We start from the raw sequence: 72,089 nt of genomic DNA on the forward strand, positions 1-72,089 counted from the left end.
GAAAAGTCCATGGGAAGTATTCAAATTTATCATATCAGGCGGTATATCTTTCATAATAGTATGTTCCTCAAGGTAACAACCTTGGCTCGCTCATATAATAGCTATTTATAAACGCAATTGTGCTTCATGAAAATGGTTATTGCTTAGCTTGTACCGATAATTTGATGCTGTATATTGCTGCAGCATCGTCGATAACTACACTCAGTGATACAACATTTCTGGACATTCCTGGATTACTAGGGTACGGGAGCGTATTTTCAGCCTGCTTTTGAATTCAGCGTACGTTCCTTTTTTTTCGCTGCGGTTTCATAAATAAACATTTTGCTGATGATATAACAATGCTGAAAAAAATGAAGCACCCATACGCTTCAATATGTTATAATTATTTTCTCTAAGATGAACGTAACTAATCTGCTGTTTTTATTAAATGAACACCAAAATTATCTGCATTTAATTAGACCTAAGAAATAGTAGTAACTGCATACATGTAACCGCACTCGATAATAGTTTGAGCAAGCTTCATTTTCGGGTTTTTTGCTCAGTACATGCTCATTTGACTACAGCGCCTCAGCGAAAGAGAATTCGAACCAGTGGTGTAAAGGGCAATTGTAGAGTCAATTATTATCTACAATATTGTTTAAAAAAGTGTAGTGTTATTTTTTGGATTTACGGCGCTATACGGCTGCTACCCCGTTGGTAGCCAAATGAGCACTCTTTTTGCTACCAACGGGGTAGCAGTTCCGTATCGCTATAAATACGAAAGATAAAGCTATATTTTCTTCAACAATATTTTAGATAATAATTAACTCTACAATTGCGTTCTACAGAACTTTTTCAAATACTATTTCATTGAGGCGCTGTAGTCAAAGGAACACCTACTGAGCAAAAACCCAAAATGAAGCTTGAGTTTGAGTAACACACATAGAAGCAAATGTATCACAGAACGTTTCTGCTTCTCTTCGTCAGGAAGGAACACTAAAATCCTCTTCCGACTTTAAAAAACTGAGCCTGAATAATTTACTTTACCGTATACTGTTCTGTAGACTGATACTGTTAGGGGAGTTCTTCGTTGGCGAGTACCAAGCTGGTTTTCGTGAGTGTCGCTCGGACGACTGATCAGATGTTAACCTTACGTCAGTTACTAGACATGTTCCGGTAGTACAACTTACAGACTAATAATCTATTTGTGAACTTTAAAGCGGCGTATGATTCAGTCAAATGAAATGAGCTATGACAGATAATGCTAGAACATGGTTTTCCGACGAAACTAGTTTTGATAATTCGTACGATAAAGGATCGGCCAAAATTATATGTCATAATAACGGGTAAGACGGGTCAGCCGGGGAGGCACTCTCTTCCCTATTATTCAACATCGCCTTGTAAGGTTAAATACGAAGAGTAAACGTAGAACGAAACAAGACTATCATTACATTATTAAGGTTTTTGTTCACTCAAAGTCACACCATTATCCGGTAGGTCAATCCTGATCCATCAGAATTAACTTTTAATTTATATTCTGTAACCATCAGTTGTGAGTGTCGGCGACAGCAATTCCCAGTACCACAAAAGACATCAATAGCAATAAATGGAAAACTTACCTTCCACCGACTGCCGCGGCATGCCGCGGATTGGACGACTAACATTGATTTTACCTTTAAAACTCGATTGATAGTAGATTGTTTTTATTGATCGCATACAAATTCATTAAGAGCTCGGCGATGATCAGCAGCAGCATCAGCAGCAGTAAAATTGCTTTCTCCTGGTTCTTCGGGCAGGCAATTAAAAGTAAAATTTCGGCTGCCGGAGAAGCGAGTAGCAATCAGAGAGGCTGGGACAGAAGGACGCAAAAATGGGTTAATACGTTTTTGATCCATTTAGCGATAAAATTGCCACATTGAAAGGTTTTTCTCCTAAGAAGGGCAGGTGATCATCTGATAAAAATAGTTCCATTAAGTTATCGAATTCCGCAGGAATTTAGAGTGCTAATTGAATAACTGCCATATAGTTGACACATTCCCACAAATCAAGAGTCATTAACAGTAGAATGATCATCGATTCCGATTGTTATGAGGATAGAAATTTGCAATATCTATTAACACTTAGCCCCGTTCTTCGTGCTTCGTGCAGCCCGGGCAGGCAGGCAGGCAGGCAGGCAGGCAGGCGAGATGGTGGATCGAACACATGCTAATCATAGACCTATTCGCAGAAACGCATTGCGTTTTATCCAGCCGAAGATAATTCTATATAATTTAGCAATTAGTGGCTTGTTGTGGTACTGCCAAGCTCATGCAAATGAGACGGAATGAATTGTAATCGCGCAGCGAATGGCGTAATTGCAGGCGTCACCTGCCCTGCCCACCTGTTTAGTTCGGGTAGTTCGGTTGGAACTCTTGGATGGGTGCGCTGTACCCCGGGGACAAGTGGATCCGGCAGGTTTGCGTGGTTTATCTATTTTAGTTACATCAAATAAACTGCTGAATTCGATAAAATTGCGTGGTTAGTGCGGACTAATATAATTATCCAAATAAATACAATTCGGGTTTACGTTGTATCTTCAGCTAGCTTTATGTTGTTTAATATGCAATTTATTTGTTGTTAATAAGTCTGTTTTCTCATTGTGGAGCAATTATATTTTAGGACGTAAGTAATGGGGTGTCCGGAGATTGATTCGCAACGGTACTGTTTGATGTTCAAAGAGTCATATAACATCAGCTAGATAAATTGCCCTTTGATTTCCTGCCTTGAAGAAAGAATTCCTATATTTTATATCCTTTATCTTTAGTATTCCAATAAGCCATTGATGAGATATTAAACAAATCAAGGACTACCAAGTCGCTTTTTTTACCTTACCCAACACGCGACACACGAACGCCGATAGACTCCGGGACGCTCGGCGACCCGCCATGGTTCCTGGGCTCATTAAACACTTTATGACACCTCGGTGGCAGCGCATTGAAAGGCAGCCTTTACATCGTGAATAAATAAACGGCTGCTGAATGAATGATATATAAACGACGAGGATTGACGCATAATTACGCTAATTAAATGACGCAACCAGATTTGCGGCGGATTGCGAACTTATCCCCTGTTAATTGGATACTGCTGTTCTAATTGGCCTCCTCCGCTACCCATCGGTCGCCCTGTAACAACCCACTTCCTGCATGCCATCTCTCATTACTGGCAGTAAAGTTGGTCAGGTGGTTTCGGGCATTCGGTTGGAACATAATTAACCACATTTACACCGACTCGCGGCGGCTGAAATTGTTTCTATTGTTTGCCATAATGTTATCAGTTTGCCTGCGAGCAGTAAAGGTTCCAATTACCATCACCTTAGGGCACCACTCAGTGGAATTGAAAGAAAGCAGTGCGTCATACTTATACTGGGGTGACGGAACGAGCAGCCAGCAGCGGTGGAAAATTCTAATTTCCGATAAGTGTTTATTTCCATCGCAGCGGCCGAAAGTTTGCTTTTATCACTTAATTAATTTAATGGCGACTCCGGCCTGCAAAGCATTCGTCACCTGTGGAGACTTTTGGGATTCGACCGCGACTAAAGTGGGGCAGCAGTGTGCTAGTTAATGAATGATTTTCTCGTGGGTATAGTGGTTTGCGTGGGTTCATACTTAACGCAATGGCGTTATCGCTCGATGCAGATCGTATTGTTTTGAAGTAAATGAATTATAAAGGCATAGCAATTAAATTAACAGTGATTTCAGAACTAAGATATCAGATAAACAAACCTTTGTGCACGTATGAACTTAAGATTCCTTAACCATGTCCGATACGAGAAATCATTCTTAAAGTGTACAGTAATCTTTAAACTTTAAATTACGTATGAGAAACCAGATTAAATTAAAAATATTTCAAAGAAACTGACGACAGTTCCAGTTAACTAAAAATAATGGGCAAAACTTTCAATCAAGCAGTAACTTATCCAAAAAGATATAGGTTATAGGTTATACAATTCGCAGTGCAGCATCCCTGAAAGTTCTCAAACGATTGTTACTTCATCTGCATCAGACTAGTTTACCGCATCGGTAATAATCCACACCAGAAGGGAAAGCAACCCGGGCACTCGTTCAAGAGTGCGCACACGTCACGAATTATCGTCATAAAATATGGGTTTATGATTATCGTCATAATTTATGAAGTGTAAGGGAAAGATAAAAACCAGTGCAGCAAGCTATCCATCCGTACCCGCTCGCTGACCGAATGCCCGGTGGTAGCGCAAAGAGATATATAGAGAGTCACAGTCCAGCCGAACCAGTGTGGGTTTCTGTCCAGCCAGATCATGTTCAACAGTCAGCCCCGCCGCGGATGGGATCCGCTGCCTGGAAGGCGCGTACAGCGAACGGTCGGTCTTGCAATGCGAGCTATAAATATGATTGAATGTATCCTTGCCTACGAATGAGACCAATGGAAATTGTTTCAGAATAAATTCACCAAAAAAAAACGCAAAACAAAATACATATACCCAATGTTTTAATTATCAAAACTATTCGGAAAAAAATAAAATTTCACCAACTAAAACGACAAGCAAACAACAAACAAACGTTCCGAACCGTGGCAGCAAGAATCGAGTAAAAATTCCAAACATTACAGACATAATTACCGATGCCTGTGTACTACGCAAAACTATTCAATTAAAACTTTCTAATTTCTATTTGCCAACAAATTTTCACATACACTCAATTGCTCGCCGGGGTTGGCCCTTCGTCCGCATTCTGTCTCTCTTTTTGTGTGTACAATGTGTGTACAGAAAGTCAGAGAAGTCACAGTGCACACAGCAGCACAGGGCTGGGGTCAGGTGAATGGAATCACAACAAATGGTAAACATCTTCGAAATACTTTAGCTTAATTTCTAATTCCTAACAACGAACAGCTGAATTTATGTACAGATTGCTACAGAGTTGGATGTAGTTAAACTGTTTTGTACTGAAATTCTGACCAACTTGTCTCTTTCTGGTGCATGCAGTTATTATTTGTTGACTAGTGTGATGGCAGAGTTCGAAACAAATATCTAGTTTGCAATCTTGCGTGTATTGCTTTGAAAGATGAAGCAACACGTTTATTTCAATCTCCCCAAAGGCTGGTTGGATACAATGTTTTGATGACAAAAGACAGATTTTTCAATATGAATATCTGATTTCATGTTCGTATGATGTTCGTTAACTGTACGCCACTATTTCTAATAGTTTTGGTCAACTTTACTTCTCCCGATGTAAAGAGATATAAAGGTTTCTTTGTTTGGATATTTATTCGACGTTTCGGCCGTTGGTTTCGGTCTTTTCTGAAGAAATCGAAGGAATGTTTGTTTTATTGACAACAAGTAACATAGAAAAAATTGACCTACTTTTACTCACATAAATGTTGTTTTACGGTTTGCGCACAAACTTTGCGGTGTAGTGAATAACAGTACTCTGTCAAGTTCTTAGCTAAATGAATAATGAATAAAAGATTTTAAATTATAAAAGTCAATATCTGGTGAACCCGCTACGGTGGGTTGAGATCAATCTTTTTATTCAAATAAATACTATTTTTAATGTGGAATCTGATTCTGATCTGTTTGATTACAGAACAAATAAATATTTTTTTCAATTTATCGGCTTGTGTCTAGAAAATCAATATGAATGTTCTTCATGTAGCCAACACTTCAAGAAACAAATTAGAACAGTGAATAAACACTAGACACATGGAATATTATAGAATTTTTATTTTATTTTTTAACCGGCTTATGCAGTGCTCCGAAAACATCAATTCTCAGCATTTTACTGGCAAAGCGCAGTAGAGGAACTAAATTAAAGGGTACTTCTACCTTCGCGGTCCGAATTTTAGAAATTCCATTTACACAAGCTCATGTAAACGTGTACTTTCGTTCAGCAATTAGGTTGTTGAAGCTTCCATGAACGCGCGGTCGAAAATACATCACACTCGACTTTATGCCACGTTTTCTCCATAGTAGTGTGATTTTTTATTATTACGATGACCACAAGTATTTTTAAAAAATATTAAAATGTTGCAAAATGACAGTGGTTAAAAGAAAAAGATTGATTTTTGACCCAGTTTTTCGAGCTAAAAACCTGTAAAAACAGAAAAAATTGAATTTTTCGACATTTTAAAACCTCAAAGGTCGAAACCCTTCTTAAGAGAATGGCTAACGCAACTCAGTAGCTTGCGAGTACTTGCCATCATTAGGGCAACGATACTTTTTGATGACATTTTTGGTGGAATCATCAAAAAGAGTGTCGTTTGTTTAATGACCCGAGTTATTGAGTGAGTTGGCCATTCTCTCATTTCAGTTTTCTCTAATTCAGGCTCCATTCGGAGGCAGAACAAACTGTTGTATAGAAAACATGTAAGTACTTGGTCGTTGTGGGAAGCAAATGTCTGTGTCTTTTTATAATTAAGACAAGTAAAAACAAGTCTGCTTTTGAAGTAATACGATAAAATCTAGCTTAACGGAATTAAAGAATATTTTTTTTATAGATAAAATTAGAATACTAAGCCCTTCATTTGGCCAAAACTGACAGAAACAATCTCAAAACGTAAACAAAGATTCAATCCAACTCAACGACATTTGTGAATATTGAAATAAATGAATTTGTTTTGAAAAAAATCCACACTTCCAAGCAACATTGTTGTTGTATAATAGTTCATCAAGGACTTGTTAAACAAAAGTGTGTGTTGGGCTATGAAGTGGTTTGGATGAATGGATGGAGGAGTTAACATTGACAACAGAGCAAAGTAGAAGATAACTTAACCGAGAAAAAAAGGTGAATTGAAAATGCAACACACACGCAATGGAATGAATTTTTCATGGTTGATAATCCAACACATGCGATGTTTATTGAACGAACTAACCGCTCCCACAAACCGCCCATGTGTGGCGCTAAGGGTGAGGTGAAAATCCATTTTATATTGGCATGTTAGGGAAAACGTTCGACAACTGCTGGTTGACCTGTTTGATAAGACGTATTTCTCGAAATAAAATAATTCTAATAACTTTATGTTTATTCCTATCTCAAATTGAAGTGAATAATTAAACCGGAACTTCGCCAATATTGTTTATGTGATATTTCCTGGCGTGATTAAACGGATATAATTCATCCCCGGAAAAGGACACTTTACCCCAATTTCACACGATTGAAAGGAATTTCTGCAACACTGGCCACTAGCCGTAACACAGATATAGACAGATAAGAATGAAAGCATAGAAAAAAAGATGATAGCAGAGAGAGAAGAATGAGAACAAAGAGAGAGGGAATGAGAGGAGAGAGAAGAATGAGTGCAGGGAAAATTAAATGAGGAGAGAGGGAGGGAGGGATGGAGAGAGAGGGAGAGAGAGTAAGAGTGTGTGTGAGAGAAAGAGGGAGAGAGAGTGAGAGTGAGAGTGAGAGCAAGAGAGAGAGAGACGCCAGCAACCGTTTCATGCATAATTTATCCGTTCAAGTGTATTTGTATCGCCATGATAAGCGGAAGAGAGGAGACGCGAGAAGAATCTCTCATTTGCACATAAGCCCTTGCCACATAAGCCCTTGCCACATGTTTCTCTACAATTATACCTCAGAGCCAAAGGCTGTGATTTTACTGCAAGTACAACGTAAAGTTCTAGCCTCGTCCCTCATCAGTTTTGAATATCAAAATACCGATGCCGAACATATCTGGTGTACCCCAAGGCTCCGTTCTCAGATCGTTACTTTTTTGCTGCTACATTCATGCTGCAATCTTCGACAGTTTTTCATTTTAAAGATTTGAAGTCCGAATTCACGTCCAACTTCTTCTTCTTCTTCTTCTTCGTCTTCTTGTTCTTCTTCTCGTCTTTCTTCTTCTTTTTTTTCTTCTTCTTCTTCTTCTACCAGTCGAGAGCTGGGGTGGCTCTTGCCTTATCAAGACTTCCTATCCATGGTTTTCGGTCCTGGGCTTCTTGTTGTTAATTCGTTGCGCAGTTCGACACACACAAATCGGCTTCAACCAATGAGGTATTTACAGGTGTGGCAATGTTGGTAAAATGGTTTTGATGCAATGAAGAAATTTCATCATGGTGTGCGTGGCATCGAAAATAGACCAATCGCGATCAAGCGTGACATCAAACTTCAAAAACAAATCCCTTTGTTCAGCGCGGAATGTTTGTCTTCTTATCTTCTTCTTCCACACCTCTTTATATCTCATTGGGCTTCAACCTGGTCGAGTCATCTAGCACGCTGGGCCTTCCTGGTACAGGTCTAGGAGAGAGGAAAGGAGAGGATTTCACTGCACAGTTGTCCGGCATTCTTGCTACGTGGCCGGCCAACCGTAGTGTCCCAACTTTCGCCAGGTGTACGATGGGAATCTCTTCAAGTAGTGCCTGCAACTCGTGGTTCAAACGTCTCCGCCACTCTGCTTCATATTTCTGGAGAGTGGGATCACCTTGAACAAGTTGCGTATTTTTACCAGAAAATTGTAAAGAGGGAGAGACTAAAAAGAAAAATAATCCCTAAATTAACCTTAGAAACGCTTCAGACAACCAGCATAGTATCTCATATCTGGTTTAACACACAACATTGTCACATAAGCACAAGTGTGTTGAACACCTAAGAACTACTAATGAAAAGTTCCCTATTTGGGATAGTTTATGGGCAATCATTGCTTCGTAATTTTCTTTTATAGTTCAAGATAACCGCCACGGTAATGTTAACAGGAAAGGCCTGATATCTGTCAATGGTTACCGGCTTATTTACCCAAATTTCATACATTCAAACTGACCGATATTTGGTTTCAACAAGACGGTGTTACTTATCACACACACAAAAAAAGTTTGCAGAACTATTAATTTATTGTTTTGAACTTGAAAATTAATCGCCTAGATCAGGTGGTTTAACCTCTCTATACTACCTTTATAGTGTTACAGGAAGCCTCTCGCCTATGCGGATAAACTAAAAAAAATCCCGTAAATAAGCATCAGATTAGATTCAAATGTTGTCCCAACCCCAAAAGTACGACCCTGAACCGTACAACCCGTACATTCAGATCATATTGCAATTGCACTACTACCGGGTGTAGGCCGTCCCGGTCGCTCTTGTTGATGCAGCTAACTAAACAAGATTTTTTCGACATGCAATTAGTTACATTAATTGGATTTTTCGCCCGCGTAGCACTGTGCGCTGCAAAGGTTAGATACCCTTGTTGCACGCGTGTGTTTGTGTGTCTGTATGTATGGATGTATGCATGCTTGCATGGTTACGTAGAAGTGCATTGTTAGTTCAAACTTTTATTACATTTTTCGGCTGGCTTTTTCGGATCGGAAAAAATTGCACCGGATCCTTTCAGTTTCGGTTTGCAATCCAGCTGGAAGTTCAGTAACGATTACCATTAGGTCGTGTGAAAGTGTTGTGCCTTGCACCGTCATTATCGTTGTCGACGTTGATGCCGGCATCACGGTGTGGAGGACCACAGCTCCCACAGTTGTAGAAGAGATAAGCGTGGTGGTGGATTTCAGTTGTTCGATCCAATCGAGTCGGGTTCAGACAGTGGTCTGAGGGGAACAAACGAGCTCGGTACTATAAACAAACCCCGACATCAAAGAAATTTAATTATCCAAATGATCATAATTAAGATAAGAGGCTGCGAGGGAAATTGAGGGAATTTATAAAGTTTTGTTTTTATTTTCTATCTCACGTTTCGCCGTGCAAACAGCAGAGTTGGATCCCTCGATTGGTTCTCGATTAGAAGCGAAGGGTCGGTAGTGGAAGCGGCCAATGGCATGCCAGAAGATGATATCGTGGTTCCACCGAGCGTAGTACGAGTTAAATCCAGCAAACTATAGAGAAACCAGTTTGATTATAGTGTGGGAAATTGCCAGAGCTAGCTTGCGAATTATGTGTGATAGAGAAAATGCTGGAAAATAGGTAACCGACTGCAAAGATGATTACTATTTTTCGACCACAGGAGAATTACGGAATTTGGAATCGATACTAATAAGCTGATTGTTTTGAATAACTGCTTGAATCGTTTCAGATGAGATAATTTTTTAACTATAATATTTCGAAATTGGGCTCACAATTTAAAAACATTTTATTCTAGTGTAAAATTATCCAAGTTGCAGCTTTTCTCACATGGACCGCCCGGAAACGGTCAGCGGCGGCGTCGATTGACCGGGCATTCAATAATAACTTCTGCCAAGTCATCTATTTAATTGACAGATGAACATAACCTTTTATCGTACCAGTCATCGGCACACAATAACAGTCATCCATTGTTATTGGCCATCCCTTCCTAGCCGGTACTGCACTCAGGGGGGGGGGAGGACGAACTTGCTGATGCTCGTTGACTGGACTGTGGAAGTGTTGCTTGTGTACATGCACGTTTTATCCCAACCAACCACCCGAAAGCTTCCCCAACCGAACCGGATGGTTCACCACGGTGGTGGTGGTTGGTGATGGTGGTGCTGATCGAATCTCAACCCATTTCACCATTACGGTTTAGGACCGATCCGATGCGGATGTCGAAATCAGGTTGCAATGGCTGTGCAGGGTCTCATTTTTATTTAATTGGTGTTTGCATGTCAAGTTGGCGATATGACATGTTTCGTTTTCAATTACGGTGGAGAAAATTATTGATTCTAATTTTCGGAGACATCTTGTTGATGTTAATCAAATATGTAGTTTCTAACAGCACACTTAAGGGTATGTTATAAAAATTCAGTGACTTTTTAATCATCTGAATCATTTCAAATGTGTGTAAGTATATGTGACACAAACTTAAATATGCAATAATATAAGCAAATAGTGCAGCCATAAATCATACTTTAGATGTATAAGGGAGTGTAAAAAGTTTTAAAAGTAGTCAACATGGAATATTTTTACGTATTTAGTTGGCTTTCCCTCCTAAAACAAAGTCTGATGAACAAAGTTTCTCCAAATTCCTTGGACACCGCGAACTCTTCGTCAGATCTCGTCCCACCTGATCCAACCATCTTGCTCAAAGCGCCGCTGGTCGTCTTGTTCCTACCGTATTTGAAGCGAACACGATCTTTGCAGGGTAGTTGTCTGGCATTCTTGCAACATGCCCTACCCATCATAAAGAGTGTCCCACTTCAAATTGCATCACAGAAAAACCGCTGTAGAAAATAATCCATTGGGTATTATCTCTCAAAAATTTGAAGTAGTTTAGAGTGTATTGTTTATACTGTATTTTGATCGCTGTCAGTTTTTCGAAAATTGGATAAAATGTCGTCACCCGAAAGCAACGTCCCGAATTGATTTTGAACCTGGAAAATCCTCAACTCTCTCATCGGGACATCGGAAAACAACTCGAAATTGTGCAGTCAACAGTGAGTCGTGTGATTAAACGTTACCACGAAACTCTAAGCATCGAACGGAAGGAGAAATGCGGTCAGAATGGATGTTCTATTAGTGATCAGGATCACAAGCGTGTTGTGAAAGGTGGAATCCCAATGCTTCGGTCAGGGATGTGGCCAAAAAGTTTAATCTGTCCAAGTCTTTCGTTCAGAGAGCCAAGGCCCGAGAGAGACTGCATACGTACAAAGTGTAGAAGGTTCCAAATCGTGACGAACGGCAAAATACGGTGGAAAAGTTACGGGTCCAGAAACTGTACAACCAGATGCTGATGAAGCCTCATTGTCTCATCATGGATGATGAGGCTAACGTCAAGGCGGACTTCCGGGGCTACAGTCCTTCAGCACCCTGTACAAGTTTGATATTCCGGAAGGAACCAGAAACTTTAAAAGTTTGCCAAGAAATACATGATTTGGCAAGGGATCTGCTCAGGTGGCAAACGGAGTGCGCCGTTCGTGACTACCGGAACTGTAAACGGGCAGATCTACCTCAAGGAGTGTCTTCAGAAGCGTCTGCTTCCTCTATTCAAAGGATGTCCTCGAGTGAGACGAAGCCAACGGGGTTACTTTCGTACCCAAAGCCATGTCGAAGTTCACTGCTGATTCGAATGAGTCCAACAGTCTACCCGAGATTCTCATACAGCACTGGTTCCCATCCATCGTAGCCATGATAAGTCTAGTAAGCTCTAACCGTTTTCGTCCAGAATTTTCTATAGCTCTTGTTGGTTTACACTATCATATGCGGCTTTGAAAACAATGAACGGGTGATACGTGGGGACTCGGAATTCACGGCATTTCTGGAGGATCTGCCGTAGGGTGAAGATTTGGTTCATTGGAGACCAACCCTTCATGAAGCCGACCTGACAACTTCCCACGAATCTACTGAATATTGGCGATTGTCGATGGAAGATGACTTGGGAAAGCACTTTGTAGGCGATTCGATAGTGATTGCTCGGTAGTTCTCACAATCCAAATCCACAATCCACAATCAATACTTAATAATTATATCAAAATATTTCTGTTTTTACATTCTATTGTGTTTTATAGTTTTTTATTTAAAATTTTCCTCATTCTCATACGCAACCGTTTCCTCATTCTCATACGCAACCCCATTTTCAGCATCATCTTCAGCCGCATCCTCAGCTACATGCTCAGCATCATTCTCAGTCTTATCCTCAACTTCATCGTCAATATCATCCTCAATCTCTTCCTCAGCCTCACCTTTAACATCATTCTTAGTGTCACCCTCAGTATTATCCTCACTGAAGCACCACAATTTTAGTATTTATAGTTATATCGATGTATTTATAACCGAAATCAGTCATATAATCAGTTATCACTACAACATTATAACAACTGTGTTAGTAAGGCAGCCTCAACCTCTGTATCATCCTTAGTATCATTTTCAGCCTAATCCTCGGCCTTATGCTCAGCCTCATCTTTATTCTCATATTCATCCTCATCCTCAGTGTCATTCTTAGCCTTATCCCCAGCTTCATCCGCATCATCCTCAGTCTCATCCTCAGTCTTATCCTCGGTGTCATTCTTAGCCTCTTCTTCAGCTGCAGCTGCAGCATTATCCTCAGCTACATCCTCAGCACCATTCGCAGCTTTGCCGTCAGCTTCATCTTCAGAATCATCCTCAGTCTCTTTCTCAACCTCATCCTTAACATCATTCTTAGCCTCATCTTCAGCCTCATTCTCAACTTTATTCTCAGCCTCATCCTTAGTATTATTTTCACTCAAGCAACACAATTTTAGTATTTATAGTTATAGCGATGTATTTATAACCGAAATCAGTCATATAATCAGTTTCCATTACAACATTATAACAATTGTGTTCGTAGGGTAGCCTCATCCTCAACTTCAGCCTCAGTCTCATCTTCATCCTCATCCTCAGCCTCATCCGGAGGCTCATCTTCATCCTCATACTCATTTTCAGCGTCATGCTCAACCTTATCCCCAGCTTCATCATCCGTATTATGCTCAGCCTAATCTTCGATCTCATGCTCAGCCTCATCATCAACCTCATCCTCAGTCTCATCTTCATCTTCATACTCATTCTCATCCTCAGCGTCATGCTCAGTCTTATCCCCAGCTTCATCCTCAGCCTAATCCTCAGCCTCATTCTCAGCCTCATCCTCAGTCTCATCTTCATCCTCATCCTCAGCCTCATCTTCATCACCATACTCATTTTCAGCGTCATGCTCAGCCTTTTCCCCAGTTTCACCCTCCGTACCATCCTCAGCCTAATCTTCGGCCTAATGTTCAGCCTCATCCTCAACCTCATCCTCAGTCTCATCCTCAGTCTAATTCTCGACCTCACCCTCAGCCTCATCCTCTGCCTCATCCTCAGCCTCATCCTCAGCTTCATCCTCAGCCTCTTCCTGATCCCCATCTTCATCTTCATACTGATTCTCATCCTCAGCGTCATGCTCAGCCTTATTTCCAGCTTCATCCTCAGTATCATCTTCAGCCTAATCCTTAACCTCATTCTCAGCCTCATCCTTGGTCTCATTCTCAGCTCCATAATAAACCTCATTGTATTCTTTTTGAACATCCTCTTAGAACGAACAAACAGCCAACCTCTTAGCAGTCGGTTAATATTTAACGATAGTGCAGTCACACTCCGACAACGCAGGACCTTTGAGCCGCCTTTACGGTCCAGAAATTATTCGCAGCACAAACCTACTTCTCGCTTCATGAATGCCTTCAAGGCATTGCAGCATATTATAACCATTGGCATGAGCTCGGATGTGATTAGGCATAGACTTAATTTATACTTCAGAGGACAATTACGTTAACTCTAGACTATTTATTTTATGACTTGTAATTTTTGTAACTTTTGTAACCTGTAGAATTAGATTTATTGTCATTATTGCTTGTATAGATTTAAGAATGGGTAAAGGGCTTGAAGCCTATATTCGAAATACATTCAATTTCAATTTCAATTGCATTCATCCTCAGCCTAATCCTCAGCCTCGTCGTCAGCCTAAACGTCAGCCACATCATTCATATCATATCATCATTCATTCATATCATCATCATCATCATCATCATCATCATCATCATCATCATCATCATCATCATCATCATCATCATCATCATCATCATCATCATCATCATCATCATCATCATCATCATCATCATCATCATCATCATCATCATCATCATCATCATCATCATCATCATCATCATCATCATCATCATCATCATCATCATCATCATCATCATCATCATCATCATTATCATCATCATCATCATCATCATCATCATCATCATCATCATCATCATCATCATCATCATCATCATCATCATCATCATCATCATCATCATCATCATCATCATCATCATCATCATCATCATCATCATCATCATCATCATCATCATCATCATCATCATCATCATCATCATCATCATCATCATCATCATCATCATCATCATCATCTTCATCATCATCATCATCATCATCATCATCATCATCATCATCATCATCATCATCATCATCATCATCATCATCATCATCATCATCATCATCATCATCATCATCATCATCATCATCATCATCATCATCATCAAGATGTTTCATTCAATCTCAGCATTCTAACTAAAATACATAAATGTTGTTGGATGGTGTAGGATCGTAGTTTCTTCTTCTTCTTCAGCATACAGCCGGGGTGGCTCGTGCTGTTTCAAACACATGTCACCATTCAACTCGGTCTTGGGCCACTCGTCGTCAATTTCCTAGTCGTCTCAGAAGTCGCAAATCGCTTTCGACTTGATCGAGCCAGCGTGCACGTTGGGCCCCCCTGTTCCTGGTGCCGGTGGGGTTGTCGAGGAGGACTATTTTCGCTGCATTGTCGCCCGTCATCCTTACGACGTGTCCGGCCCACCGTAGCCTGCTAATTCATACACCTCCGTCACTCTCCGCTTTCAGTTTGTACTCCGCCAAATATCGTCCGCAGCTCTTTTCGCTCGAACACGAGCGCTTATGTCCTCTGTGAGCAATGTCACGGCTTCAAGTCCATAAAGAACTACCGGTCTAATAAGGGTGCGGCGGCATATGCTTTCTGATCGTAACGTTTTACGAAGGGCAAAGTAGGCCCGATTTCCCACTTTGATACGCCGCTGGATCTCCTTACTAGTGTTGTTGTCCGCGGTCTCCAGCGATCCCAAATACACGAACTCCTCTACCACTTCTAGTTCGTCGCCGTCAACGGTTACCGTCCGTGGGAGACGCGCGTTTGTTTCCTTTGAGCCTCTTCCTTTCATGTATGTGGTCTTCGACGCATTTATTTCTAACCCAATTCTCCTAGACTCCGCTTTCAGTCTGGCGTGGATTGCCTCCGCCGTCGCGAAGTTCCTGGGTATCGAAGTCATCTGCAAAGCCTCGAAGTTGGCTACCCTTGGTAAAAATCGTGCCTCTCGTTTCGATGCCCGCTCGTCGCATCACCCCCTCAAGAGCGATGTTGAACAGCATGCAGGATAAACCGTCACCTTGTCTCAACCCTCGCCGCGTCTTGAAGGGACTCGAGAGTATTCCAGAGATGCGTACGAAACACATTGCTCGATCCAATGTAGCTCTGGTCAGTCGCGTCAACCGGAAACCGTCCGGAGCTCGAATATATCGGCACCAACTTTTCAAAAGGGCCAATCTGCAAAATGTAAACAACCCCATAACTCTCACTCCGAGTGGTGAATGACCCGTCGGTTAAACCACTCCATAATATACTCAACAACTCTCACTCGGTTTGTTTATATTTTGAAGATTGACCCTTTTGAAAAGTTGGTGCCGATATAATCAAACGCGTTAAGCAAGTTATACGCATTCTCATAGGTCCTCAGTCTTTTCTCTTTACTATTTGACATAAAATATCAACTTTATCTTGACAAACACTACTGAGTGAACTACTGAGTAGATGTAACAGATAAGAAAGTAAATAATGAAGAATCATTTTCGATTGTCTTTTCCAGCGCAAACCATTTACGGTCGGAGGGAGAAGGAAAAAAATTACCGCTAACGAATTTATCTTTCGAATCATCCACTAATCTACTGTTCCCATCTGGAAGCCAACGTTGCGCCAAACTTCAAACTCATCCTCGTTAAGTTAATTATCCGACACACGCGAAAGCAAAGTCAATCCTGCCGGTCGCCTTTCTGGAACAGCAGCGCCGCAGTCGGTCGGGAACGCGACCCGGGGAAATCAGCCCAATCGCTGCTTGACACACCTATCACCTGCCCCTCTCATGACTGGCGACGACAATAGAAGTAATAGTTTTCGCTCGGTATAGATAAAACTCCAACGTAATGATCACTAATGAGAAAATCAATTATCTAGTTCTTCCTTCTCGCCGGCTCCACCTAGAGGAATGCCAAATGCCGTCCCGTAGACCCAGCCAACGTGCCGATCCATTTTGATGCTTCAGGACAGACTTCAGTTCAGTTCACACCGACAGACGCGAGCGAATGGAATCTTCATTTTGTTGGCTTATCGCCTAGCCGACAACTTGCAGGGTGGAGATTTCATAGATTGTGGTGATAGGAGGCAATGAATTATTAGAAGGCCGGAATTGTACACGGTTTCGGATCGATATTCAAAGCAGCGCTGCTCTCAAACGGTCCTGTGTGAAAAGATATCCTAAGTAAACCGTTTCTAAATTATATTCCAATAAAGTGGAAGACTCAAGTGGTTCCAATTTGATTATCACATAAACTCTTTCAATATACGCCAACCGAAATATTCTCTTCAATTACACACACCTTTCCAATAAATTGCTCGAACCGCAGTTCTTCCGTGCCAGTGCAGCATTTAAATAAGAAATGAAGCTACCTCAACCGGCTATCCCCATTCCAAAGTACGTTTTGAGACGTCCTCAAGCCTACACTGAACCTGGCGTGCCTCGGAAGAACTATTTCAAGTATTTTAATAAACAGCTCTTTTCTTCGTTCTGTGACCATTCAGACTGTGCTCCGTCCTTCCCATCCGTCATCCAACCTACAAACGAACCAAACCAATCGACGACGATGGTAAGGATTTTCTGTGCCGTCAACGAATTTCGGACTGGCTTGATGGCTGGCTAGTGCATCGGCAAATTATTCGGAATCTTCGTTATTCCTGCAAGTCATTGAGGCCTGTGACGAACGCACACATGTCGTACGTTTGCCGGCAATTTGTGCGCCCATATTTGAGCAACTCTAATGATCTATCGCAACCCTGCAGGAACTGGCCAAAGCCTGGCACCCTCGTTCAAAAGAACAACAATCCAATGCTATACTTACGTTTTGATTTCGCCGTTGCTGCCGAATCTCAAGTGTCTTGAGACAGTTGAACGTTCGTCCCACCGCGCGCCGGGCGACTTGGCCGAGAGGGGCAAGAAGAAATGATTTATTAATTTTAATTGAAGTAGATGATCGCCTTTCTTGGGCCCGCGCTAAACGCGGCTTGGACCCCCACGGATCAGGATTGCGTGGCGTGATTTGCGGCAGCAGCAGCAGCAGCGGTGCGGACGGCGTACGCAGTGAGAAGCAGTTCAGCCAGAGCGTCGTGATTTTATGTCATGCTGAGCCGGTTGGTCGCCGCTGGTTGGGTTGGTTGGTCGGTTAGTTGGTGGTACCTTTGCCACAGCTCAGACACCCTCTGTGGGCTGTCTGACTGGTTGCCGGCATGAGGAGCGGAATCCCATCGTTTTTTTCCCGTCCTAGTGTCGGGTAAAAACGAAAGGAAAAGTGGATACGACGACGCTACACACAGGATGTTGAATAAATGTGCGTGTTGGGTTGGATGTTTCGTGATCAAACAAATCGAAAGCTTCCGTTTGTCGAATAAAACTGGCGGCTTGGTGCGACTAAGTTATACAATTAAATTTGAACTGATTTGAGGTGAAATGGACTTCGAACGGATTCTAATAGCTATGTGCAACAAATATTTATATGCGTGTGAACGACAGCAGCGATTGCACAATTATTTTTCAAGCACAAAGGCAGTATTAACGGTCCAAAGAAATAATCTAGCCAATTAATTAATAAATGTGTTTTATATCGTTCAATGTGTTGCCATAATTTACTTCTGATTTTCAAAATGAATGACCAATGTCTTTTGAGCACTTTTTTCTTGTTCTGATTCCACCACTGAACCAGTTGACTGAATTCTGATGATGTAAAACCACATAATAAACCAGGTACATTTCGTATACACGGAGTAAAAGTACAGTTGTAAAGATTAAAAAAATGGATGCCATCTATCCAACCGATTTTATAATTATTATAAATTTTGAGAGCCACCGCAACATTAATTTAACACTCATATTTTTGCAAAATATTGTAACTTTTTGATAACATTCATTGGCAGAGAATATCACACCACTCCACCACAAATTCACCCAAATTGCACGCAATCCTGCCGAAAATCCCGTAGACGTAAATCGAAACCTTTCGCCGTCGCTGCGCGCCAGTAGCACGTAACAAGTTAACCGACAGCAGCGGGACTCCAACTTCTTCGAAACCCAGAACCGTTCGTTGCTGAGCAGCTAAAGGCTCGCAACGTCGCCGCCGTTCCGGCCGAGAAAAAATGTGCTGGCTGGGGAGAGATAGGCAACCGAGCGCTTTCCGATGCCGAAAGATGGCAGCAATAATGTAATTGAATCCGCGTCAAATCGATTGTCGTAATACTGATGCTGACAGCTAGCGGTGTGGCCGCATTTTCTTCCAATTCAATTTCACCTTCCGCCCGCTCGACGGTCTGTAGCATTGTAGGGTATATTCCGCAGCTCGTCTCACCCGCCCGCCAAGTGACGTCGGTACCGTACCGTACCGTACGGTACGGGAGAGGATGACATCTTGGACCAACTGTTGTTCGTTATTTATTGTTTGGATCAGTATGTAAATTATTGGAGATTTTTTGTGCTTTCGCTTTCCTCCTGCATGTGCTCGTCGCGTCGGTCACGGCTATTCCAGTCACATCCCGGTGTCGATAAGCCGCAGCACATACCTACATGCAGACGGAACAGGAAGACCGATGACACGTTGTAAAACGATACCGTATTCCTTCCAGTTCGAAAGTGCGAATGCGACCGGTACTGTATCGAGTTTATTGCTTCGCCAGGTGATATTTTTAGAAAGACTTGGGAAAGAACCGTACGGTGTGGAGTGTGCGGATGCTAATTGGGATACCAGGAATCTTTACTGCATTACCTACCTACCTACTAATGCCGAACGAGCAGATTGGGTTACAAAGAGTCGTTCATCAGCCGCCGGGCCGTCCGTTTCCAATCATCATTTATCAGGGAACCAGTCGACGCGTTGATTCGATTACGACATAGAAGGGAAATTAGAACCGATTCCGGGTGGTTCGGTTAACTTTTCGCTCGGAGCTGAAAATTCTCAAATGAGCCAATTAGTCCTACCGGTGCGTTGCGCTGGAGCTCAAGGTGCTACACCTTCGGTCTTATTTCAGCCGGAGTGCTATTTCAATCATCCAGCTTTGCTAATTTTGGACATGCGGAATATTGACGTACGTAGTCATCATTAGTTTTCATCAATGTTAGTAAAGTTATTCCTGTATCGGAGTACTTTCGGCTTTTTTCTACAAGCGCTTCTCATTTTCATACACAAAATAATGTTTACGGTGAAATCAATATACCTAACTAATACAAAGCCTTTGGATTACAGAGCCGTCAAGGCACTCAAAAATCACTCAATTTTGAGACTAAACGTTCAGTTTACTTTATTTATCATGGGGACTCTCTGCTTAATTTCTATCTCTGCTTAGTAATCTACCGACTCTGTAAGAACCAGTCTATGTTATATCTGTCAAAGCCAGACGTTTTCTATTATTTGGGTGTCCATTTGCCAAAGCTACACGGAACATTTTGCCACATTTTGGGAATCTACCAGTGGGTTTTTGGAAATCTACACAATCAGAAGGTTCAAAAACGTCAAATAGAATTTCTTTTAATGAGAAAGAATAGGGAAAGATTCAAGCTTATAAGAAAAAAACGGTAACAATTCGATAAATGGGACGAAAAATCAGTAGGGTTTATCCGTGAATCCGTGAATTTTGAAATCACTGAAAAGTTATTATTAAAGCATATTATTGATATTACGCAACTGACTTTATTTCTTAAATTCGTCGTACCGTTTTCAAATCCGTCCATCAAAATTTTTCATCGTCCGAACTAAAAATCACAACAATGTTTACGAAGCTAACGCGCACGAATTTGTGTAGGACGGCATGACAAATGTTATTCTGCAAAATTTCTGCAGGTCAGGCAAGTTTTCCTGACTGTAGAATAACGACAATGCCTTACGTGAGTTATTTTCATTACGGAAATTAAAACGATTAGTCGACATTTTCTTCTTCGTCGCTCGAAAAAACCTAGGAAATTTGGCTGGTAGGACTTCTTTAACGATAAAAAGCATTTAGGTAAACAGATCTCAGTTCACTTTGGTTAATCGCGTATGATAGACAACAAACTAAAACATTAGGGAATAACTAGTTTTGCATTGTGTGTCATAAAAATACTGATATCTTATATATAAAAATGGAAGTGAAAAAGTTCGACCGCGCATCACTTGAGAACGGAGCGTCCGATTTGAGCCGTCTTTTCTTTATTGTGTTCGTTTCCACCACCGCTATGTTTTTACGGCGAGAAAAGTTGAAAAATTCACTCGGAAGATACGAAAACTCGAAAAATTAGTTTCCCATATAAAACCCGCAACGCATTGTATGCGCCATGTCGTTGGCTGCTATGATCATCGTACGATTTTTTGCAGCACCGTTGTCGTATTCAAACAAACACGTGGTTACCTTCATTGGAATCGCCACATCTAACAATGCTATTAAACATTTTGGGGGTTTACAATTTCAGAAAATAACCAATCAATAGGTCCAACTTATTAATCAACCTAAACTCAAGTGTCAGCAATAAAATTCGTTAATTTCATTCATTCTTTCATTCATTTATCAAATTTATGAAACAAACACGAATTATTTTTATTCCTTTTTACATCGGATGCGTAGCCAGAAGATCCAGTGCAGGTTAACAAAAGGTTTAAGCACTAAAATCACTAAATTGCCACTTCCCAATCGTCAAATGAAGAATACATTTTGCATATGTTAACGGATTATGAGCATATTCGGTTTAACTGAATATCAAGCTAATAAATCAACAGTAAGAGCGTGTGATTTAGAATTTAAAAAAAATAGTGAACGAAGCAACTATTATACATCGTATTTAAGGGATCAGTCCCGGCGTAGTGGATAGCATTCACGCCTTTCACGCCGAGGACTCGGGTTCAAATCCCAACCCCGCAGAAGTCACGAATGACCCAAGCTGGTTAAAGTGACTATAATCAAAACAAAAAACAATCGTATTTAACTTTCAGTCGATTTCATTTCGTATTAGACTCTTTAGAAGTGTAAAAAGGTTTATAAAATTACGCTTTTATGTTAAATTGTTTTAGTGCGTGAATTACCAAAGGAACAATACAGCGATCAATTGATTTTGTGGAATAATAAAATTTAGTTTGTTTTGAGAATTGAGAATAACAATTATCGAGATTCAGCAATGCAATTCCTTTGGGTAATTCTTATCAATAGATTTATGAATCAAAAAAAAATAAAAATCTGATGACTATTGATAGTGAATACATAACAGAATATAAAATTGGCCCTTAAATTATCGAGAAATTCCAAAGTTGCAGCAGACGATATTAGCCGTCGTACCAAATTTTACAACAAATATATTAACATCCAGTATTACGATTTTTAACCAGCAGAGTTTATAAAACAAGACTCAATGCAACTACCACAAACACGACTGTTGATATTGCGGGGATTGGCAAACCAACTTTTACACCGATATGCATTTCTTACTAATGACTTAATACAGTTGTTAAATTTAGACATTCTCTGAAATCCCAGCGTTTAATAAACCAAACGCAGAACTCCTTAGACAACGGCAAAACTTGACTTATACCTAGAAAATATTTCCTTTTCTAAAACGCAGCAGCAGTTCATCTGAAGTTTACATATCGTATATTTAGCCCAATTTGTGGCAGTACGAAGTTTGCCGGGTCTTCTAGTTTTTAATAATTTGTGTTGGATTCCCGTCCTAATAGGCAATTACGACGAAGCAGCAATATACCCTAGTTCAGATAAAGCAATAAGTAAAAATTTAAAGATCTAGAACATTTAGTTATGATCTAACGAAAGTAAAAAAAATGTAGTTATCAACAAGGGTTAAACCAAGGTTAGTCAAGAGAGGTTTTCTAATATTGAAATTTGTTTTTCACCCCCGCTGGGTTACCCTTGACGACCACCGAAATTTTCAAAGCGGAAACTGCTGAATGTAAAAAAAATGTCGATGGTTGCTAACCAATCGTTCCGCGCACTTCTGTTCTACAAACTGTGAAAACTAGATCACCTATTTTAACTCACCTTGGGTTAAACGATCCATTTTGAAATTGGTTCTAAATTGCATCACCTTGCTATCGTAGATCAACCCTAGGTTAAAACTATCAGTGTGTGAGGAAACTAATTTGTAAGATTTTACACTATCAGCCGCAATATTATTCGATTTAAAATTCTAACCCTCATGCACAAACAAAACCGTTCGTAGAATTCGGCAGGTTCCAGGGTACTTCTCTACTCGCAATTTCGGAGGAGATTGGATTACCTACGACTGGAAAGTTTGATCTGGCATTCACCGAGAAATATTTGTTAGAAAAGTGCTGTAAACTCAACCTAGCATTAGCAACGGTATCCATCGTGACACATAAAAGTTCAAATTTTCTAATGATCTCGCGTATTCTGTTCTATAGACTGAGACCATTAGAGGAATTACCCTGCGTCAGTAACTAGATAACTTCAACTTGCAGACTCACCATCTGTTTGTGGTTTTTAAAGCGGTGTACGATTCAGTCAAACAAAATAAGCCGTGGCACATAATTCTAGAACATGGTCGTGCGACACTGGATGGGTCAAAATCAAGTCATGCTTCAGAATACGGGTGAGACCTCAGCCGTTTTCGTAATGTTGAATGAATTGAATGTTTCTTAGTTTTGCAGATGACGTCGATATCATTGGAATCAACCGTAGAGCAGTGGAAGAGGTTTTCGGGCCTTTTGAATGGGAAGCAGCAGGACTGGGAGACCCCTTTCATTAAGGAAGTCATACCTTCTTGGGGGGAAATGCAAATTCATAGGGCGACCAACACGCTGACTCATAGTGATGGAACGAACTGATTATGCAAACAGCAACTCGGAGTATACCACAATAGATCTAACTAATGGTCGCAGTGGTCCAGGCTCCCATAAAAAAAAGCAGGACTGGGACTGACCATTAACATCGCCAAAACGAAGTACATGGTTACTGGTAGCGAACGTGGGAGTCCGAATGATGTTGGTGCTAAAGGTGAAGCTGGATGAGCAACGAGATGAACTAGTGGAGGCATTCATATACTTTGGTACGCTCGAGACATGTGAAAACGGTGTAAGCCGTGAAGTTAAACGACGTATTGCAACTGCGAATTGGCCTTTCTACGGATTACTTAGCCAGTTGAAGTCCCGTAGTTTGCTTAGGACAAGCTACTAGCTACTAAGCTAAGTAGCTACTTAGGACAAGGGATTTTTGTCACTTTTTCTGGCGCACTTCCCTAACACAGACATCAAATTGATCTATGTTAATCGTGATTCGTAAGTTTTGTTTGGGCGGAAAGATTTCATCACTTTTGCTGGCGTACTTCCCAAGCACAGATATCAAATTAGTCTAGGTTCAATCGTACTACATTTCGTTACATTTTACACTACATTGTACGTGCTACATTCCGTTTTCGTCTGTTCAATACGTCTTAGGTTCTAATGGGTTCCAAAAATAATGTCTCGTTACTTTCGATGACATCTCCAATCAACAGTTTGTTGCCATTTCATCTGTCTGAAATATACTCAATTCATCAAGGCATTCAGGATCCAAAGCTGACTTTGTCTTGGAACGGACTCGTTTGTTGACTTTCCGGCGAGCTGCCATAGACAAATGGCTCTGAACCTTCGAAGAATATTGCACTAACGTCTCCTGAACAGCCTTAGACACCCCTTCGGCATCAGATCCTGCTCATCTTTTCAAATTATGTCGAAACACACTAACTTGACTTGTTTATTGGGTTGGGTTCGTGATTATGTTCAGAAATGCTGCGTTTGCTTTGTGTTGCTTGTTTAAAACCGTTGATCTTGCTCTTGCTGGACATTTTTCATCAGTACCAGATGAATGGCAGTGATCGCCCAGACACTCCCAGTAGTGAATATTTTTGTCAATCTGTAGAGCATTCAATATGAAGATACAACACAGCTAAGTGATATTTCATCACAGTTAATTTTTCCAATTACTTCTTTACGGTGGCAGTGGAATATGTACTCGGCTACAGCCAACTTATTCTTCCCACCACGTGCCGATTTCTCAATTTCACGTTGACGTTTTTCATTCTTATTCCCCAGAACGTCAAATATACTCACACTCAAAACAATCGACACATCAAGTTTACGTGAAAACATAGGTAATTCTCATCCATCACACTTGTCATGAAACATTCATGTGACTTGCACGCATACTAACGAGTTTACGTTCGATCTCGGTAAATTTTATAAACTTTCTAGTACATGAAGTTCATATAAGTTGCTATACAGAAGTTTACATGATTTTACATGTGGATACGACGTGTCGATTTTTTAGAGTGCATGAATACTTGAATGAAAAGTAAGCGACACTGAAAAAAATCAGAGGGGTTGGGTATAAGACACGACCGCATACGAGACGCTGGACTACGTAAGTCTCTTTGTAGCGATAGTAGCATGTACCCATGCATGTAATAATTCGATTCTTCTTGTATACATGCTACATGCAGCATTTGTTGACACTAACTTACATATGTATATATATATATATATGTATATATGTATTTTGATGACATCAATAAATTGTTATGTTAAAATGGCTGTACTGCAGGTTGAGAAATCCAAATATTTGCAAGGCGATAATTTTTTTACAGGGTTTTATTCATTTTCATGATTGAAAGCTACTAAATAAGTAAGTTAAAGTTGTTTGCAAAATGTGTTGTACTTGACCGCCTTCTACTGAGTTGACGATAAAATAAACATTGATATCACTACGGATCCTTCCTGCCTTGTCTCGTCCAATATTTTCGAAAGAAATTAATTTAAATAGAATGAATGACTGTTGAAACTATGTAAAGGATTGCAGGTAACTAACTAATGTAAAGCAGCAAATGAAAGGTTCAAAACTATTCTCGGATAAAAGAGTCACTGATTTTCCTCGCTTTGAGAACAGCTATTCCTTGAGCCCGGTTTCCTTGTAAGACAACAGTTACGAACAAATTCTTGCAGTACCTAATTAGGGCACGGGAGGGCATTTTCAGCCCATTAGGCGTTGGCATCTATTTTTTTCGGCCTATGGCCTAGTGCTAGTGGAAGAATAGGTGGTTTTGACGTTCTTTGAATGAAAAATAGTAGATTACTTACAGTCTTGAGAAAATAGTTATAACATATTCAAATTGTATGTCGGCAAAGTATTTTTACTGGCGAAAGAAAAGGCAAATAGGCTGAATTTAGAAACCTACTAAAAATACCCTCCCGTACCTTATATGAATACAGTCTGGCAAAAGGAAAGGGTTAGAGCTGACTTTTCTGTGACGTTTCACGTTCAGGTCATTAATTTGGACTAGATTCAATGCTTAAAGATAAAGTCACCTGTTTTACTGATTTGTCTCTTCAGCCAAAGGCATATATTTATAGTCTTTTTGTCGTTTAGTACTGCTGTTTTTGGCATTTTTGTCACGGTTTTCAACCTTTTCTGGTGTCTTTTAGTCGTATTTTGTCGTCATTTGTCTTTTCGTCTACTTGTCTACACTTCTTCGTCATAGGGTTAAGAACTAGTTTTAAGCAGTCTAAGCGGGTCACTGATTGTTTTACCTTATTACATGCGATGGGTTGACTAAGTGGGGGATATCAGCATACCAATCATGCTATCTTTAGTTCTTCAAGCTGTTACCATTGGAAGACACTATTGTTGAGCTAAACTTTTGATTTTTCGCTTTAAAAGTTGGAGCGGCGGAACTAATTTTGAACAGACCGAACCCATTTTTACCCGCAAGGTGCTTTTTTAAGCAATCCTGAAATCTGAATTTTTTTACGTCCCCTTAAAAAATCCCTCGAACTTTTCCCCCCATTCAGTAAGTTCGCGTTCCTATCCGCGACCTACTAATCGGCATCTGATGCGTAATCGCCATAGCGTATCGGCATTGATGCGTAAAATGCCATCTGTCTAAATTGTTTATCGGGGCATACACTCACCGCACCGTTCGACAAACGGTATTCGTCGTCTCTTTTATTCTCTGGTGTTCTTATGGGAAACTGCGAGTTTGACGTCTCACTCGCTGTTCATAAGGATGGTGGGAGAACAAAAGAGGTAAACATATAGCAGTACAAACGATCCGACTCAGAACAGTGTTTTCAAAGCAAATAACATTGAAACACATCGTTGCTTCATTAAATCACTGAGAAAATCTTCGAAAATTATTGAACAAGCTGTCTTTTGTGTTGTTTTTAATAAAGAAAAATTAATTATGAACATACATTTCTCTTGAGAGTATTGAACCACGTTTTCACCATAGGAGGTTTCAGTTAATTTCAAACTTAAAATTCTTATTTCCAGAACCGAAACAGTGTCTTAGCAACACGATAGTTCATCAGTTGTGCTGCAGCTGATGCTACTGGTGAACAGGTTCCGTCATTTTCAGAATTTGTTTTCAGTTTTGTTAGAAAATAATAAAACTTTCGGCTAGTGACAAAGCCTTGGATAATAGAAAAAAAAGAGAGTGAATAATATGGTATGTGACAATTGAGTGCTTGACTTTTAGAGTGGTTGTAATCAGTGCTGAAAAATGTGATGGATTCGTTAGTAGCGAGGTGGCGATTGCCGTCAGCAGCTGAAAAATGTACGTTTTTGGACAACAATTTTTAATTCATCATATTTCTTGTCGAAAACCCAATAAATTGTGTTTGTGTGAATCAAATGTATGGTTAAGTGATTTGTGAAGATGATCCTATCAAAAGATTTTGAAAATATGAATAAAAAAGTGCATTTTCGGCTCATTTATGTTCAACTGATTAAAATAGGTTACACTGCTTAACTCGTTCCTTACCCTATCTTTTCGCTGGCATTTTACAGTTTGTTCGTCGTTTATTTGCTGTCTTTCCATCATTCCTTCATCGTCTTTTCGTCATCTTATCGTTGCTTTTTCGAAACCTTTTTGTCGTCTTATTGTCATCGCCTTGCTGCCTTTTCTTCATAGTCGGCGTCTCATTATCATTTATCTGTTGTATTTTTATTGTCTTTTTGCCATCTTTCCATCGTATTTTGTTTTTTTTTACATTTAGCCGCCTTTTCTTTGTTTTATTGTCATCTTTTCATCATCTTTCGTCCTGTTTTTGCCAAGACAACTAAAATGTTGTCTTTTTCTTGTCTTTTCGTTGGTCTTTCGTCGTCTTTTTGATGATGCCTGTTTGGCAGTTTTTAATTGTCTCTTTCCCATTTTTTGTTGCAGTTTTGGCACTCTTTTCGCCGTCTTTTTATCGTATTTTTGCCATCTTTTTATCACTGTTCCATTGACTCTGAATCACATTTTCGTCAACATTTCACCGTCTCTGCATTGTATTTTCTATATATTTTAGTCATCTTTTCATCGCTTTATGAAGGGTTATATGTCCAAGCGTTTTAATTTATCGCGTGCGTAAAAAGAGCATATTAAACATTAATACATATAGAATAAGGATTTCTTCTACTTGATTATAAATAACAACCTTATTCGCTTGATTTTGAAATTCTATCGCGTACTGTAGCGTACTTTTGCTTTTTGTCACTAAATGAAACTTTCATTTTTTCCGCAAAGTTTATAAAAATCCGTAGATTTGATTACTTGATCCGTAGGTCTGTAGAAAATTCCCAAATCCGTAGAACTACGGATAAATCGGTAGATCTGGCATCACTGCTCTGGCGTACTTCCCAAGCAAAGACATCAAATTGGATTAGGTTTAATCGCGTTCGTAAGAAGTTTTGTTGGGACGAGAAGACTTTGTCACCCTTTCTGGCGTACTTCCCAAGCACAGATATAGAAGGGGCAATTGGAACAAACTTTTTTTTTGTTTCTTTTGGTAAATGTTTGGAGAAGTCTATTATAACTTTTGAGAAACAAAAACTACCTAAGAAAAAAATAAAAATATCGCATTTTATTCCCCCTTAGAACTTCATTGAGATAAAGCAAAATTAACAGCATTGAAACAATCCTCGCATTTCAAAATTCTTACATGCTAAATTTTACTTTTGTGGTAACCTCCCCTAAAGTGCACGACTAAGCAAACCGGATAGCACAGCAACACTACCTATACTCGCCTTTAACACAAGAATTCTCATGTTTTGCTCTCAGTCTACCTAATGCTGAAAGAAATTTTATTTTTAGTTTGACATTTATCATTTAAAATCGTAAGTAAAACGTCTTCGTTAACTCGCACAGGAGTTTGTCGGTTTGTTAGTCAGTTTGAATCACTTTTATTACCAATAAAATTAACAATTAACAAATAAAAGGAATGAATCCGTTTTAAGGACAAAAATAACAGAAAGTATACAATAGTTAGGAAAGTACAAAACTGTGAACACTAGATTTGTCACCATTTTTTCGAACCCCCAAAATAATCTATCACATGATCAAATCGATACGAAAGAAGTACGTCTCTGAATGGTACCGTTCTCGCAGCAGCTTTTATACAGTTACAGATCGCTCAAACATGCTAATGAATCCAGCGGAAGCCACAAGACAAATGACAACCATTACTGCGATGATGGTGATGAGAATGGTGATGATGCTGCTGCTGATGATGATAATAGCAAAAGTTGTAGAATTCGATGTGGCCACCACTTTAATTACACCAATTATAGCGTCATAAAGCCAGCGACTTTCCGAAGAGCTTTATCTGCAAACCAATTGTTTCGGGGCCATCCGAGGGACACCACACCGAGATAGCAGAAAGTGAATCTTAAGACACTCGTGGAACGTCACGGTCATAGTCAGTCTGTGCAGATGAAAAGGCGATGAACGGTCGTAAAAAATTATGCCGACTGTGGGGAAACTGACCACTGGCTGAGGGGGTTTAGGAGTAATGATAAAATAATAACGAGCAAAAGTATTTAATATGGTCTTCCGAGGCGACTCGGCTGTATGTCGCTCCGGCCGCTCTGGCCGCTCCGGCTATCTTGGTTTGTCAAGTCCGGAAAAAGGGGTTGGAAGACCGACGACGGCATTCACTTTGAAAGTCAAGCGACCGCGTACCCAGCGCACGACGAGATAAGCGGTATGAGTAACGCAACCAATTTACTGGCAAAATTTGTGAGGTGTAAAACGGCTGTGAAAAGATGAATTAACAGAAACTGGCTCCGGTAGGCCGTTTTTCCAATTACGGCCTGTAGCCGCCTAATAATATTCAATTTGCTTTATTATGTAGCATTTTATATATAGTTTTTTTTCCTGCTGCTTGAAAATACTGTCTTGATGGGTCGTAAAAACACGGCCATTAAAACGTTGAATACATTGTCGGACGCGAAAGGTGTGAAACGATAACACACGATAGCAGTTTTTTGGAGGTGGTGATTTTAGATTATCGTGCGCCCAATTATCAATCGTGATGATGAGCGCTAGTTTATGATCAGCGTAGATGTCTCATAAATGTCGTTGATTTTCTTTATTAAAATCGGAATGACAACATGTCACATTCGGTTGACATTTTCATTTGAAGTGCAACCAGCTTTGGAAGTTTCACAAATTCGACCCTCGAGGCTAATAATTAGTAGCGCAAGGACGGTTGCGGAGGATTGTTTTAGACAGAGTAAATTACCGCTAATTGGAATTATTTGGATAAAACTTTGAGTCCAACTAGTTATTTTGGACCTTTGTTATTTGTCATAAAGGCGTCAGCCTCGTCGTATTGTGAAATGCAAACTAGCAACTGTTTAAACATGAGTACAATTACCTTGTACCCATCATTTGAACCTAATTATTACAAACTTAGGCTAAATCAGAACAATATTTTATCGAAAGTCACATCTCCTCAACAATTACGGCAATTGCTTGTTTTCCATTACAACCGAAATGATTGATCAGCATATTTGAATGTGTGTCCTCTCCGGTGCACCATCCAATCCGCACCGCAGAAAACAACCCAAAACCCGAGTCGGCAATTTTCCTTCACACGCACTTGAGTGATTTCCTTTCATGTCAACCCTCGAGCGTAAGATCGATTATTTTGTACACTCTGTGTTTCTGCCGCCAGCCATTCCTTTGTTGCATCATTCATCCGCACTATCCGTCACACCGATGCCAAATTATATCGGTCGGTACCGTTTTCGTTCCGTGTCCCTTTTGGCGGCCACCGCATCCTCAAGCAGAAGTGTACCTATTTCGGACGCATCATCAGCGAAAGCAACACGCAGCTTTTTCCGTGATTAATCGATTGCGCCTCCAGCTGAGGCATTTAGATCGATTATCGGCTGCCCTTCCTGCCGATGGATTTCTCATGGCTTTCAGTTCAGCAGAATGCTAGCTGGCACTGCTGATGCAGCTACGAACTGCAATACAGCAGCACCGGAAGAAGCTGCGGTGGCCGTCTGGGCGAATTTTTGGGATAAATGGTTGTTGTTTTTTTTGCAGTCAACTCTAGGGTGTTTCTAAAAAAATATTCGTCCCCTTTGAAATAGTTAGTACTTCTATTTGATAACCGAATTTTCAAATTTTCAAAGCAAATTTGGAAACACTCTTCATCCGTACATTTATTGAAATGAAGAGTTGATCGTAGAAGGACCCACCATGCTATCCGAGCTTGCGGTGTCGCGACATGTCAAAAATTCCACGCCACCGTCTCTGCCAGCCCAACCGCATCAGACTATGGGCATTGTTTCGGAACAGGCCGGGCTCGCATTCACGCAGTCGATAAAAATGTATTCAACCGTGGTCGGTCAGCAACCATCAGATTCACTGGCCAACCGGCCAGCACTGGCGTGCAGTCAGCTGCGTGCGAGCTGCCGGCCGGGGTCCTTCTCGGTATGCTGGCCGCCGGGCAGCCGGGACCTACAATTTGGAATATGCACACCAACAATTAATTCAAACGCAAATTTTTGCATAAACCAAAACCACAATAATCTGCATATTACCGGAAGGGATGCATCCATTTTTTGGTCGCGAAGGTATTTTTCCAACACGATGTCCCCGCGTTGGAATTCTTTTGTGTGGCTTGCGGTAACACACATTCGCCCAAACGTCCGGCAGGTTTCAATGGTATCTACTCACTCGCCTGATTGAAGTGCACAGAGGAATTTGCGAGCTTGCCGAGATGGCTATCGTGTGGCTTGCCCGCTGATGCATCAGACTCTGAAAGAATTCATAATTGCATTACAAACACGCTGAACATTTGCATAATTGCTTGAGTATCGCCCGATAGCGCTATCGGTTGGATCGGTAGATAAAATTAACTTATCGTCTAACATAATTTTTGAAATTGGAATCCATCACGATCTGAAATAAAAATGGGCGATGTTTTTCGAAAAATATGTTAAATACTTCACTTGACTTGAGTTTATTATTATTTCATCACTGTAAAGTAATTTTGACGTGGTCATTGCCCTAGAAAATAATATCAACTCGTCGGCGGGGTCAGCGTCACAGTAAAAATGCAAATGCATGATTTTGTTTTGGTGGGCGACCACGATTTTTGGTGTGGTCCTTGTCTATTGACAGAAATGCACGACATTTTTCACCGAAAAAAGACCTAACTGAGATTCGAAAGAATAACCCGCCCTTGACACTTTTTTCCGTTCTCTTTCACAGGAAAATAAAACATCTCGAAAGAAACACGATTCCTCGCGGTTTGGCAACGAACGTGTGGAGGTGTTTTCTTTCCCCCTCTGGTTTGCGGCTATTTCTGTATACAGCTTCAGTACTAAACCGCGTCACGTTGAAGTCAGTCCCACCCCGCTGTCTGATACTTCCTCGCGTACTCACTCACTCACTCACTCACTCGCTCGTTGCCACCAGAACCGCCGCCGAAACACGATTTATTTTCACGATTCTTAGATTTTTATTTGTTTGTTTTTTTTTCTGTCTTTCTGCCTTTCCCGCACCATTGATCTTCTTCCCATAAGTATGCAGGTCGCTTTATGTGTCAAGTCCCACTTTACAGTTTTCTTCCCGCCGGGGACGACGACGGCGGCGGCGGCAGCGTACCGACTGCCAACCATGGAAGGTTCCAATCCGAAGAATTATTTATGATACTTGCTTCGCTAAATGGCTTAATATTAGTATTACTCATTAAGTAAAATGAGCTCGTTACGAATGAGGAATATGGCCAATTTTCTAATATGCAAATTTTACTACATCATACTACCGATAAGTGTTATTACTTTTTGCCGGACTGGTGTTAATCTGCTAGAATCAATTGACAAGCTGGGGAATATTGGATAGTCGACAGAATAATTCTCGTTTTGATTTTGATCGTAAGCTCAATCGAGCAAGAGTTAATTTGTTCTATTTAGGCTGTGAACCATTTCGAGAAATTTTCAACTTTTTAGTTGAAATTTGACAGTTCGATAATTATTTCACCTGTCGAAAATAACCCTACTCTGAAGTATCCCAAGCAGCCCAAGCAGCACATTTTTGACATTTTTAGTTGAAGAAACTTATTTACGAATGAAATTGATTCTAAGTCAGTTGCCATAACTGCTTTATAACAACCGTGCTAGTAGTGATGGTTATTTTTGACAGTTCGTTGGTTATTCTGAGAGCCAATGAGATATGCACAGGTAAGGAAGAGAGCTTCGATGTTTTTCACTGATTTTTCGTTGTTTTTTTTTTGCAAATGTATGGATGCTTATCATATAATGAATTTGTTTATTCAACCCTGGTTGAAATGAGATGAATTTTATCTATCAAATAGGAGCAAATGAAAACCAAAAATTTATCCTATTACAATCAGAAAGAAAAAGATATCTATATTATCACCTTATATGCTCTAATTGAGCAATACAACTATTCTGAACTGATTTTAATCACTCGAGGAAAAATAACTATCGAACTGTCAAATTTCAACTAAAAGGTTCAAAATTTCGCGAAATGGTTCACAGCCTTAGAGGACACCATTTATGGTTTTCAATAGCCAAAATATATCAGAACAAACAAAACCAATATTATAAGTTAATTAGGACAGCATATTGTTATTTATATCATTTATAGACTAGATTTTCGGGACGTCCTCGGAAGTATAAATTGCATGAATCGAGTCCAGCTTAAGTTTTTTCACAAATGATAAACAACGTGCGTAACATAATAGGAAGCTACAAATACATAAATGCAAACTTTTCATTGTCCTACTCGAGAACTAGTTTGATTTTGACACGATTTGCTGCTCGATACAATAGATTTAATGGAAAACCCCATTCCTTTTCTAGTAGAACCTCAAATTGTTATGGTAAATATTTGCTTGCTACAGTATTGTATAACAACATATTTAATATACAAGAATCCATCACAATTTTAAAACATGTAGAGTTTTCATTGCATCTAAATTTGTATTTTCACATCAAACATTTACTCTTCCCCAAGAAAAAGCAACCTTTTTGGATTCTACTTTCGAATACGATTGGACTTTTGCTTTCACTAAACGTGAAGACAGAACATTTGAACACACTTATAGAGAGATTGTTCATACGACATCAATTAGTAAATCGGTCAACTTAATAGTGTAGCTGCTTGCAGCCCTCTATAGATCTTACGGCTATGAAAATTTTCAAATCATCCACATACAACAGTTTGCATCTCGTTGGAGTTACAAAGCATAGGTCAGTGAAATATATGAGGAAAAGTAACGGTCCTAAATTAATTCCCTATGGAACACCAGACTTACTAAAAACATTGCGTGACCAGTGTGAAAACACATGTTTTTGTTCACATTTGCTTATACCTGCTAAAAATTAAATAACTGTTAATACAGTATCACAGAACTATTCTATTTCATCAAGGAGGAACACAAAAATTGCATTCCCACATGAAATAATAAATCAATTTTTATTTAGTAGTTGCACTGAGGTGCATCATTTACACTGCTTCAAATGCGCAAGGCAGAGGCACTTAAAACGACATATTAAGTGAAAGCCATACTAGATTAATTATAGAGTAGGGCGAAACATAAGTACTACGTTTGAGGCTGTCATCATTTTTCGTGAGATATAAAGAAACACAACAATAAATTATTATGCCATATCGTGTAAGCATTTATGCAGAATATAATAAAGTTTTTCTCTACAGTATTGCCAACTTTTCAATTCTCTGCATGATTAGTTATCTGTTAAAGATGCAACATAAATGTTCCGCCAGAACTTCAGCGCAGCGAGTATAAACTACTGCGGGAATGCCATCATTAATTGAGGGAAGTTACATTAATCAAGGGAATATTGGTCTCATAGCAACAAAACAAACAATAAAGGTAAGAACTCATGTCTATCAGCGAGATTGAAAACATCCTACAATGCTACGATCAAACAACTAAAGTATATTTTACGCCTTTTTGAAACAATATAGTCTCATTTAGTATTATGAATTAAACAAAAACTGAAAAGCTGGCAACATTGCTGAGAATATGCTGCATAAATGCTTACATAAATGCATAAAGTAATTTTACTCTTTGTTTTACATAAAAAAATGCGGATTTCTTGCTTTAAAACGCTATATCTCGAGATCGGCAAAGAACACCTTGGGGCGATGAGTGATTCTTAAGTTGCGCCATGCAAAAGGAGGTAAAATCAAATAGGTTTTTAGAAGCCGATCGGCTAAAGGGTGTCCCACATCAAATTGCACCACGGAAGAAACGCTGTAGAAAACTATCTAATTGACCGATCCTTTTCAAACTTTCAGACCACAAAATATAACCCGTTAGTAAGCTTTTGGCATATTTGTTTTATTCAACTTCAATACTATAACCGTATGCTCGCTCCTTACGCTTAACTCCAATCAAAAAGTTTTGTACTACCTAGCTGCAGCTTCATTTGTACGGAAATCCACTTTTTCTTCATGTCTTTCTCAGACTTGACCTCCTTGGGATGCTTCCGTAGTGCCTGCTTCATAATAGCCTAGTATTTTTCGATGGGCCTTAGTTCCGGTGCGATGGAGGCGTTCATGCCCTTGGGTACGAAACTCCGTTGGATTCGTACCACTCCAATACATTCTTTGAATATTGGCACGAAGATAGATCCGGCCAGAAGGGTCGTAGGGCCCTCGTGTTGCTTCGACAGAGAAGCCAGATGCTTTTGTAAACACTCCTTGAGATGAATCTGCCCGTTTACAGTCCCGGTAGTCACGAACGGCGGACTCCATTTGCCACATGATGTATTTCTTGGCCAAATCATGTATTTCTTGGCAAACTATGTAAGTTTCTGCATCCTTACTTCCTCCGGAACATCAAACTTGTACTGGGCGGTGAAGTACAGTAGCCCCGGAAGCTGCCGGGAGTCCGCCTTCACGTCATCAATGATTAGATAATTGAGAATTTTCCAGGTGTTTGCAGTGCGCAAAATAAATTCGCGATGTTGCTTTTCGGGTGACGCCATTTTTCCCAATTTTCGAAAAACTGATTGCGATAAAAATAGAGTGTAAACAATACACTTTAAACTACTTCTACTCAAACTTTCAAGAGAATACCCAATGGGTAATTTTCTACAGCGTTTCTTCCGTGGTGCAATTTAATGTGGGACACCCTTTAGGCATGAACTGGTGCTACCAATTTGATATATGGCTCTTGGTACGATTGAGAATTGCAGTGCCAACAATAATTTCAAAAAGCTTGGAAGCTGCAGACAAACTGGTAGTTCCTAACATTCCGACGATCGCCATGCTTATGAACGGGAAACATGAAGGATCGATTTCAGATACTAGGAAATTTTCCTTGTGCGCTTGTGCAAAGAACTTGTTGAAAACACAAAAAAGCGCCACAAATAGCTCTAATGCCCAGCGACAAAAAATAGTTGCCAGAATTTCATCAGGTTGAGGGGAAAATGATCGCTTCAATCTACGACCTGTATCAACAATTATCACTGGAGTAATTTCGAAAGTGTCGTGGTCGATAAGTCCTTCAGGAACATTCACTGCATCCAGAGCCGTAGCGTGGCATTTTGGCACCCTTGACGAAGACTCGATTTAGCACACCCTCATTTGTTAAAGCAGTGCTCTTTCGGAGTTTATTATTTTTGTCAAGATTTTAAGCCTCCAATTAGACCTGTACTAAATTTTGGACCACATTTTTTCAGATGTTGTTCCAAATTTTGTAACAGATTTTGGAATGGGTTTCTGGACCACATTTTTGATCAGATTTTGGACCAGATATTGGACCACATTCTGGACCAAAACCAGATTTTGGACCCGGACCAAATTCTGAACCTGGACTACATTTTGGTCAACATATTCTTTCATCAGATTTTGAATGCAATTTTGGACCAGATTCTAGTACTGAACTAGGTTATGAACCAGATTTGAGACCACATTTCTGATTAGACTTTTTGGGCCAGATTTTGGGCCGCACAGTTTTTTGACCAGTTTTTAATCCGAATCAGCCCAGAATTACCCACGTAAAATCAGTCCAATTTTCAACTTTGAGATACTATTGCATCAATATACGAAGCTCAAATACTTAATGTGATATTTTCCGTCAAACTGTATCTATTTATCTTCAAAAAAGTGTCACCTAATGATGAAAATATCAATTTGTTTCTAATTCACGGCGAAAAGTATAACATTTGTCAAGTGATGCTATATGGCATCATTGGGATATTTGGGGCGAACCAACCAACGGTTGAAAGCCCCATCAAATAGTAAATAAATAAATAAAATCATTGGGATAATTCGGGTTAAACCACCAATCTGATTTTAGATCAGGTTTGGAACCAGATTCTGGACCTGAACCATAATTTGAACCTAACTACACCGTGGACCACATTTTTATCAATTATCGTTTCAATTTTCAGAACAGACGTAGACTTGATTCTGGATTTGGGATTGGATGTCCGGAGATCATATTCGCTGGTTAAAAGCTTTGAGACAAATAAAGTTTGCGGAACTTGTCCACGTCGACTCAAGGTGCCCACGCTCAACAGACGACAATGGCTTTCGTACGGGGTACGGAAATGAACGTGCAGAAATGTCAGAGTCATTCCTACACTGATGACGACAACGACCACGACGACAGGCTTGCTAGACCAGCATAGTACCTCGAAGCTAAATGATTTCTCGTCAAGTATTCCAAGATCCTCCAAGATCATTTACCAGTATCAGTTTGGCTCCAGAAAGTTCGTAATCGTAAAATTCCCAGGACCCGCATTCGGACGTGGCCGACGTCGATATTGATCAGCATGCAGGGACCTGATAAGGTGGCACAATGAGGAATGGCGTGCTGTCCCAAGTATGCTTTTTTCAGCCATCATTTTGCAATTTTCATCGATCCTGGTCAATAACGGAGTAGCAGCACACGGGCGGTATCCTATGCTTATGCTAAAGTTCGTAATCAAGCTCGATTGCGCATTTAGTGCGATAAAAGCTGATGGCGCAGCATTTCTCCACACTTAATAATAATTGATTACTTTTGTCACTAAACAAGTCCAAAAGCTCCTGTAATATTCTGCAGTTCTCGATTTCTCTGACTACAAGATAAGTTTATAAGACATCTATGAAGAAAAGCCTGCCGCCTCCATTTAGTAGTAACGATGCTTCTTTTCTGTAGGTACAGAATAGCAGCTGCCCGAGATTTCTACCCTGTGGTACACCAGGACTATTTTTAAATGCGGTAGACTGTCATGTACCAAATCGTACGAAAATTTGCCAATGATGGATAAAGTATGTTTCAACCCATCAAAAGCGGCTTTTAATGGATATTAGTATAAACTGTGTCAACTTTGGCACTCGTATTCTTCACGCGATACAAAGCTCAACAAATTTGTTAGTACGGATCGCACAGGAAATAATCCATATTATGTAGTGGGCTTATATAATTGTGGTAAGCTGCAAATGTCGCGCCTCTCAAAATGATTTCGGATATCTGAGATTCAACACACAATGTACGACATCAAATTTATCTCCTTTTTTGTAAGATAAAAACTTGCAGCACTTCTAAGATGTCGAAAAGTATTGCTGCGATGGGTTGTGGGTCAGCAGAATTTTAAAATAGCCGTAGGAATTATATCAGGTCATGGCTAGAAAGACGACTTAACGCATCTAATTGCGGACGAGATAGATGTATACTCACTTATCGTAAAAATATCCATGCTTATAGTGTATCCAACGTAATATTTCTTAAAGCTAGCTGAATTTGCGCATCAGTAAACTTAATATTACTGAAGACACTTGAAAAATGCTGCGCAAATAAATTGCACTTTTCAGTTTATAATTGCTATTTATGTGTTTACATTTTAAACGAAACTTTCCATAAATCATTGAATTAAAATTTTAAAATATGCAACAAATTTGCGAGCAACTTTATTTTACATGTTTAATCATAGGCTCTATTTATAGTGAAAAACGCCGTAGGAAATTCTAGCGCCATCAATTCGTTTGTTTCCTGCACAAAACGTTAGCAGTAATAACCAGACAAGCCAACATAAACAGAGAAAATCACACATTGATCCACCTAGCGGTGGAAAGAATTCTACACATAGTGAACTAAATGCCGACGGATAGTAAACCGTTTTCACTGTTTTGATTATATGAAAAATATATAGCTTTATATTAATATGCAAGTTTCTAGAACCTCTACCCAGTAACCATTAACATGAGCAATGAATCAACTGTTTATCGACATACCAAATATTTTTTACTGTACGTTGTTGTATTAGCTATTAGCTATTTGACTGCATAGCTGCTGCAAATTGACATCCAAAATTCTATTCGATTTCTTTTGATCAGTAAAAAGTACTAAGTCTTGGTGCTACATTTCGCTTTGCGAGCATGAATTTCTGTTTTACGTTAACTATCCCACTGACTCTTACAGTCTTTTCCAGAGGTTTTGAGGTTCTGGTCCTGATCAGTAATCAGCTCTAAATAAGCATTTGTCTATGATAGGGTTTACTTTTGAACAACCTCATTGATTTCAGTGATTTAGATTGTAAAAAATAGTATTTTAATGAGGTTTCTAGGTTCGTACAAAATCGGAATTGCGATAGACTATTTCGACCAACCCAAGTAGCACTACTCTAGCACTTTTAGTTGTATAGACTTATTTATAACCAGAATCAGTCATATTTCGGTTACGACAACTACTTTGTAACAACTGTTTTAGTAGGGACGTTGGCTGTAACTTTTAAAATATACGCAACTTATTTTAGCAATTTCTGATGAACAGATCACAGAAATCACACTTCAAAGTATCGCTTTTGCATTATATGCTGCACCTATAGAAAGCCTAACAGAAGTCCTCGTGATAATAAAAACTTTCAAATGCTGTGAAGTTTCTTGTAATCGGTTTGGAATTCACCAAAAAAAAAATTGAATCGCATTCATTTTACATTTTTATATGCGACCGATAAGGAAAACATTTGATCAAAAAGCTATATAATAGTGACCGACAAAGCCGTATGGTATGTGGTCCGGCTTTTTTGTATCGATCGCTGTACCTTTGTTAGAGCAGGACAAAAGTAAAAATTTAAACCGATCATTAAAATCTAGCCCCATGCATCGAATCGCGCCACACCGACGATCTCGTCCTAGCCCGTGATCAAGTGCGCCTTTATGACGCTAATTGCAACGGACTGAGATTGCCGCCATAAACGACCGCACGGTAATCTCCCAGCTTCCTCCCCCTCCCGGCGGGATCTACCGATGGGGACGCAGTATAAATCGTCAAAAGCAAAAATTCCAACTCGAACCATTTCGACCCAAGAGGTGCAGCAAATGCAGCCTATTCAATCAATTACAAACCGGGTCGGTCCACGCCGGGTGAAGTGGCAGAAATCGCTGGAGGCGACTCTCATTAATGCCTGGCTGCCGGGGATGCTGCAACTGATCGGCTCCGCCGAGATTGGACTGCCAGCATTTAAGAAATAATTGCCGCTATTATTGAGTGCAGCTTTTAACGTAATAACAATAAAACAATTTTTCAGCTTCGTACTCCCGCTCGGCCGATGATGTTGCCGGTGATGTGCGCTAAGGCTTGGTTTAGGTTTCGGTTCCGTCTGCCTGCACTACTGAGAGCTCGGACGGTCGACTGTCGGATTCGCACCGATCGTTCGTTCTACCTTGACATTATGCTTGGTGTGATCAATTGAAATTTTTCCTGAGTCTTGATTGAGCTCAGCCGAAATGCGATTAATTAGGATCGTAAAGTTTGCGAAATTTATTTCATATTTCTGAGCTAATTTATCTGAATTCGAGCTGCGAAAAGTCTGCTGATTTAAGGACTCGAGGACAAGCGCAAGCGCAAGAATAAATATGACAGGTTCGTCCGCTGACAGAGCAAGGTGGAGTTTTTTCAATTAATGTCTACCAAGATCGTATCAAATGAAGCGACGGATCGGCACTGTAGCTGTCTGTTACAAACACCGTCAATTATCCCGCGGACTGCGGTACAATGTAGGATCGTACTGACAGAACTGCTATGCTGGCGGGGTGATCTTCACGAGCTATGCGACAGCTATCGGAAGAAAATCTCACCGGAGTTTCACGAAGCGGTCACGTTTGAAATGTTAATATCGTTAACGATTTGGCGCTAGCGATGAGCAGTGATGATAAATGGACAGATAGAACTCAATGATCGCCGATCAGAAAGGCCGTTTTTGCTTTGTACCGTACTTCCAGTGAGTTGCCATTCCGAAGCATAACACAATCAAATGTTGACAATCTATTAAAACTATGATTGAAGCCGATTTGAACATTTTTATTTTAAAATAACGTTTCTAGTAGTATTTCACAAGCTGTGATTCAAAGCAATTTACTGCTGCAAAAGGCCATGTCATGTGTAAATATCGTTAGTGTAGACCAAAGATAGGTGTGTATTAACTTTGAGTTCAACCCTCGCCGTCTTTCGAGGCATACTTCCAATTGGACGTTGCATCGGCAAACAGTTTGAAGCATACCGAGTGCATTTGAAGTCGCGCAGGCACACCTAACGCCGGAGTTTACAGATTCCCACAGTCATCAAGTTCGGTCTCGGTTAATTGCGCGTTCTTCCCTCTCTTCGCCACGTGAAGTCGTTACTAGAAAACAATCAACTTGACATATTAGCGCTTTAATTAACTGCATTGAAATTGAAAACAAATTATCTAAACTGTTGATTGACAGATAATTACAACGTTAATCAATGAGCTAAATTGTGCCTGCCTGGCTTGTATGCGCGAAGGGTGAATAACACACAAAAGACTTGATAGCTGCATCTTGCATCTTCAGTAGTTTCAAAAGGGCGCAGAAGCATGCACCGAAGCATATATCGATTGCGTTATGTAATTTCAAGCTTTCAGCTCACACGGAAAGCATCATGTTGTTTGTTTTCAGGAAAATGATACGTTAGGTACTAGTTAACTAACTTGGCCATCCAGGTGCGGTTTAATGAATATCCAACAAACTTTACTTAAATTTGTGCCATCCTGAGCAACCAACATCCGAAGAAGAAAAAAATGCAATTGCATCAACCTTTCAACTTTCCCACCAAATCTCTGTTAATAAACTTTGACCCGAAGACCTCTCGCAGATCGCGCACTCAAAGAGGGATCGCTTTTCACTGATGATTATGGTGTATTCTTGCAGTTCCGAATTTCTCCCGGACCAACTCCGCCAGGTTCTCGGCAATTGTTGTTCTCCGTGTACCTACTATCCTACTTCGCGACGGCAACATCTTTTTCACAGCCGTCCATCCATCGGAGTCGGACAAAGAGCACGGATCGGATGGTGCTGTTGCGCGCGCGCGAGTATAAGCAATCGTGAAAACTACTTTTGGCACGGATAACATCTCGAGCCGTCCTTCTTGCTTGCGTCCTGTTCGCAAACAAAAAAAACTGCATCATCCATAGTACGGATCCATGCCGATCCGATCCGAATGGTCGTCGCTTTCGTCGTCGTGGTCGCTTATACAGCGCGAAGCTCGGTCGAGATCTGGAGGCGGAGAGTCTATTTACTGGCAGCGAGATGTATAATTTAAAAATTATAAACTTGCGCCGGGCCGATCCATCATCCATCGACGGATGGGCCTTTGAAAGGAAAAATGTGTATCAAGATGCAATCTGTTGTTTACGTGTTTCTGCTTTGAAGTTGAAGTTGAAGTCGTTCGGGGAACAAGAACTCTGCACCTTTTTGGTTTTACACCACCAGCGGAAATTTATTTCGAACCTACTGTGAACATACAGTGCAGTGCAATGGTGCGGTGAATTGCATTCAATTGAAATATATCCCACCACTAACTGGTACTGCCTGGGCATGCCGCTAAAGAAGCAGTTAAGTTTTTCAAGACGCAAACAAACAGTTTGTGGACCGAATTTTTTTATTCAATTTTAAATGCCTAAAAAACTATTCACAAAACCACAGAGCAAAAGTGAACTAATAATAATTGCCCGATATTCTCACCTACAGTATCGTGTATGTACTTGGAAACAGTCATATATGTATGACGAGATGCTCGGTGTTCACTGTCGATGTGTTGGCGCTGGCTGTGTGGCAATCAGCGAACGGCCCAAACAATGTGTCGTTGATTTAGCAACAATGTACTTCCTTTGGTCGATAACTGACGACCAAATCAGCCGGGCTGTGCGGTGCTGTGGAGGTGTCAAGGATGAGACCGACATGGGCGGGGGGTGGTTGATGGCAATCAACACTAAACGAAGCTATTGAAAATTAAGGCTTTGCAGTTTCCCTCGTCGTCCGGCTGCTGGCTGGCTCAGTATCTTCTGCTTGACAGTCAAGTGTGCCAGCTGATGTTTTTGCTACTGCTTCTGCTAAATTTAATCTCCCTAAGCGCTTCAGCTGGGATTTCAGGAATATAGGTGAAGGTGTTTTGTCTGCTTTTTCCCTGCCTTATCACACGCACTGTAGGATAAATCCTCCACTTTACAGTTGATAGAGATATGAATTCTAAATGATTTTATAATATGATTGTGATTATAGTTAGTAGATTCAAATCGATACCATTTATTCGCAAATTTTATATGTTGTGCCCCAGTCCTAGTTGAGAAAAGTTTGTGGAATGTCCCAGAGGCAGAATACAAGACAGATTGAAGTCCGACTAACAGTAAACTTGAACACCCCTCGTGCGTCACTAGCAAGCCTCTTTTGGTACGAGTAGGAACCGCTTGACATGACTTTGTTTACATGTTTATGGACAACAACTGATCCAAGCTTCATCGAAATATTCCTCCACGTTGCAGTGCAGTACAAAATGGAACTCGAACGACGTGAAAAATTCTTGCACAAGCACCAGGAAAATCCAGAGTGGCCTGGATCACAGTTCGCTAAGGTGTTAAAAATGCCAAACCCAAGTAGCACAGCGCCGTCACATGTAGTTATTGTAACCTAATAATGACCAGAAATAGTCATTAATAGGTTGCTACAACTAAAAGCGACTGCAATATGCTGCTAGGGAAAGCAACAGTGTGTAATGTTCTGAAGGATTATAAGAAGAACTTAGGTGTGGAAAAGCGGCAAAGAACTTTCAAGAAAACCGGAGCTAGAGACCGAGAGCTGAGGAGGAAGGTATTGAGGTGCGTTAAGTCCAATCCTGGCATCTTCATCCGAAATGAAGCTAGCAGGTACAATGCCAACGCGGTCAAACCACGTGGAATATCATCGTTCGAGAAGGCTATAGGTCTTACACTGCCAGTAAGCATTCAAATCGGCATTTGAAGCAGAATTAGGTCGCCAAAAAGCATGCCAGGCGTTTGCACGAGCAAGTTTTGACGAAATTTAATGGATGTATTTTGATGGACGACGAAACCCAGGTGAAAAAAGGATTTCAAGCAACTTCCCGGTCAAAAATTTTACATTGCAAATGGACGTTGCGATATCCCAGGCAAGTATGAGTTCGTGTTTGCTGATAAATTAGCAAAGAAGGCAATGATCTGGCAAGAAATATGTAGCTGTAGACTGAAGTCTGAGCCTTTCATCACTTTCTCAACAATGACATCAAATGTATACATGAAAGAATGCTTGAAGCAATGGTTTTTGCCATTCATTTGTAAACATAAGGGTAATGTTATATTCTGGCCTGATTGAGCGAACTGTCACTACTCTCAAGCGGTGTTTGGGGTAGGTAGCTAACAAAGTCGATTTCGTGCCAAAAAAGATGAACCCTCAAAATTGTGCGGGGTTTCGAGTTTCGACCCATTTAAAAATTTTGGCCAATTGTTAAACAACGACGTAGTTTTGACGTAGCGGGAAACACTCAACAATGGTAAAAAATGAGTTCAAAGTGGAAGAAACATGCTGATTCAGATGCATCTTCAAGTGTGCATGGTATGAAGAATTCTATTGAAATAAAAGTTCAGAATCAAAGAAATGCAACGATGTAATACTGTAAAACTTGAAGCTGAATAAAAATACTGCAATCCAGTCATGTATAGTTATTTTGCGACTCTCAAGTTCAGAATTATAAGTTGTTCTACGCGTCCAGATTAACTTTTAGTCAAGAACGGTCCTAAATGACTGCCTTGGGGAACGCGGACGGTACCTGCGAATGACAACAAAGTTTATTCACTAATTCTGATAGATATAGCTGAGTAATTCTCGCTGAAATGGAGGCCACTACTGCCACGAGGTCTTCAAATATTGGCACTTTTGCGCTTAATTGGTTGAAAATGGGTAAAGCGACCGTCATTCCCTACAACATTACATGCACGCATTTTCATCTAGCTGAACCCAGATGAATCAACCCCGGTCGGCTTTTAAATATCAATTTAATATTATTAAATTTAACATTTAATTCGATTACCCACGCCTGTCGGTGACTCGATCGAGCGACGGCGTCGGTAGGGCAAAATACTTAAATGAAAACAATCCTCGCGTTTGCACCACCACATTCTAGGTGAACGAACGCGCAAGTTTCTTAACCTGCGGCAACGAACAGTTCCCAAAACAAATGCGCCGTTGCATATTGCCGACTAAGGTAAACAACGAAGCGCGGAACTGTTCGAGTTGACAAAACAAAGCCCCCCCGCGCGAGGGGCGTATGTATGCGCCGAAAAAAGGAATGTCTAAAATGTATGCGCGAGAGGGAAGCTCGACGGACAGCGTGAGGTCTGTCGCTAGGCAGAATAGGACGGAACTACCTCGAGAAGGAGGAGTTTCCTTAGGGCAAAGAGTTTTTAGTAAGTAAGAAATAACTTTGTGAGAAAAATTTAGGAAAATAAAGGAGATTCCGTTCTGACACGCCGACCCGTCTGGTCGGTAGTGGACAATAAATACGTTTTTCATTTACGTTTCGCTTCATGGGTAAAAAATAAGAATTACACTTTTGATACCTCGAAATAGTGGACCCTAGGTTCAAAATTAGTTGAATTTTGAGCAAACCTTGAGATCTATATCATGTGATATTTCATAAATTTGCCATGAAACAACTAACAAATGGCCCGGTTCTGTAAAGAAGAAGATCAGGGCTTTCAAATGGAGTAAAAAATGTTTGACGGCCATCTTGGGCTTGGTCGCCATACGAAATAATTCGTCGACGACCGACGACCATGGAACCAGTTTACCACAATTCTGAGAAGTTAAATTCGCTAAAAGAATGACAGAGATCGTGAAGAATTAGAACAACCATTCCGAGCTAATGACACGCGCCGGTTTTACGAGAAGGTGAACTCGTAAGGACTAAGCTAAATACCGAAACCCGATATGTTTAGGGACGAAAAAGGGCATCTGATCACAAACGAGCGCGCAGGATCGTCCGATGGAAACAACTCTCCGATGAACACCTCAATGGAGAAAGAAGCAGAGCGGAAGTGGACTCTACCGTGGGTTATTTCCAAGATTTGGGAGGAGGAGAATCTACCACTGGGATCTACAGAAGAAATTGTTTGTTTCATCTACAAAAAGGGTGGCCAACTATCGAGGCATAACGATTGCAAACGCCACCTACAAGGTAACCTAACAGATCCTAATTCGTCGGCTTCCCGATAGCACAAGGTTTCGTAGGAAATTATCAGGCGGACTTCATGAAAGCTCACGAAATGACGGATCAAATTTTTACCATTCTATAGATCTTGTTGATATATCAGGGATACAACGTTTTTATTGACTACACACATCAGTCATCAAGTGTTGACTTCAAAGCAGCATACGATACAGTCGTTCGCAACCAGCTATGGCAAATAACGTACGAACACGGTTTCCCGGACAAATTACCGTTTGCTACGTTGGATCGAGTGATATATTTCGTGCGCATCTCGTGGCCTTCGAGACGCAGCGAGAGTTGAGACAAGATGAGGGTTTATCCTGCATGCTGTCCAACATCGTTCTTGAGGGGCGATCGAACTAGCGGGCAATACAATACAAAATGCACGGTTTTCAGTTTTCACCAAAGGTAGCCAACTCCTACGCTTCGCAGATGACTTGGATATCATTGCCAGAAACTTTCCGACGACGGAGGCATTCTACGCCAGACTGAAAGCGGAGTCTAGAAGGATTGGGCTCCAGGATTTCAAACAGAGGCTTAGAGGTGACAAGTGCGTACTTCCTACGAATAGTAGCCGTTAACGGCGATGAACTAAAATTAAGAGATGTATTCGTGTATTTGGGATCGCTGGGGACCGCGGACAACAACTGTAGTAAGGAGACCAAGCGGTGCATTCAAGCGGAAAATTGCAAAACGCTACGTGCATCAAGAAGCATACGCCGCAATGTACAAAGCCATTATCAGGCCAGTAGTTCTTTATGGAATTGTGGCTGTGACATTACTGAAGGAGAACATACGCGCTCTTGCCGTGTTAGAGCGGAAGGTGCTGCGGACTGTATTTTGTGGAGTACAACTTGAAAGTGAAGAGTGACGGAGTTGTATGAATCACGAGCTACAGGCACTCCTTGTAGAGGTTCCCATCGTATATCTAAAGTAAGTCGGTAGACTATGGTATGCCGGACACGTCGCAAGGATGCCGGACAATAGTGCGATGAAAACGGTTCTCTTCAACAACCCCACTGGCACAAGGAACAGAGGAATTCAACGTGCAAGATGGCTGGACCAGGTCGAAAATTCTTATATCTCTTCATTAAATTGTGTATACTTATGTCAAGCGGTTAAATGGAAAAACTAATCGATTAATTATTGTTTTAACTTAATTAAGCATGAATTTTCCTCTGTTGGAGACTGTCATAGTCATTAGGATTGTAGCACCAGCTCCGGCAATTGTCTTGTACACTAACAGTTGACAGCGAGGTCTGTGAAACAAAAAATTAAAAGGTCAAATTCCGAAAACGGAATGTAGCGCTATACTTTGCTTACCTTGAAGTAGGCAGCAAGTACCTATTAAAAGTACATTATTGCAAAATTGTACAGTGGACCCCCGTTCGTTTGAACGATTCCTCATGCAAACTAACGGGGTTAGTTTTTAATTTGAACAACTGGTAACCCTAAATATGCTGGAACTTGTGTGAACTGGCTGCCCTGCTCTTTGTTATTGTTTTGGTAGTTTGATTCAGTTGGCAGTTGCAAGCAGCGAATATTCATTCTCCGATCGGATTTCTACCATAATCGTTGGGAAAACGCAATGTGAAACAGAATAAACACGCTAGATCAGCACAAACAAATCATGTTTATGTGTATTGTCTGCATAAGCAAATGATGTCATAATGAGTATGACGTTTGAACCATTTTTAATTTGCACGTCGTGCAAACCAACGGGGCTCAAATTAAAAAGTGTTCAGATTAAAAACGGTCAAACGAACGGGGGTCCACGGTATTGTGACAATATTCAACCTAAAGTTGTAATTTGATTCAACCCTCCGACGATTCTTGGCACTGATACTAAATTACTGATATAATTTCAACTTAAAAACATTTACAGCTCGCTTGACTGCCTGATTCAGACAACCTACGATCGCCCCGCCCGATAGTTCAGTTTGGACGGTGTGCTGGCTGCTACCCGGGCAATAGCTGCACGTGCAGTGCTGCGCTGCTGGGCAACCGATCCATCCGAGTTTGGGGCGAAGACGGGGACAAATAGAGACACCTCCACGATTGATGAGTGACATTGGGGCCGCCCGATATCGCGGCCGCAGAAGTAGACAAACGGGTCGAGACAAGAAAGAATTCCGCTGGTTGAATGATCGCCTTCTTTGCTCATTTTGTTATTATCGCAGTTTCTTCTCGTGCTGACGTTGAATTATTTCAAAGAGTTGCAGTACCGTTCGGTGGGGTGCCTTCGCCTTTGAACTTTCAACGTTCAATAAACACTCTATAAAGATATTGCTTTAATTTAGGCAAAACATATAAAAATAATACCAAAGGGTGAAACTTAATGCTTACACTTCAAAGCGTAAATGGAAAGCATGTGAGATTTAAAAATAATTCAAAAAGAAAACCATCTATTTGAAATGCGCAACAAAAACCATGGATGCAAGGACAAGCAACCACATGCGACTATCTGCCTCTCGGGACACTGCTGCTGCTGCTGCTGCCGAGACCGTGAAGGGAAACCGAATGACGCGCCGGACGTTGTGAACGCCGAAGCTGTGTATACGACCAAACAGAACGCGCCAAAGATTTAAAAGAACGATACGCGCACGCAGACGGAAAAATGATTGTGTATGATAATGAAGATTGATGTGCCGTGCGTGCTCCGGAACGTGCATGACTTTGTTAATTATCTCTATTAGATTAGGACGAACGGTTCGCTCCCTCTGGGCGAAACTCACTCACTCACTAACGCACAGGCCGTGCGCTCATTGGCCGTCTTCGTCGACGGCGGTGAAGCGATTGATCCGTTAGGAAGTTGCCGTTTCCTCAACGAGGTTGAACTGTTCTGCCGATAGATTAGTGGTGTTTTAGTTGATCAATAAAATGTACAATTGCTATGCGACACTCGTTATATAATAATATATAATTTGAATTATTGTTCTATTAATAAATTCTAATTACGCCCGACACATTTTGTCAGGAGACCTTTCGTGATCTATGGATATACGGGCCCCGGCTTTCGATAGGTTCCAGTTGTGCAGTTTTAGTGCTTACATAACATCTCTGTTTTTCACGAAACACTACCTCTTACTAGATTCAGACAAGCGCGATAAACAAACGAAAGAGTTTAATGGTTTTCTCGCCAATCGACTCATAATAGAACTACGCATTGCTTGGCGCTTATTGTGCATACTTTTTTAATTGCTATATAGTAAAAATTATTGTAAGGCTTCAAATTCCATAGTAGACCTGCTACAAATACTACTGTATCCAGCTTTTTACGAGCCATAATGGCGGACATGTTCGTAATATTTGAACAGCATTTTTGACATTCCAGTAATACACCGCATGTATTCTTTCCGCAAGTTCCTTTCGTTTTGCCGCGAACGTCGGGAAACAAAACGTGCCATGTATGTATTACTGAAATGTCAAAAATGTTGTTCAACACGTCCGCCATTATGGCTCGTAAAAAGCTGGATAGAAAAACGAACTCATTATTGTTTTAAGCATACTGCGATTGCGAAACCTGCGAGAATTGTAGCTGTAGTACTAGTGCCAGTAAATATTTATCGGCACTTTCGTGATTGACAACTACTCCGATATTCATGCAGGCTCGATATTGGAGTCCTTTAAACGTCCAACCTTAAAGTCCTGCAGGTTCGCGACAGTCAGTCTAGGCTTGTAGACCACACCATCAATCTCCGCTACGCAGACAGGAATATAAACATCGCGTAACTTGAGCAAAGAGTTAACAAGCAGCAATCTCGTTTGTCTGCCTGGGGTCTTATGCATTAACATGATGCTTGTTTAAGCAATCTTTTAAAATTTAATCACGGCTAAATAATACTTAGCGAAAACTTTGTAGGTAACATTCGCTGGAACGTAATTAATCTGACTTTCGAAGCGATGCTTAACGGTGTTCAACTTCTACAAAGAAGAGCGAACTAGGAACAGCAACACACAATTAACAAGTTTTATTATACTCTTCGAATGGTTTCTAACATCACGTTGACAAAACTGCAAAAAAACTTAAAGATCTCCAAAGCCTTGTGGCAGTAGCTATAAAACCGTTATACTGCCAAGTGGTCCACTCTTCAGAAAGTTTTTGTAACCTATAAAACCGGTGAAACCGATTTTGCTTTTTGCTGCTTGATAGCAACCGCCATAATTTAATTGGGCTTGGTTCTACAAAACTTATTTCTTACCACTAGCAGTGTACAGCCGGGATGGCTCTTGCTGTATCAAGAATTTTTTTCCACTGTATCCGGTCCTAAGCTACTCGATGTCAAGTGACTTTAGCATGAGTTTACTCTCAGGCCCCTCATTTACCCTTCCTTCATGCTGAATTCTGTATCTTTACTCACTGAAACCTCTTGACAGTGCAAAATTCCCTCCTATAGTTAAGTGTACTGGCCAGAGGAACGAAGGAATCCTCGTCAGGGACGGCTTTAATATGGGATAGTGCTGGCAGCGAGGGATAAGTGGGTAAAGTAGATCAAGCTCTGAAGGAAGGGTAAACCCCAATACACACAAGCATGCATAAAATTTAAGCATATCGCTCACTCAATAGCGATTATAGCAAAAAGAAATGCAGTGCAGGTCATACAACAAACACCCGGTCGATATTACAATAGATCAACTATACTGGTCACAGTAATGTGTCCACACATAGAAAAAAGCTACACGTCGCCAGTTCGTTGACCGCCTCGACATACGGAAGTCGGTTTTAACCTGGTCGAGCCAGCTTCGGGCCTCTCTATTCCTCTATTACGCCTTCACCACTCTCCGCTTACCGTTTGTACTCCGCCAAAAATAGTCCGCAAAACCATCCGTTCAAATTCGGCAAATGCACGTATGTCTGCCGTAAGCAATGCTACAGTGTCAAGTCCATAACGGGCAACTGGTCTGATGAGCGTTTTGAACATCGTCTGCTTTGTGCGGCGACGTATGCTCTTTGATCGAAGCTCGACTTCCACCTTGAATGTGTCATTGAATCTCCGTACTCGTATTATTGTCGACCGTGACCAGAGATCCCAAATATATGAACTCATCAATCTCTTCCAGTTCATCGCCATCAATAGTCATTGTCCATGGGAGGCAAACGTTGTATTCTCTGGAGCCTTGATTTGTAGCCTTAACCTTCTAGCCTCCGACATCCCTATGTTTCTAGTAGTGATGTCGAGGTGTCTGTGAAGATTCGGAGTTGACCGAAGATCGTTCCTCTCGTTTTGAGCAATGTTGAATAACATACAAGACAGTCCATGCCCTTGGCGCAGTCCTCTGAGCTATTTGATAGGACTCGAGAGTGCCTCGGAAATACGCATAGTACAACACTTTCTCAGGGTAACTTTGATCAGTCGTGTCAATTTGTATGGAACGCTTGTTTTACGGTCGACTGTTTCGTATGCTGCGTTGAAATCCATTAAAATATGAAGCGTTGGCACCTTTTAAACCCGAATGTCTGGAGGAATTATCGAAAAATCAAAATTTGATCCGTAGTAGCCAGTAAAGAGCCATTGATGGTGCTCTTTGCCATTTTTGCAATATTCAGCTGACCGATTTCTTGTTGAATCTCTTAGAGATCGGGATGTGCCATGATGTTATCGTATGTAGACACTTCTAAGTTAGCTTCCGTTCCGTTTTCTGATATAATCGCCATTCTTGCTTCTAGCTGTCGACCATTTGGCGCTCGTTGGTGACTATGTTTCCCTTCTCGTCCCTACATATATCAGGCTTCGATGTGTATTCTTTACGAAATTGGTTCACCATCTCTTAGCCCGAGATTGGTTCACGTCTTATTCACCCGGAATGGCTATTCTAGCTTTTCACGAACTCAGTCCTTCTTTTGTTGCTTTTTCTTCCACCAAATCGTGGTCAACTCATTGTACGCTCGTCGATAATAGGCCCAATTCTTCCTCGTAGTAATGCTCAGATAGTTTTCTAAAGTTTTTTTTTCCTCTTAGTTGCTTGCTGGCAGTCCCCGTCAAACCAGTCATTTCATGCACTCGGCGTTTCTTCACCTAGCGGGGATAGACACGAGTGGCACGATATTCTCGAAGCCCGTCCAGCTTCTTGGTTTTGCTGACGACATTGACATCATTACACGTACCTTTGAGAGGATGACGGAAATGTACATCGGACTGAAAGCTGAAGCCAAACGGATTGGACTTAATATTAATTATCATTAATATATCGAAAACAAAATACATGAAAGGAAGAGGTTCTAGAGAAGTGAATGCTGACCTCCCTCCATTCATTTAGACGGTGATGAAATTGAGGTGGTAGAAGAGTTCGTATATCTGAGCTCACTGGTTACCGCAGACAACGATACCAGCAGAGGAATACAAAGGCACATTATGGCAGGAAATGGCCTACTATGGACTCCGTAGGACGCTGCGATCGAACAAAATTCGCCACCGCACGAAGTTAACAATCTACAAGAAACTGATTAGACCGGTTGTCCTTTACGGCCATGAGACATGGACTATGCTCGTGGAGGACCAACGCGCCCTTAGTGTTTTCGAACGGAAGGTGTTGCGCACCATCTACGGCGGAGTGCAGATGGAAGACGGAACGTGGAGGAGGCGAACGAACCATGAATTGCATCAGCTGCTTAGGGAACTACCCATTGCTCACACCGCAAAAATCGGTCGCCTGCGAAGGGCTGGGCACGTCATGAGGATGTCGGACGACAGTCCGGTTAAAAAAATTTTCAATAATGATCCGACTGAAACGTGATGGCGGGACGCGCAGCGAGCAAGATGGATCGATCAAGTGGAAGGCGACCTGCAGACCCTACGCAGACTACGTGGCTGGCGAATCGCGGCCATGGACCGAGTGGAATGGAGACGACTTCTTCGTACAGCAGAGGAAACTACGGCCTGGAGCTGATTAAGTAAGTAAGTAAGCGTTTCTTCACCTAGCACCGTGATTGCAGCGGGTGTAGTTCTTCGCAACTCGCAGATTGCCTAAATGCTGAACGTCCCCTAGCAGTCCCCCGAATATGGCGGAGGGTGGTGCTGCACGCTCAGGGCGATTTCTTAGTCGTCCATTAATAGATAGAGTTGATTTTTGGTACTTTGCAAGTACCTTGTATAACCTAGTCAACTACCAAAGATAAACTTTATTAGTTAAGGGATAGCTGAAAAATCGCGGTGGGCGTACAGCACCACCCATCGCCTAATTCGGGGAATCCTGACATACCGTCGATGACTTGAACGATGTTATGTTCAAGAAAAACCGGGCATTCATTGGTGAAAATGTGGTCGTTTTGGTTCAATATTCTGAATGATCCGAGTCGAGTTGTTTTTATTTTATGTATCTTTAGATTTAGGTACGTTAGCTTACTACAGCCGCGCTACCGAGTCTCGTGTTGGAGTTGTTATCTTAGATGTAGTGTCGAGACAACATATTTCTGCCGCTCCGGATCAGACGCTGTTGTGAACCGCTCCTAACCTGGAGTACAACCGCGCACTTGTTTGAGGAATCGCTAAGCCACCACTGGCTACCCCTGGCATGGAAACAGATGCTCAAGGCTGGCAAAGCTATTTTTCGTTGCTATATTCAGCAGTGTCTCCTGTTCTCTCGGAATAAGAGCTTAGTTTCCGCCGAGGTTGCTTACCCGATCTCCGCAAAATTTCCACGTATTTCGGCTGTTAGGGGTAGGAGTTGCTGGAAAGGAGGCTTAAGACCACTATGGGGTCTATGCAACACACTATCCAGCTGTTCACCAACCGCCTACCAATGGTCTTGAGCAGAGAATCAAAAATCACGAACGCACAAGAGACAGAGATACTGTCCCTACTTCAAAATGTTGCGACAATGTATGATGAAAGTTTGTCACTACTGCATGGAAGTTAGAACAAAGACAAGTTATCGTAGCTGTTTATCGTGGATACAGATGATTCATGACAACTATGTTGTTGCCTGAGAAAAAGACACACTGCTGTATGCAATACGTATTTTACGCAACAAAAGCAATCCTAATCATGTTAAGGCCCAGACACAATGCATACGGGTTTTACAACGTTGCGGAAATTTGACAGAAATCCCATGGAAAAACTGTCAAATTGCCGCAACGTAGTAAAATCCGTAGGCATTGTGTCTGGGCCTTTACACTGTATCGGTAGCGCCAGTGTTTGGTAGTTACCAAGGTAACTTTTGTACGCCTGACTTTAGGTCAAAGCAAGGTGGACTTTTTCTTAAGGTTTTTGCTGTTTGTCCCTTTTGTTGCTGATGCAGTTTGTTAAGTTGCTGATAATAATAACTGGTATATCGCTCTTCGTTTTTGTCGGTTATTTCTGCGTATACAGCTCCCAGCAATGGTAACGGTGCCCCGCGGCAAAGTTTAAATACGTCCGTCGTAGACAAATACTGGGTACAGAATGATTAGCTTTATTATCGTTATCCCAAGTTTTTAAACCTACCACCAAGTAACATTAATACAATCATATTGTGGGTTTTATGACCAAAATTAGTCATAAATACCTTTACAAAAGTGCAATATAGCTCAAGTGTGGCAGAGCATTTCTTTCAGTGTTTGACAGTATGTAAACAAATTAACTGTAATAAGGTTACATTACTTTGTTATGTTTATTTTAATGAATATTATAGTATGAACACCACAAACAAATGTAGGTATATCATTTTAATGAGCATTCACCTCATTATACCAGCACATATGGATATAAATAGAAGATTGTTCAAGTATCAATTGTCAGCAATACAAAGCTCGTCATTTGAAGTGACGAATTCCGGGCTGGCATCACACCGAAGCTGCAATCATTATCGAGTCCCAACAGAAGACAGCCGCACATCATCAACTTGAACGCTGCGGCCATTCAAAACTTCTTCTCTATTCAATTAAATATATGTTGATTATAGGCTCCAATTGGGAACTTACTGCCAGTCAGTCAGTCAGTCGGCGACGAAGCACCAACAAAAAAAACACACTCTTGCAATAGCCTGGATGTAAATACACAGATCCCACCGTTTCGTCCCTAGCGATAGCAATTATTTCGCTGGGATAACTGGAACTTTTCCTCTAATTTCCTGTCCCGCTCTGGTTTTCTCACTTTAATGAGCACATGGGACCGAAGCTGCTGCATTCGTTACCCAGCAACCGGTCGACATTCGTCTTTTAGTCTGCCGGCAGGGCCACTAGAATCTGAAGCCGAAGACGATCTGGACCGGTGGCGGTGCGGCGGAAGAAACAGACTACTCCTCCCGCATTATTGTGGGACCTCATTATCACAGAGTCGAACCAAATAAAGGAATATCGCCGCTCCCCGTTATAGCTCTATGTAGTCCACCAGCCTAGTCCCAAACTGCGAACCAATCTTACCGTTCCGTTCGTGTTCCGTTTGCCACCGCGAACGCCTCAACTCGAAGGGGGTAAAAAGAATTAGCTCACTTCACCATTTATAGAAGCACAAGCGTAAGAACGCAAAGCTTCTGTCCGCAGTTCCCTGTCAGAGATCCCATGATCCAGCAGGGACTCGTTAGTGTCATTATCCAGCTGATCCGGCGGGACATCACGTCTCGTTTATTTATTTAATTAAGCCTATATTGATTCCTCGGTACCGCGGCGGCACAGATGACGATCTCGCGTGGCGTGTTGCATTCCGTTGCGCGCGATTGCAGCTACCTGTACAGCTCTTTTTCGAGGTGGTAATTATTATTCCTCAAGCTGAGCACCACCTGGGAGCAATTGCTGGATACAATTTCACGGAACGGGTAAACAGGACAGATGGAGCGTTCCATTTAGCCATAGTGTCGCGAAGCGATTTCGGGTGGCAGCCCATAAGCGGCAGCGGTTGTTTCTGTTGGTGTGTGTGAAAAATCAAATTTATTCAAAATTAAACAGAATCCAATTAAAATTACAGATTTATTATTCCCTCAATTCATTGGTAGTTTGACCGATGATGGGTATCATTAAAAGGGTTTTTCAAATAATTATAGTGGAAATTTATCAAAACAATTTCTGGACATTTTCACTCATTCACGCACGACTTTTAGCAATTAGTCGATAATTTATCAATCCTAACAATCTTCAAGCCCATAATTTTATGCCACACATACAAAGGAATACAACATAATCAATTTCGAAGCAAAATTCACTCGCTTCCAAGCAAGCTTCCACTCGCAACAGGTTTCGTTAAAGTGACGAAAATTTAATTAAGGTTGCGATTTGATTGGGTCATATATTTTCCTGTCAAGACGGGCGGATTCGCGGCGGAACAAACGGCGCGGTTCGGTTCGATAGCACAAAATCAGCCGCCGCCGCCGCCGCCTCGCAGCCAGCCGGTGAAGGCCAGGCAAGGAAAAAATACGAGAAACAAAACCATCAACCCGCAACAACCCGATAATCGAATCGATCCGCGAAGACGACGACGACGACCGACGGGATGATGGCGAATCATGGTTACGGGTTTTTTGATTATTGTCATCCACCAGCGCAGCCAGCCAACGGAGTCGGTTGGTTGCGCACCGTTTTTAATGAGGTGTTACTTTCGGAGCAGAACTGCTTCCTCTCGAAACGGCTGCCACTTGCCGGAATTTTTCTTTAGTTTAGTATCTGTTCCGATTAGTCCATCAAAAGGAAAGTAATTGAAAATCCAACTTGTGACTATTGCGTGGGTCGCACGGACTCGAACTCAGGTACGGCTTTCCACCACCATCCCTCCCGTAGGTACCGAAGATTTGAAAAGCAGGTTTTTAATAAGCTATCAACGCTTCTTGTTATGATTCGTTTGCTGTTTCTCCGCCGATTGAGAGTGGATTTTTATTACGTTGATAAAAACCGGTTTAGTGATTTGTTATTCTTCACAAAGCTAGCTAATTAGTCGCTGAATTAGTAATATAATTCAAACATTTCTAATTGGCTGGCAAGGGTTAAGTCTGTCAGCAGGGTGACAAGGAACTGGTTCTAGGCTGCAGCGAAACTGCCTGATTTGCTATTAATGTTTCGCTATGCGGGACGAAAAAAAACCTATTGTAAGCCCTTGTACGATAATATCCTTTACAAAGCGAAACATTCAAAGAAGTCAGTGACCTTAACTGCTCTGATAATAAAATGAAAATAAATGCGCGGCTACCAGGAACGTGAAAAGGGTAAATTCAATGCGTTAGACATTTAGTAGCAGTTTTAGGTCCTCCCGTTTCAGGTTACTTACTACATGCCGACGCACCTAGTAGGTAGCAATGACGACACTTCGCAGTTCAAAATGCAAAACGGGAATGTTTATAGCTGTTCGCAACGGGTAATATTAAATTGCGAATAAAATTAACACTTTCGAAACCAATGGAAACAATCCAGAGAGCACACGAATGCGAAAAAAAACAGGATCACCTCAGCCCAACACCGGGTAAAAATGACTCCTCGGCCAAGAGAAGTGCGAAAAAATTGCGAACAACAACGCTATTATCAGAATCGCAGCCGAATGCGTGTTCTGGCTGAGCGCCTTCACGTCCAAGTCACGTACCATATTTATTCGGACGACGATCATCAATCTTGCCTTGCCAAAGTCAATTTGAATAATCGACCGATCGACGTTTGTCGAATTTACGGTGTTCGGATAAAGCCATCTGCCAAAATGGTTCTGCACGATCGATGATTTCGATTTCGATCGTAATTCACGCGCCGGATCTAAATTGTGCGATTTTTTTTCGCACCAGCCGATCGTGTTCGTTGGGAATGGAAATCAGCAACTAAGGTTAAATTGGCTTTGGATGGAATAATCGAAGATCGTCTGCTCATTGTACATTTCTTTTATATATGTAGCACGTAAACATGTATTATAATTAGACTTTTACAGAGAGCATCATATCAAACATAATTGACCAGCGAACCTAATTATTTAGAGAATATTTTTATGTTTATGTATTAACGTCTCATTATCTAGTCAAAAAACATCTATTTGTTATACTGCTTTTAAACACAGGTCAAGATTCATCCCATTGTCCAATCATTGGTAATAGACTTGGTTTCACACAAACCAATATTTGATCTTTCATCTGGAGATCAAATATAATACAGCACTCGTTCACTAATTGCACGAATGAGGCGATGCAAGTAGCAATTTTTGTTTTTTAATTGCACGATGGTTGCCAGTATTTATTTCTAAACCTGATGCGTAATCAATGAAAAAAACCCTCACATGCACTAGATTTCGCGGAAAAAGGTAAATCTTCACTAGCGAACGGAAAGCTCTTATAATATTATATCTTATACTAATTCGATTTTGGTATATCTACGCAATGCATTAAGAAAGATTTTATCCGGCAACGCTGCATTGTAGTTTGTAGCAGTTGCCTAGGCAACCACTTGTAGTTTGACAGATAACTGCTTTTTAGTAACACTACCGTGCAACTAGCGGACATACAACTAAAAGAGGGTGCAACTAAACAACAATTAGCGTTCGAGTATCGTAATACTTTAAAAGCAAAATTGGTAGTTATTAATTCTTGCATTTCAAAAATTAATATTTTTATGCATAAAAATCTATTTATTGCGCTCTTGTTGATAAGAAAAATCGTGGTTTTTATAGTGGAAACAAAAGTCCGTAATTAGTGAATCATTTGTTCCATTGTGCAACTGTCTCGGGAAACTTCCCTGCGTACCCCCTGTTTATGTGTTCCTTTAAGGTGAAATTAGTGATCATTAAGATATCATCATTTTATATTTGTATTGTTTTGCGAATAGAATAGAAACTGTAAGCGACAAATAACCAAACGCATTGTGTGTGTACATGCAGTTTGACGAGAAATGTTATTAAAAAACGGGAGTATTGTATAACATATGATAACATTTCAGCTAAAGTCACGCGAGAGCTTAACACAAAATTCGCCTGTATTCTTTACCCAACGTAATGTTGCCATATCTTCCGTTAGATTTCTTTACTACATGTCGAAAAAGCCACAACCTTAGCATTTTGTATGGCACCACGGTGTTACTACGAGCAAGAGACAAAAGAAAGAATACAAGAATCCCCCTGCCGCATGAAATAGATGCACGCTGAAAAATCGATACGCTCATTTACCGGAATGATTTTGGAATCATCTGGTTTGCAGTCGGCATGCATTTCGTCTTATGTTTAAGAATAAAGTAAATAAAACCTGCCAGATTTTTATATGGAATGGCTTATATGAGTAAAAGTCGTTAAAATGCAAATTTTTGGTGAAAAGCTCGGTGGATGAAAACTGCGCAAGTTTTTACGCTAGTTGTACATACATATTTTTCATAGTGCATGCAGAGTGTCTTTTGCATGCGCAAATGTAGATTAGCTGCTCGTGTGCTTTTATATTTTGTAAATTTTTGCCAGCTGCGGAGATATATTGACAGAAAGTGAGCCAGATATGGATGTGCTACAATTAAATGTTTCCAACTACTGCTTTTCAAGTGAAGTGAAGGGCCGGTTTTGTTTAAAATATGCAAGGAAAATGCGATACGCGATGAGGCTAGTGTTGTGTGTGTGTTTTATGCTTTATGTTTTATGCTGAGATGATGTTGAAGGGCATGTGCTCATAAGCAGTTTTTTCATCAGAAAAGCATTTTTGTCGATGGAACTGAGTTGCATATTAAAGATTATCGATAATGTGAGACAAATAAACATTTATCCTAGCGAATCTACTGTACTACATTTAAAAAATTGCAACTAAAGAGCCATTAAGACCTATTTACCAACACACTCAAAGCAATCAGGGTAGTCATGAATACATGATGAGGGCTAATTTCTCGTTAAACCAGTTTATATTCATTTTTTATCTCCAATAAAACTGCAATTTTGAAGTCCGAGAGTGCCCACTTGTGTGTGACAACCTGCGTGGATTCATTTCAATAATGATAATGAAGCACGGGTTAGGCAAATGAAGCGCCGCACCATCGCGTCGGTGAAAATGTCAAAAAATAAAATGAGGCTAATGACATTTTCCTTCACGTCACGCATAGAGGAAGTGATCGAAGCGATCTGGAATCATGCCATGAAGTTTGTTTTGAAAAGTCAAAACAGTGGAACAGCGATTTTCTAATGGTTAACCGAATACAATGTTGTCTTAGTCGTTGATGTTATGAATTGTTTTAATTGTTTTATTTTTTAAACTCCACAAGGTCTACCGCATTGGTGTTTTCATTGAAATTTTATCCGTTGTTTTGCTAATTGTCGCCACTAAACCTCCGCGAACCACTCAATAAATTTCAGTTGTGCTCTATCAAAGTAAACTTCAGGTTGAAAAGGTAAATCAAATGTGGTAACATTGCGTTTAGTATAATTATAATGCGTGAGTGTTGTTTGCCGACAACCATTGCAAAGTGGTCCAAAAGGGCGAAAAGCGGAACTTTTTTCCTAGTGTCTTTTCATTTTATCATTTATGATCTTCAGCACTTTTGTTCGTCAAAAGGTAATCATTGCTTACTAGGGTTTTTTTTTCTGATTTCCGTCGTAGTAAGTAAAGCCATTCTATTTTTAATCATTTGTTGGATGGATTTAATGAATACTCCAAAAGTTCTTGTGCTGACTTAACTAAAACACAGTTACCTTCCGATCCGTGATCTTTGAAATCACTGAAAAGCGACTATTAATGCATATTATTAAAATTACGCAACTGACTTTATGTCTAAAATTCGTCGTACCGTTTTAAAATCCGTCCATCAAAATTTTTCATCGTCCGAACTAAAAATCACAACAATGTTTACGAAGCTAACGCGCATGTATTTGTGTAGGACGGCATGACAAATGTTATTCTACAAAATTTCTGCAGGTCAGGCAAATTTTTCCTGGCTGTAGAATAACGACAATACCTTGCGTGAAAATGACGGAAATTAAAACGATTAGTCGACATTGTCTTCTTCGTCGCACGAGAAAACGTAGGAAATTTGGCTGGTAGGACTTCTTTAATGATAAAAAGCATTTAAATAGCTCTCAGCTCACTTTGATTGATCGCGTATGATAGACAACAAACTAAAATATTAGGGAATAACTAGTTTTGCATTGTGTGTCATAAAAGTGCTGATATATTTAATAATTTGTGTTGGATAGGACGGAAATAGGCCATTACGACGATGTAGCAACATACCCTATTACAAAAATAAAAAAATAACTTTTTTGTGTCAGGAAATATAGGCATAGTTTTCTCAGTAAAATTGTAAATAAATTAAAAACAAGCAACTTTGCCGAAGAAATACAATTTCTATCTTAATCGAGTGCTGAACTATAAAGGATATTCATTGAAACTTCTTTAAAAATTCGTTTTTCATTCTTAGCTTTTTTAGTTGCATTTTACAACAACATATTGTTCTAGGCAATTATCAAAGCACTCAAAATACACGTTTTTGCAGAAAACCGCAAATCTCTTGGACGCTTACTTGCTAAGTTATCGCATATTTAAGCCTTAAATTTCCATGGCCTATGGGGCAAATGACATTTCTATCTCTATCGAGTGCAGAGTTATACAGCATTTTCTTTAAAAATTATTTAAAAAAATAGTTTTTTATACTTAGCTTATGTTGGTTGCATGTTACAAAAACATATGGTTCTTGGCGATTATTGAAGGACTCAAAATACACGTTTTTGCAGAAGATTGCAAATCTCTAGAACCTTTCCTTACAAAGTTATCGCGTTTGGTTCGTGAAGTTAAGGAAAAACAAAGCTTAAATAGGCGATAACTTTGTAAGGAAAGGTCCTAGAGATTTTCAACCATCTGTAAAAACACTCCATGGCTTTGAAGATTCTGTTGAATCTCGTAGCGCCGATTATTTTTGAGGATCCCTTCGAAAATGATGAGAATGAGACTGGATTTATGGTGAGCTGATTAAGACGGGATCAGATCCGCTTTCTCTCGTATTAGCTGACAGACACTAAACTATGCTACATATGTTGTCGACGCCGTCGAAAATTTTCAGCAAATAATCTTGAACGTGATAACTGAATTTGTACCCGACGTCCACCCGCTGCCCGCTGCTCCTTGGTTGAACAATCGCTTACGCGGACTAAAACGGCAGAGAGCTTGAGCGTTACGAAGATAATGTTGAAATCGTTCTTTTCTAACAAAATAGGAGCAAGACTACTATAAGACTACCAGACTACTTATAAGTAACTTAATCGATATGATATGTTCTCTGTACGCAGTCCTCCTGCAGGACTCCAAAGCGATTCTGGTATTTCGTAATTATATTAAAAGATGTGGCTTTTCGGTCTCGGGTTTCTTACGAAAACTTTATTTTACGTTTTCGGCTGACGTTTCGAAGGTCTATGCCTTCATCCTCGGAGCAACTATTGTTATAAAGCATTACAATTATTTAAACAATCTTCGTCATTACACATACAATTACTTACAACGTTAACAAATGTTTTCTTAGTCAAGTGTTTGCATTTAAACGTGAGAATGTTGATTTTGTTTAACCCTCTATACTCGTAGTTCGTAAATTCCAAGAAGAAAGAAGTTGCTGAATTTGAGAAGTGCGATCTTTTTGCCCAACACTTTATGAATTCGTTCAACGCAAGCTGTGCCTCACCTATTCAAGTCGCAATTACCATTAATGATTCTCCTACTGATGCTTTTGAGCTCCGCCCATTTGTCATTGGTGAACACATCGTCATATCTGCTATTCAAAAGTGAAAGCTTTCATATGCTGTTGGTCCAGATGGCATTGTACAGTCTATTCTGAAGTTGCTTGCTGCAAGGGATTACCAACGACGAATGGCCGAAACACAAATGTCCGAAAAAATAAATGGCCTAATGTATCTAATGGTCGTATCACGAATGGTCGAATCACAAATGGCCGAATCACACTTTTGTGTGAAACACGAATGCCCGAACGCCATATTCGGCCGAAGATATTCACGGCCTTCAACCTGCACAAACGTTGAATACATGCTGTCCTTACTCGCTGCCGCTCGCTTGGACTTAACTAACGGATAATCCCTACTAGACAGTAAACCTAGGAAAATGCATCCACCTAAATAGATATGGTTTCTGCAGGCCTCCCCCGCAGTGACCAGCGCTTCCAACGGCAGGTCAGCGTCGCACACCTGCGACCGTCTCACCCTGAATCATCAAGAAAACATTTGCGTAGTACCGCACAGTGTTATCAATAAGTCATTCAAAACAATACTCTTCGCTGGGTACCAAGTGAGTGAAAATCAAACGAACTGAAAGTGCGAAAAGAAAACTGATATCAGACTCCCTGTTGATAAACTGGCCGGTGGTCTAATTATAATTGGATAACGCACTCGACGCAAGATTGAGAGTTGTGGGTTCAAGTCCCACCTGGACAGTCAATTATTTTTCACAGTTTGCGTACAATTTTTCCCAGTTCTTCCAATATTCGTTCTTTTGAGACGAACCAGCCTATGGCTGAAAGTCTCGTTAATAAAGAAAATTATTATTATTTAATATTCGTTCTTCACAAAAACACATTTACTCCCTCATATGAAGTAGAAACCTATTTGTTATCATTTTTGTAAGAAATGTTTTTGTTATTTTGTTATATAAATAAAACGTTGGTTAGCTAATGATAAAGTTTTCTTATATTATCCTTCACTGATTCCCACGCCAAAAAGCTTTCATAGAGAGCCTCTTGGTAGCGGACTCTTACTAACAAAAAAAACACAAAGAATATTACAACCAACAGAAATAACAGAGCGGAACTTTGTTTCATTGAAGAGATTCACGTAAGAGATGGGAATTTAACTATATTTCTAAAATAACAACGATAACTAATTAAACAAATTACAAAACAAAGGTGCAGGAAAACAAAACTAGCATAAACTAGAGATCCCTACATATGCAAAATCGAAGGCACACGTAAAGAATGGATTTTTTTACGTTTCTGATTATATGTTGCTTTAGTTTACTTTTGAAAGCTATATTATTAGTTATTGCCTTCAAGTCGTTGGAAAGTACATTAAACCTTGATGGACCATAATTCGTAATGCGTATAAGACCCAAGTTTGTGCAGGCTCTGCTTCTCATTAACTCATTTGCATTTCTTGTATTCAGAAAGTTAGCTCTGGGTGGAAAGCTGATATTATGATTGAAATTACGATTGTGTGAGGTATTATGATACAAAACATGATGATTTGAGTATCGTACAAACCTGAAATGGGAACAATTCCATGGTGCAAACTAGTGATAGAGCGCCACTGGTGGATAAGTTATAAATGACTTTTACAATTATAGTTTACAGTGTTTAAATTTTTTGGTGTTTCGATTCAGCAGCATGACCCCAGACAGATTAGGTATTGAAGTTTGGAATGTATATATGCGAAATCAAATTGCACAAATTCTCCTAAGGGCACGAAAGAAAGTACTTTTTTCATTAGGCCATATAAAGTTGAAACTTTATTTGATACATACTTCATATCAGTATCCCAAGTAAGCCAAACCCTATGTCCTATGCGTATTCTCTAAAGCGTTGTCGACATATGTTCAAGCCATATTTACGAATCATTCCATGATTGTTGGAACAGGCCCGACAAAAACGTGAACCTTGCCCATATTTGCGTGGATGTGAATACCAAAGATCAGCAAAACCCATATTGTCACTTCGAAATCTCTAACGCGAAGTAACGTAACGTAACGCGAAATCCAAATGTAATTCTTGAGGGGCCCTGTAGCTACAAGGTTACCGAGTCTGCTCTGACAATCGAATAGTCGTATCTTAGTCGAATGGTTGAATCTTAGTAGAATCAGGCCATTCGATGTTAAATGACAAATTCCTTCTTGCCAGGGAAATTTAGAAGAATGGTACTTGTTCGAGTTAACCTAGGAGTACCCACAAACGACAACTGCGTGCCGGTTCCCGATCTCAAAGACATCCGAAGTGAAGTCGGTCAGCTGAAGAATAATAGAGCCGCCGGAAAGGACCGAATCCCGTCAAAACTCTAGAAGAATGGTCAAGAATCGCTAGTAACGACACTTCTCTGAATAACTTTAAGGGTTTGAGAGAAGGAAACTACTGCGGCATTACCGTGGTCAACACCGTCTACAAGGTGCTCTCCCAGATTTTGCTGCGTCGTCTATCCCCAATAGCAAGAGAATACGTAGAACAGTGTCAGGCGGGCTTTATGAGGGCCTGTGCTACTACGGATCAAATTTTTACACTCCGATAAATCCTCCAGAAATGTGTGGAAAACACCGTGCCCAAGCATCTTATTTTCGTGGATTTTAGCGCAGCATACGATACAGTTGAACGTGAACAATTATGACAGATAACGCAAGAGTACAGTTATCCGGACAAACTGACGCGGCTGATCAGAGCGTACCGTGGAACGTGTGATGTGCTGCGTGCGTGTTTCGGGGGCACTCTCGAGTCCTTTCGAAACGCGCAGAGCGTTGCGGCAAGGGGATGAACTGTCTCGTATGTTATTCAATATCGCTATTGAAAGTGTGATCCAGGGTGCGAGCATGGAAACGAGAGGAACGATCTTCAGCAAAAGTATCCAACTTCTAGTGGTCAAAGACACCTTTGGAGAAATTGTCGATTCATGGAACTTTCCTCACAATAACGTTTAAAGTAGTACGGACCTATGTTGCCACGATAACGCAACCCATACTAAACCATTTGTTCTTCCGAATGCAATGGTAATTGATGATCCAATCTTCGATTTACATTACCAGCAAATACTTTCAACATTACTATTGGAGGCCATAGCAAGGTTTAGGATAAAAATACCAATTTTTGTAAAATCAACAAATCCATCACTTCACGGAAAGCCACTACTGTACTGCCATCCGTCAACATTCGCACTAGCGGAGCAGTGCAAGAGCACACCAGGTCGCGAAACGTCAACAGGAACAGCGAGCGAGAGCAAGACGAGCGCACAGAAATGAAACGCGCATCGCAAAACCCAGAACCGGTTCAACTAGTAACACACGCATACCTCTTCCCGCTGCGTTGCGACTCGCCACCGCTGCTGCTTCCATTCATCTGATTGCTGGCAGCCGCTCCGCGAAAAGGTGCGCGAAAATTAATACAGCAATCACAGTCGATCATAAAGAAGCGAATTTCGGTTCCGTTCAATTACATGTATGGTCTGGATGGGGAAAATGTTGGCGGACGGCCGGTCGACCGGCCGGGGCGGTACGGGCGGACAGTTTGACACATGTCAGCAAGCGAACGTCCTACCGATCACGGTTCGCACGCGCGTTCATATTCTCGTGCAAGAGAATCTACTGTTCCATCAAGATTGTGCTGATTGATTCAGTGTCCATTTTAGGTTTACATCAAACCGTAAGAATACGAGCAGATCGATAGTACCAGATATAAGAAGTGTAAATGTACGCAATTAGGGAGTCACTTTAGAACCTTCCGTCGTATTCTTTCAGCTCACTAATTGAAATCGCTAATAACACTACCAAATTTAAATTCGTGATCCATAGTTTAAAAGATCACAGTCATCTTCCTGTTAGTTGGTTTGTGAGGTGGACGATTGACGTACGTTTGAAGCCATAAAATCCCTGCGACGAGCATGTTCTCGTTCCGTATTAAACATAAAAAGATGTGTTTTATACCTAGTATGTTTTCATAACTGTAGAATATGCATATTTTATTATCGTTCGGAAAGTTTTCTTTTCATATTGTACTCCTAAATGGGGGTAAAAGGTTTAACGCTATTTTTAATACGTCTTGTTGAATTCGATTCCCCCGAGCACTCCGGCCGGCTGCATAAAGACAGTAACAAACTCAAATACAAAATACCTCATGATATACTGACAATTGTAAATATCACATGCTAAATGTAGCAAAAATCATAAATCAGCTCGCTGAAATTTCTTCCGCTCGAGTCGGTACCCGAAAAAGCACACAATCCGAATAATTTCCCACTGATTTCCGCTTAAAATGCAGCTGACGAAGTACAGCACTGCATGCCACCGTCTAGCGTTATACACCCCCGCGTTGCTCCTAGTGATGGGCAGACGTGAAGCAAAAAAATAAAACCAGTTTTGATCCACCTAACGGTGTGACGCTGCTTTTCATGCGTTTCCGAAAATGAGACCTACCGGAGGGAATTTGGAACCTTTCACTACACGAACGGTAACAAATGATGACCAAACCGTTTTTTTTCGGCTGTTCACCTCTACCGGTGCGCTCTGTAAATGTTAATATATGCTCGCATATTGGAGTATCTGCTCAATTCGAGGAATAACCTGTTCCAGCACGAAGTACGCGCCCGTCGTCGGTCTCCGATGCTGTCTACCGGTTTTCGTGCACATTGGTATTTGCATATTAGCATTAATTCACATTTCGAGTAGAACGTGACCTTCTCACCACTTTGGTCCGACGGAAAAAATCCATAATCTGTACGTAAACGTTTCGTACTACATTGGGAGTGTGGCTCATTACCGCACTTAACCTATTCCCTTCTAATCGTTACAAGTCCCACCTGACGACCGCCGGACAGCGCGGCGGCGGCTTCGTGGTGGACGATGAGCGAAACAGAACGGTCCAAACGAACCTCCTGCTCAACTGCCCTTGACATTCCGTCCACCCGCGCGTCGCCTCGCGCTGCCTTGCCAAATGGCGAGAGTTTGCCCTAAGCCAAACCAGAAGAAGTGCTTCGACTTCGATACCATCGTTCACCGCTTCACGAACCACGTTGCACTGCCGCCGCACCGACCGAAAAGCGACGGTGGTCTTTGTCTTTTTGCAACGATCCGCGACGAATTCGCGACTGGCCGAGTCGGTATACGGCCAATAGAAAGCGTTGATGAGAGGGAACGAAGCGGTGGCGGGCGCATCATCGCGTCTTTTGATGGATGGGTGGTGCGGGGGGGGGGGGAGCGTAGAAACGGTGGAGGTCGAAATGACGACCAGCGTAACTGCAGACAGACGTGAGAAGGAAGAAACTATCAGGCATGCATCGGTGAACATCAGAGAAGCGGGAAACCGTCCACTCGTTTCCGTCGGTGGACCTACCGAACCGACGAACGCGACCTGCGACGAACTGCGAATGTATTTTGTGGTTCCGGAAAAAATACGACTTGGGGAATTAACAATGAGAGGAAATTTACAACCTGGTTAAAACAAGGTTCGACGGAGCTGAAACTTGTGCGAAAGTTGGAAATAGTTTAGGACAATTATAATCGGGAACTTGAACCAATTGGTTGTAGTTGATTAATGGCTTCAACATGGCGAGCGGTTGAAATTACTATCAGTCAAACACCACATTAGGTAGATCAAATGATATAAATTGAATAATGTGATCTGCTGTCACTAAGGTGCCTAGACATACACAAAAGGTGAGGCATAGAACATTAAATTAGCCTTGAATTTGAACTCATTTAGGCTGGAAGTTTTGCTTCGAATTGAACTGGAAATGGATTTGAAATTGGACCTAAATTTAGAGTAATTTGGAGTGGAAGTTTTAATTGGAATTAGACATGAAATCGTACTTAAATAGAATTTGAAGTTTTTATTTAAAATTTAATTTAAAATTGAACTGGAAATCAAAGTTTAAGCATTAGGATTACGTCTTGCTTGAAATAGGGCCTAAAATCGGACATGCAATTGAACATGAAATTGAACTTTACATTGGACTTTAAATTAGACTTGAATTTGGACTACTTTGAACTTCAAGTTTCCTACTTCAAATCGGGTATGGATACGAAATTAGACACGAAGTTTTACTTTGTTTACTTGTTTTATTCTCTCACTCGGCTTAGCTCTTTAGTTTCTGTTCTGATTTTTTCTCCTTTCCAGTCTCATATTTCTACTTTTTGTTCCGTATTTTCATCATTTTTGTACCATTTTCTTGGTTTTTACTAGCAATTTTCTTTCATTTTTTCTCTTTTTCTCACGTTTTCTATTTATTCTGTCCCGTGCTTCCTGTTTTATTGTTCAGATTTTCTTCCTTTCCTGCCCCATTTTTTAAATTTTAAATTTTGTTTTTCCTTATATTTTCCCACGTTTTCTTTCCCGGTTTCTATCTTTTCTCTTCTCATTTTACCTTTCTTTTAATTCTAGTTTTTGTTTTTTCCTAACTCTTTTCATTTCCTTTCCTTCTCGGTTTTTGTATTGGTCTGTTCCGTTAGACCTCTTTTTGCTCACCCGTTTTTTCGTCTTTTCAGTCACATTTATTCCGTTTCTGACTCGCCTTTTCCCTTTTCTCTCCCGTTTTCCTTTTTCATCTTCCGTTTTCCGTTTTTTCTCATTTTCCCGCTAAATCTCTTCTTTTTTTATTGGACCTGTTTCTCCCGTTTCACTCGTGTCTCCTATCGGTTTTCTTTTAAATCCCTTTTTTTGTCTTTTGGTTTCCCTTGTTTTCTAGTTTCATTTTTCTCTCTCGTTTTTTCTGCCCGCTATTCCTATCTGTTCCTTTTTCTTCTTTTCCTGTCCCGTTTTTCGCATTTTCCCAAGTCTTGTTGTTCCTCTATCCCAGTTTTCGCCCATTTCCTGAGTCTTGATTTTGCTCTGTTCCGTTTTTCGTCTTTTATCTTCTGTTTTTACCAGTCGTAGGCCTCATTTTGCCTTTTCTACCGTTTCGTGTTTTTGTCATTTTGTGTCCCGTTTTGATTTTTCTTTCTATTTTCGGTCTCGATTTTTTTTGCTTTTTATCTCCTTTTTGATCCCGTTGTCGCTCTTGTCTGTTCCGTTTGTCCTTTTGTTTTGTCCTGCTTTTGCTTCTTTCTGTTTTTCTTTTCCGTTTTATTTCATCTCTTGAGCCTTTCAATTTTCATTTTTCTCTTTCTCTATCTCGTTTTTCCTCTATTTTTTGTCGCGGTTCTCTTCCCTCCAACCCACCAAAAAACGGCACTAGGCACAAGAGGGTTTTCGTTGGAAGCAGGACATAATAAGAGGGAAAACAAAACAGGCGAAAGCGAAAAACGAGATAGAAAAGAAATAAGGTGCTAAAAAGCGAAAACAAGATCGAGACTGAAAGTGACAAGAAACGAGACAAAAAAGAGGGGAAACAGGCTTGAAAACGAGCAAAAAAAAGAGAACGATACAGAGGACATCAGGACTCCAGGAGAAGAAATCAGGAGAAAATGAACATAGAAAAGAAGCCAGGGGACAGAATCTTATATATAAAAATGGATTTCTGTCTGTCTGTCTGTCTGTCGGGATGTTCCTTATAGAATCAAAAACTACTGAACCAATCGGCGTCAAAATTTGCATGTAGAGGTTTTTGGGGCCAGGAAAGGTTTTAGTGATGGTTAGAGATCCCTCCCCCACTAAGAGAGGGGGGGCTCCCATACAAATGAAACACAAATTTCTGCATAACTCGAGAACTAATCAAGCAAATAGAACAAAATTTGGCATGTGGGTGTTTTTGGTGATAAGAATTTATTCTATGGTAAATTGAGACCCCTCCCCTATTTGGAAGGGGAATTATAACTCCTCTCCCATTTAAGAGGGGGGGCTTCCACACAAATTTCCTCCTAACTCGAGAACTAATCGAGCAAATGGAACCAAATTTGACAATTTGGGTGCCGCCCACTGGGGGGAGGCAATTCCCCGCAGAAATCACTACTGTCTAGGTTTATTTATTTTCCTAGGTCTATCTGGGTTTCCTGGAACGAGCGATAGCGAGTAAGGAGAGGATCGCGAAATGGTACTTTCCACAAAAGAGTTTTCCGTTTAAGGTTTTTCGCAAAATTATATTCGGCGAAATGTTGTACAATCATGGTGAATATTACTATCCGCTTTCTGGCTATGCAATGAGGGGGCAGGTGAGTTGTTTTCTACTTTACTGTGAGGAAAAATTGCAAATTTGTGTATTAAACTACCTATTTCAGGTAACTAATAAGCATGAACATAAGCAGCAAATCAGCATATCTGGCATTTTGTACTGCACGTTGTTGTGTATTAGCTTTTTGACTGCATAGGTGTTGTAAATTGGCATCCAAAATTGTATTCAAATTCTTCGTGTCGGTAATTAGCTGTAAATTCGCATTGTCAGCACTACAAGAAGGTTATCAGTAAAGTTGCTGTATATTTTGCCAAAATAGCATTTATGTAGCATTTAAGGCGACTTAAATGCTTATTGGCCTGCATTTGAATAGCTTTGGTGATGCTTATTGGTTACCTGGGATGCTTTCATAGTTACGTAACTACCAAAATGAATCATCTACGGTTGAACTCCTCAGAAACTTGCAATCATCCGAGATTCATGATTTATGTACAACACAGGTTAATTCGTTGCAATACGAAGTTTGTCGGGTCAGCTAGTATAAAATAAAAATTGGAGGACCTCTGTTATCTTGAAAACGAAACATCGGAGCATCTGCTGTGCAATTGCAGTGCGCTTTACATGAGCAGAACTAAATTTCTTGACAAGAGATGTTTATCTGCTGATGAAATTTGGTCTGCTAATTGTTATTGCTTTCACAAACCATATTATACTAGACTGGAAACGTGCCGGAGAAAATGGCTAATTGTCTATATAATGGAAATCGGCTTGCATGACACGTATAGTAAACAGGGATATACTACAAAAGTTCAAATTAATGGACAAAGTACATGATGAGTCTATCTAGACTCATCATCTGTTTGTGGACTTTAGAGCGGCGTACGATTCAGTCAAACGACAT

At 40.6% G+C, this 72,089-nt stretch overlaps 1 protein-coding gene across 1 annotated transcript; it reads right to left on the reverse strand.

The window, feature by feature from the left end:
* Positions 1-12,742: 12,742 nt before the first annotated feature.
* On the reverse strand, positions 12,743-38,745 carry LOC128740814 (sodium/potassium/calcium exchanger 1-like). The gene is made up of 6 exons (XM_053836379.1): positions 38,727-38,745; positions 31,736-31,816; positions 31,413-31,516; positions 13,659-13,809; positions 13,166-13,298; positions 12,743-13,073 (listed from the first exon to the last, which is right to left on the reverse strand). The coding sequence occupies exons 1-6, from the start codon at positions 38,743-38,745 to the stop codon at positions 12,743-12,745; spliced, it is 819 nt and encodes a 272-aa protein (XP_053692354.1).
* Between the last annotated feature and the right edge of the window lie 33,344 nt (positions 38,746-72,089).

The sequence above is a fragment of the Sabethes cyaneus genome, chromosome 3, assembly GCF_943734655.1.
Source record: "Sabethes cyaneus chromosome 3, idSabCyanKW18_F2, whole genome shotgun sequence".
Lineage (NCBI taxonomy): Eukaryota > Metazoa > Arthropoda > Insecta > Diptera > Culicidae > Sabethes > Sabethes cyaneus.

Excerpts from the sequence above, each read along its gene's own strand:
- LOC128740814 (XM_053836379.1), bottom strand. Across the intron at positions 13,299-13,658 it reads GGCAGAGGATGAGGCTGAGG|CTGGGGATAAGGTTGAGCAT; the intron begins GTGAGGTCGAGA and ends CGGATGATGAAG. Across the intron at positions 13,074-13,165 it reads GCTACCCTACGAACACAATT|TGAAAATAATACTAAGGATG; the intron begins GTTATAATGTTG and ends GTGTTGCTTGAG.